Source organism: Aethalodelphis obliquidens, unplaced genomic scaffold (genome assembly GCF_003676395.1).
Source record: "Aethalodelphis obliquidens isolate GAN/ISIS:26980383/991018 unplaced genomic scaffold, ASM367639v1 scaffold32, whole genome shotgun sequence".
Lineage (NCBI taxonomy): Eukaryota > Metazoa > Chordata > Mammalia > Artiodactyla > Delphinidae > Aethalodelphis > Aethalodelphis obliquidens.
The window spans coordinates 16,994,577-17,066,665 of record NW_020837976.1 but is presented as its reverse complement, the minus strand read 5'-3'; positions in this window follow the sequence as shown (position 1 = coordinate 17,066,665).

Sequence of the window (72,089 nt, the reverse complement as noted above, 5' to 3'; positions counted from 1 at the left end):
GTGGCTGACTGAGATCAGTTAGGTAGTTCTTGCTTAGGGCATCTTATGCAGTTGTAATCAGTGGCTGGGGCTGGAGTCATCTCCACATCTTCTTCACTCACATGTTTGGTATCTGATATGGGAAGATTCAGATGCCTGGCAGAGGAACAGCCTGGGAGCCTCTGGCATCTCTTCTTATTGCTATGTGGTCTCTATAGCATGACAGATTCAGGGTATCTGGACCTCTTAAAGAGTGGCTCAGGGATCCAAAAGTGCAAATCCTGAGAAAGAGCTGGGTAGGACTTCTATCCTCTCTTAGGCCCTAAGAGAAGTCATATTAGGAAGTCATATGCCCTACCTTGTGTGGAATCCTATTGCTTGAGACAGCCACAAAAGTTGACTCAGGTTCAAGGGGAAGAGATGTAGTCTCCACCTTTTGGTGGGGGAGTGGTAAGGTTCTGGAAGACCATGTGCAATGTAAGATGTTATTGCATCCATTGTTGGAAAATACAATCTGTCATCCTGGGTTAATATATAACATAAGCAAAAATATTAAAAATATAATTTATCTTGCCACCTGCAGTGTTTGTCACCTACTAACACAACTTGCTAAAGACTAATGTCTCTACAACATGAGCACTTATCCTATAACCCTCTTCCAATCAATAGACAACCATTCGCACTTTTTTGATGTTACTTTGTGTCCTGTGATAAAAAGGTTTCTGTGGTCAAAAATTGTTAAAACATTTACATAAGTATCTACACTACAGGATTGTAAGCATGCGTCACAAATCTTTAAGAAGGTTGTAAGTCATATACAATATTCTCACAACAGTTTATAGAAGCCTTTTGTTCAGAGTCCCTATTAACATTTTTCAGTACTTGTATTCTGTTGGATGCACTATGGAAAGTATTGATCTACATAACACTGTCACAGCTCCTTATGTACAAGATAATCATATATTCTGCTATCAAAACCAGGTACTTTTGGGGACTTCCCTGGCAGTCCAGTGGTTAAGACCACACACTTCCACTTCAGGGGGAATGGGTTCGATCCCTGGTGAGGGAACTAAGATCCCACATGTCACAGGGCATGGACAGAAAAAAAAAAAAAGGTACTTTTGAGAGGCTGAAGGTTGCTATTAATAATCAGAGTTGTTAAGTATTCTGGACATCCCAGGATAAGGGTCATTCTATTAATGTAGCACTGTAGACTCTCCATTCTTGGTCCTAAACCAGTCTCACAACTTCATACTTGTGTATTTATCAGCATAGCCCCAATTTCCTGCACTCATAGGAGTTTTGGACATGATGCATTCTTTCCACTCTCTATACCTGTATATTTTTTCACCTAGAAAATGCTCCAATTCCCATCAGAAAACTTTTAAAGTCCTCCAGTGAAATGTACCACCCCCTTGAATGAAGTACTTGCCCAAGGCAAACTGCTAGCCTATACAGGTATTCCCCACTCTTCAAGAGTTTGCTTTATGCCACTTCACTTTTACAAAAGACCTACATTAATATCTGTTTTCACTGACTGACAGAAATCTGAAGAAGATTTTCTCTTATGAAAAAAAGGCAAAACACAAAAATTATTCAGCGTTTGTTTTTCCACATTATGGAGATAGTGGGCACCCAAAGAGTGAAAGCAGCACAGCCAAGCTCCTTCCCTGGGAACCACACTCAGCATCTCTCATCACACAGCCATAGCTTTGAACTATCTCTGGTAGCACATGTGCTTAATCTCGATTTATTTTTTGCCTCCGTTAGCAAGATCTATCCTGAGGTAATTGATTCTCCACTTTAGGACATTTTGGCTTATGAAAGATTTCATAAGAACACTTTAATTTTGGATAGCAGGGAAAACCTGTTATACAGCCACCTACATCCATGCCTCCCCTTTCCTTTACACTGTGAGATGTGTGAGTGTTGGGTTAATAATTTATTTTGTTTGAATTGATAGACATCAAACCATATCATATCTTGACTACAGACAGATAGGTATAACTTCCATATTAAAATGTTAGAGTGGAAGTCATTTTTACTCAAATATTATTAATTAAAAATGGTTTGGAGGACTAATGTATTAGCCTTTTCTAGTGCTGAGTATCAAAGGAGAAAGAAGACATTACCCCAAATTTTGAAGAGGGGGAGGGATTCACACATGTCATATGGTGAGTTCAAATACATACAAAGGTTCAAAGCAAAAAAGTACAATAAAAATCTATTGATTTTATGACCATTGACAAAAAAAATCTATAATAATATGTTGGCATTATTATAGTCTTGATTTATCAAAACGGTAAGGGGATGTGATTGACTAGAACTTTCAAAAGTGGTGTAAGGAGGAGAGGTTGGGCTTCCCTTAAATAGCACTTTTTAATTGTCTTAACTATACTGCCTTCCATACAAATCTTAGTTGTGAGCTGGTTTTCAAATTGGAAAGGGGAAAACAGGGATGAAAGATACTCTACACTTAAGGTAAATTATAAGAAAACTGGAGGGCAGGAACATTTTATGTTCACCTATTTTTATGTATTCCCACAATGCATTGAACTAACTAATCAGTTTAGTTTGCATATTGCTCACATGTTTACCTTCAGAGCCTTGGGTGTAACTCTCAACCCCTGGAGGAAGATCTCACCTTTAAAAAAGAGCAATGAAAATGGGGAGATATGAGTTGTAGGAATGCCCAATGGATAAGATGTGAGAAGATGCAAGGAAGTGACAGAAGCTAGAAAAAGAAAGAAAAGAATGACCTACATCAGCGGTCCCCAAACTCTGGGCCGCTAACCAGTACTGCTCCACGGCCTGTTGGGAACTGGGCAGCACAGTAGGACATGAGCGGTGGGGAGCAAGCAAAGCTTCATCTGCTACTCCCCATCCTTTACCATCCCTTGCATTACTGCTGAACCATCCCCTCCCCCAACCATCCGAAGAAAAATTGTCCTCCACGAAACTGGTCCCTGGTGCCAAAAAGGTTGGGGACTGCTGAATCACATAATTAAGTTGATTTGAAGGCAGCAAAGATAGTGTGGTAGTGAGGGGCCTAGATATCTGAGGGTAACAAATACACACATGAGCAAAGCAGGAAAGAGCTTTGAAGCCAAAGAAAAGATATTTACATTTTAAAAAGATACTAAGGGTTTAGCTTGAGGGGAAGAATGACCTGATTATTGGATAGCAGGGAGAGTTACCTTCTCAGAAACATTCTGAATTAGATGAAAACAAAAACTATGGAGAAAATTTGTCACTGAAGTCTTCATGTTAGGGACATTGAGCAACATTATGAATGATATCTTTACTAGCACTATTTACTGGCACAAAAGGTGTAAAATTAACACATATAATCGGTTACTATTTTGATCTTCAGATAAAAGTCAAGAAGTAATTATCAAAGTGTCAATCTATATATCTATAGGTATACAGATATATCTATAGTAAGAATAAATGACTATAGCTACTCAAAAATATATGTTCTCAAATTCTCATGCATCTTTTATCCAGTTTCCCAGTTCTTCATCTAGTTCAGTTTTAGGCTATCCTAGAAATTGAATCATCAATTTATTGGTGAGCACTGTCATTCATGGTACAAAAAATTTTTCAAACTTTGAAAACTGAGTCCTCTTCCCACTTCTCTTATCACTCAAGACTCCCTGTCTCAACAAGTTTATTCACTCCTACTTCTTGGGTTACCAATTATAAGAAGATAACTCACAAATACACACATTCAGGTGAGATATCTCTGAAATTCACATGTGTTTAGCCATCTGCTCACCTGACATCTCCTCCTAAATATTTCAAATACTTAAATCTCGATAAGTTTAAAATTAAATTTGATGTTATCCTCTTACATGTTTCTTATCTTTGCACAAGGTCCTATCATATATCTAATTTATGCAATCTGGAAACTAGGAATCACCCTGACACTAACTATGCGTGTTTAATTCCAAGTGTTACTCATATCACTGTCTAAATATCTTTTTATCCCATCTGTTTCTTTTCATATCCACATCTACAACTTTTATCCAGGTTGTCATCTTTTCTTTCTAGAATTTTGATGATAGCCACTGTACTGGTCCATCTTTATCTCTTCTCTTTTTATCTCTTTTCCATATTGTAGCCAGTGTTATTTTCAAAATGCAAGTTTGAATCATATTTTTTTTCAGCTTAAAATCATTCAAATCTCATTGTTCTTAAATTCTACTTCATATTTCTTAACTTGGCCTTCAAGGTCGGATATGATCTAACTCCTACCTACCTCTTCAGCTTTATCTTATTGTTTAATCTACCCCACTGTTTCTGTTTCAGTCATTCTAATCTCTTCTCTTTGTTCCTTTCAGAGTCTGTGATCAAACCTCCCTTGCATTTTGATAGTGTGGAGCTTTCTCTGCCTCCAACTTGAAATGTTTTTCACTATCATCAGTCATTACTCTGATAGTTCAATAGCCATTTCTTCAGGAAGAGGTCCCTAACTTCCCAGGCTGAATCAAATCCTACCAGTCATGGAACAATGTACTTCAACTTTAGAGCACTATAGCTGTTACAGTTTTACATTGGTTTGTGTAGTTGATAATGTTTGTCTGCCTTATTACAATGTGTTCTATGATATCAAGTGTTGCATTTTTTTTTATTATTGTATTCCCAGGATCTTGGACTGTACCTTGCACATATTAAGCATTAAATGAAGACGTTAGATGGGTACATTAACAATCAATGAATCAAAAGGTAAATGATAGCCCAGATTAATATAAGTATCATATCTTTTTGCTCTCACTAGATATATAATAGAGACTTGACTCCATATGAAAGATAAAAGAACAGAAAGTTAATTAATTATTGAGTTTATTTTACAGTAAACTCCAAAGTAGTGCATTATTCCAGTGAGAGATCTTCTTGATGGCCAAGGTTTGTATGTCAAAGTGCTTGGACTGTTTTTAGGTTGGTGTGAAAACTTAGAGTGAGGAGCAATAAAAGAAAGAAGTACAGCAGGCTAAAGTCAGTTGGCAGTAATGAGGGAAGGAGTGATTGCCAACAACTGCACTTTTCAGTGAGACAAGAATGTGATCAAAGCAATTAAAACCTCAGGGATCACGTATCAAGTCAGTGTACTTGCCAGCCAGCAATCAAATCTACATCCAATGTACCAGAAAATGCACTGGCAGGAAACCAGAGCCAATTTATATATTGTTATGAAGTGTCTTAGTTTTTATCTTTAGGAGTGTGATAATTCATCTACCTATTGTCCTAGAAAGGTTGTTCAACAGGAGTTCAAAGCAAAAGGTTCAATCATCAGTCCTGAGATTATTAAGCCAGTTATATGGATCAGGGACTACAGATCACAGACACTACAGAATTCTCTCATATGTCCCAGTTTTGTTTTAGGCACTGAACTATGTTCTGGGGTGCATGTGTCTGTGTGTGTATTTGAAGGGGACATTAAAGTCTTTGTCTTCAAAGAACTTATTTTAATTTAGCGTTCAACTGTCTCAGCTTCCCTCTATAACCTGAAGTTGACCAATAAATTTACAAAAGGCTTACTGTGCCCCATGCATTGTTGTAGCTATCTCATGTGCCTTACTTAATTTAACCTTCATGACAAATCCATGCTATGGATTTCTATTATGATCTCCTTTGAGAAGATTAGGAAACTGAGACATAGGTATGTTACAAAACATGTCTGAGATGGGGATTGAACATAGGCTGTGTTATTGTAAAACCTGTGTGTTAATCACTGCAGGGTTTAGCTTCCAACCTCTTTGCCAACTCCAAAATAAGCTGTACTATTTGTTTAGTTGAACACTCGGGGGATATAATCTTAAAGCAGCGGTATCTCAATGTATTAATTCAATGACATGGCCACAGAGAAGAAGGAGTCTAAACATTTGAGTCTTATGGGATTTGTCTATACCAATTTCCAGAAACACTGGTAAAACAAATGCAAACACCTTAGCTATCCATGATATTTTGCCAATAATGGGACCTTAGGTAAAATTATTCACATAATTTCCACTTGGCAAACATACATGCAGTTTGAGTCTGTCCCTGAAGAAGAAACTAAACTACAGTGTAGTTGATAAGCCATGACCAGGCATGCCAGGTTAATCCCTCTTGGGCTTTTGTGATTTGAAAGAAAAAGGCAGCATGTGCCCATATTCTGGTCACCTGAACACACAGTTATGATGGGATTGGACTAGATGCTAGCCATTATTATATAATCTATCATAATACAGCAATATGGAGAAAGAGGAATAATAATAATGAAATTAACCCAGATCAGGATTCTGGATATATGCTTTTCATCCAGAGAAATTTGGAAGATCTATTAGTTTGCTGTAATTTCTGGGGAATAAGGTTATGGTATCAAAAGTCTAGATCAGCTTATTGCCACTAGCCTCTGCATGTAGAGTCTCCTTTGAGGAACTAGAAGAGACCAGGAAAACCAAACACACCTAATCATCATCATCATCATCATCATCATCATTATCATCATCCTGCTTTATATAACTTATTATCCTTTGCTAAACATGTCCTTTGGCTCAGTTAAGTAAACTGTAACTTATATAATATCTGTAGGGCTTGATTGCATGCCTAGCAGAGTCTGTTTACTTCTTTTGGTTCCCTTCATTAACGGTGTTCATTTTCTCACAAGCCTTAAATGCCTAGCTAAATAATACAGACAGTGAGTAATAGTGTGTGATAGTGAACCAACAGAAGTGTAACTTAGTGGCTGTAGGTATGAAATTTAAAAGAATATTTTTGTCTCTCCCCACCTCACCCCGCTTTAGCTGTGCCATTCCCATAATGGTGCATAGCCCACACTGCATTTTTCTTTGAGAAACAGAAGTAACACCCATGATTTATACTGATATCTGTATAATGAGGATTTAAGTCAGCATGCATCCCTGCCTGCAATGTTTGCATCTTATCGTTATGTTTCAGTTTCAGTACAAATTTTCCAGACTGTTAAAGGAACATCAGACAACTGTGAGGGCATAGATAGATAGTGTGTGGGTGGAGGTGAGGGGTGTGGAGGGTAATGAACGGGCTTCCAGTGTCGCTGAAATCACACAGCAGAAAGACCTACTTGTCCGCCAATGAGAGACTAGCTGGCACTGTGGAGGGGGGGACAGGCAGACAGATAAAGTGGCTCTTACTCGATGCACTTGTACCTAAGCCTCCAAATGGCAGCCACAGCATCCTTTCCATATAGCAGTCTCCCTTGACATTAGAGAAAATATCACTGATACCAGCCTGCCATATGGGCTTCTCCAGGCAGGGCATCTGCTGTGTGCTGTTGAGGCACATGGTGGCAACGAGAAAGGTTTAACATTTTTCATTAGTGTATGCCATAGACAGTTGAACTCCATTATAATGTCTGCAGGAAGAATCTGATCCATTCCATTATCACAGTGACAAAGAGAAAAGATGACTTGTGATTTCAGAAAGGTCACAGTGAACCTGTGTTCAGCTGTAAGCACTCAAGGTATGATGATAATCATGGGAGAAAGGGTTTAAGATGAAGTTTACAGTCAGACAAAAATTAACATTTAAAAAGAAACACTTATCTATGAGATATTCCCATTCTTCTCTATTTCTGTCTCCTAGAAATTGCTGGTTGTTAGTGTATTTATATATAAATACGTTCTTTCTCCTTCAAGAATTCATATCTGCTGTCTGATTATTCCCATACTGAAGTGATAGAAAGAAATGCCAGTTACTATGGGAGTGACTGTGATGTCACAAACAGAAGACAATTGTTTCATTGTGCTATTAAACAAAAGAAGGAAATGAATTGGGAAGGGGAAAGCTGATGGTTTATCTGCATTTCAGGCTATAGACGGCTAATTATTATTAGTTCTGTTGGCAATCTTGGAAATAACGTTAATCATTAGGGAATTCCTAGTGCACAAACGTGTTTGAGGTGTGGCATGTAACTGCACTAGAATCCACATTTTATGGTGACATGTCTAAAATAGTGACAAAACTTAACTATTAAAACATCATCTGCAGAACTGCTAATAATATCAGGCAACTGGCTGCCCCCTCCCGAAAGCCTCTCTAATCTCTCTAATTAATAAAAACCTCTCTGATAGTTGTTTATCTCCTACCCATCCATTTCTTTACTTGATACAGTGTCTATTATGCCAAAAAAGGGAAAAAAATCATATAAATTCATTAATTATAAATAACTCTCCTTCATTACATGGATTGTAGTCAGTAAATGTTCAGAATTACTGAGACCAATTTTTTCCCCTCTCTTCACTCTGTCTCCCCAGTCCCTGGCTTTTGTTGTTGTTGTTTTTCATTCTTTTTAATATTCAGTAAATACTATCTGAATTGAATCTAGTGTTAGGTATTCCAGACTCTGCAGCTTTAAGATGACTCATTTACATATTTGTATATTTCAGCTTCTTCCCAATTAAAATCAACAAATACATGTTAGCATTGTTTGTTGCAATCAAATTAATTCTTTTTTTTTAACATCTTTATTGGAGTATAATTGCTTTACAATGGTGTGTTAGTTTCTGCTTTATAACAAAGTGAATGTTATACATATACATATGTTCCCATATCTCTTCCCTCTTGCGTCTCCCTCCCTCCCACGCTCCCTATCCCAGCCCTCTAGGTGGTCACAAACCACCAAGCTGATTTCCCTGTACTATGCGGCTGCTTCCCACTAGCTATCTATTTTACGTTTGGTAGTGTATATATGTCAAATTAATTCTTATATTGAATATTCAAGCCTAAATCTAACTCCAGTATCAGCCCTAATGCTACCAGCCTATCTGACCGGACCAAGTTTATTCTAGTTCACCATGACCAAGACTGGCTTGCTAGACATGAGGATCTGATAGGCATAAATCTACTCCATCTTTTTGACTTTTGCCTCATGCATCTAATAAATTCTGGATCTTACAGTTCTTGCCATCCACTCCTATAGCCAGATGACATCCCAAATTATCTAATGCTACTTTAGCTCAAATAATTGCCCAGTCCCCGGATATTTCTTAGTACTTACTTCTCTGAGACAGTATTTGTTATTGTGGACAATTTCTCCCTTTTCAGTTTTTTTTTTTTTCCCCAATCCCTTGGATTTTGCATGCCAGTCTCTACATTTCTAACAATCCCTTCATGTATTCTCTTAGCATTATTGTATTCTACTCAGTCTCAAAATGTATGCATGATTTTAATTCCTTCCTTGGGCTTTTTCTCTTCTCACTCTAGACATTTTTACCTAGGAAATGAAATTTATAGGTTGAGTATCCATGATTGATTCCCACTACTATGTATTTTTTTAAATCATGTAGATACTGAAATCAATGTCTCAAGTTCAAATTTCTTAACTAAACTGACTTTATATTAACCATCATTCCTTGAATGTCCCATAGGCAGTTCCTATGCAATTTAATACAAATTAATTAATTAACACATTTACCCTCCCCATGTACAAAACTTCCTTGCCTTAGGAATTTCCTGTTTCAGTCCATGGCCAAATTATGCAAAGATTTCCAACATCCAATTAATTTCAGAACCTGTGGATTGTGCTTCAGAAATATTTCTGAAATCCCTCCCCCCTTTCTTGATTCTCATAGCAATACTTTAATTCAGACTCTCACCATTGTCATGCTGTTTGGTTTTCTAACTGGAATTCTTGTTTCTAGCCTCTCCTCCTCTCAAACATCAACAGCTGTTCACACAACTGTGAGCTTCTTCTTTCTCAAACACAAATATAATCATTTTATTCATTCTTCACAAATCACCGGAAGCTTGACCAAGTTAAGCAATTTAGTAATATGTGTTAAAAGCCTTAAAATTTGTTCTGCAATTACACTTTTAGAAACATTCCATTAGGAAAAGTTGGACAAATTAGCAATTATTTACATGAGAAAATGTAAACCAAATTATTGTTAAAAATATCAAAAATTACTCATAAATCAAGACTGCTAAATAATGTATGCCAACTCCATATAATGGAATACAGTAGAAATCATTATTTTTTTTTTAACAAATCTATGGGTTTTTTTCTAAAATAACATTGAAAATATATCTTTAAAAAGTTACTTATAGAAAATTTAGCTCTGGCCAAGACAGAGGAACAGGGAACATACTTATTCTCTTACGTGAAACAACTAAAAATTCAGACAAAGGATATGAAATTATGATTCTTAAGATATTGAATATCAGTCAAAGGACATTTATCCATTGGAAACAGGAAGCAAAAGATGTGAACCCTACAACTGTCCCAGCTCAGCCTGTATAAGTTTTCCAGGCTTGGGCGTAAGGTAAGTGATCCAAGTTGGACCTTTGAAGTTTTCCTAAAGTAGATGATACAAAGCTGGGAGTGTGGTGAAGCCAAGAGAGGTATATTTTACAGGACAGGGTACTAGAAAGAAGAAATATGCACAAAGAAAACTTTGGAGTTCTGCAGAGGATCCTTATCATGTTTTCAGCTGAGTACTGAATACCTCATACATGTAAGGAAAGTAAAGTAGACTGAGGAAAGAGATGCACAAAAAGACTTTAGCAAACAGTACTCAGAACTTTCACAGGACTGGAAATAGCTCGTATCACCACCAGCAGTGTAGAGAAACCTCATAATTCATCAGACAATAGTGGTGTAAGGGAAGGGATTTGTCTCAATAGTGGGGAGAAAATAAGATCTAGAAACTTAAAAGTGAGGCTTAAAGGATCAATTAAATTGCTTAAAATCAGTGATAAAGAGAAAATCTTAAAAGCAGCCAGAAGAAATGACACCTTATATACAAAAGAATAAAGAATACAAAGATAACAAACTTCTCCTTGGAAGTGACTGGAGCCAAAAAACAGGAGAGCAACATTTCAAGAGTACTGAATGAAAACCTGTTAGCCTAGGATTCTATACCCAATAAAATGTTTTTCAAAATTGATAGTGAAAGAGAGACTATTTCAGACATGAGAATGTTAGAGAATTCATCAGCAGCAGACCTGCATTTCAAAAAAATATTAAAGAAATTCCCTCAGAGGGAAATAGTACTAGAAAGAAGTCTAGATATACCAAAAATAATAGAGTATTAAATAGTAACTATGTGATTAATTTTTTTAATTGCCTATCTAAAACAAAAGTAAAAATGCATTGTGTAATCTATAGCATAAGTAGAAATAAAATGTATAACAATAAGAATCCAAAGACTGGAAAAGGAGAAATTGGTGTATACTGTCTTGTTTCTTAAACTATATATGAAGAGGTATAATATTACTTGAAAAAGATAGACTGTGACAAGTTAAAGGTATACACTATAAACCCTAAAGCAACTACAAAAATTTATAGTGAATGAGCTAATAAAGGATATAACATGGAATTCTAAAATTTCTCAATCTGAAAGAAGGCAGAAAAAAAGAAAAAGGGAAGCAAAGAAAAAATAGACTACAACAAAAGCATATGGCAAGAGGACTGTTTTAAATGAAATGGTATCAGTAATAACATTAAATATAAATGGCTTAAACATCTAAATTAAATGGCTTGGATTGTAATATTGGATGTAAAATTGTAGATTCAATTCCAGACTACCTAGAAGAAAGAAACTTTATGTAAAATAACTAAAAAGTAAAAGAATAGTAGTAGATGCCTCATGATAAGAATAACTAAAGGGAATCTGGAGAGGCAATATTAATAATTTATATTATATTTTATCTATATTTTATAAATAATCTTTAATATTTATGTTTATTTTTAATAAAATAAAAGATTTGCCTCATTGACATTATGCTCTGCTGGTCTCGAGGTCTTAGTACCAAAGGAAAGAATGTTTTTATCAGTGCACACAACATAGATTCTGTTGAACTGAAAGCTGAGATGGCCGCCTGGTCACTTTGGGTTCCTCATGCCTCTGAATCAATAGGCTAAGAACTGGGTTACTGTACTGGCAGAGGTACTTGATCCTAAGTGGGAGAAACTGGGTTGCCACTTCAAAATACAGGTAAGGAAGAGTATGTTTGGAATATAGAAGATTCCTTGGAATGTCTTTTACTATTATGATATCCTATGATTAAAGACATAGGAAAACTATGATAACTAAATTAAGGCAGGACTTCTAATGGCCCAGATCCTTCAGGAATGAAGGTTTGGGTAACCCCAACCAGCCTATAACCACCTGACATTTTGCAAAAATAAGAACTATAATGGTTATGGGTATTTCTTCTTTATTTTTCTATAAATGTGAGTATATGTATTAAGCAAAAATTTTCCTCTGATTTCCTTATCATCTAACATATGGTATATTAATAATAGTTTACATCAGAGTATTTAAGTTATGGGATATTGTGGAGAATAAGGAATGTTGCTGAAGGATTTTGCATCCTTTTCTGGGAAAAGGGTTAGTGTGTTTTCAATACATGTAGGGTAGTTGCCTCATGTTAGACAGAAATATGACTTCATTATTGTCTTTATTTGGAGTTTAAGTACAGTTTAAAAAGATATGTGTCAGTACCAAGTTGACAAGAAGTGGACTTTGAATAGTTAGTTTTATGTATCAACTTGGCTAGACTATAGTCCTCAGTTATTCAATTAAACACTAAACTAGGTTTTGCTGCGAAGTTATCCTGTAGGTATGATTAACATTTACAATCAGTTGACTTTAAAGGAGATTAACCTAAATAACCTGGGTGGGCCTTATGCACAGAAATGAGGTTTCTCTGAAGAAGAAGAAATTCCATCTGTGAATTGCAGCTTCAGCTCATGCCCTAGAGTTCAAGCCTACCCTTTCTAATGATCTACCATATGGATTTTGGACTTGCCTATCCAGGCCTCATATTTGCATAATCCAAATTCTTGTGATGAATATCTTTATATATATATATATATATATATATATATATATATATATATATATATCCTACTGGTTCTATTTCTCTGGTAGAACCCTCACTGATACTGATACGTATGAAAATTTTACTGTTAGTTTTTTCTTGATGATTCAATTTTCAGTAGTGCTTTTTTATCATTTTGAATAAAAATTGCAAAATAAATATCTGTTTATTTTTAAAATGAAGAAATGAATATTATCTTCTTTAAGTATTTTTTTAAATTCCCTACTTCAATATTCTCTACACTTTCTTTTTTTTTCTTTTTTTTTCTCTACACTTTTTTAACTTTGTGCTTGTGCTATTGTTGCTTTTTTCACTGTGTGTTGCAATTATTTGTGCCTATTTTTTCTCTCCTACTATTTTGTTTGCTGTCATGTAAGGGTGTGTCTAAAATGAATATGGGTCAGTTACTTAATATTTTATTGAATTGAAATTTTAGTAATAATATTATTGTACATGGTCCCCATTCTGATACCTGAGCTCTTGTCTGGAGATGGCCATGCAATCTTGCAGTCAGAGCTATCACTTATTTCTTGAGTACTATTTTTGTTTATGGGGTCTTAATGTGCATGAGGTCTTATCTGGTCTATTTCATGCATGATAATTAAAGAGAAAACATGTGCCCCATAGCAGACTAAGGGCTGGGGGAAAATCTTGAGAAAGAAAGTGAGAGGTAGATAGAGTAAGTCAGGTTCAATTTTTTTCATAACCTGCTATACCTCATTTAGGCATGACCCAAACAAAGGGAGATGCTCCATCTCACTTCTGGAATTGCTGTACATCCGTACTTTGATATCAGGATATTCATTATTTACTACAACAGACAGAAGCATTGAGGATTGAGGACAACAATTAGATGGGGTGTTGGGAATAAGCAGTTTAATTATTATAGTGTGAGATGGGGGAGCTTGAAATCATAGCAGCACCTTGATGTATAAGGTTGTTGCCTGAATATCTCAAAGTGCAGCATTTGCCTACACATGACCAAACTTTCAAAAAAAAAAAAATGTTGCTTGTACAGTAGTTTGCAAGGCTGGTTTGAAACACTTAACACTCACATCCACACATATGTAGGTGTGTGAAGACACATAGATGTATGTCACCTGGCATTTTCCAATATAAACTATTGGATATGAAGGTCCATCCTTTCTTTGGATTTAGTTGATTGATCTTTTTAGTCACATGAAAGATCTTCCTTTCAGCATAAAGATATTCATAGAAAATTAAGAATGAGGATTAACCTGGGTACAGTTAATTAACATTAGAATCATCTGGAGATTTGGAAAAACTAGCATTATCTGGGCTCCACATCTGGATATGAGATGTAGGAATGAGCATAAGCTATTCAGACTATAAACTGTATCTCCTGGTGCTTTGGTCCTGGTGCTAAGTTATGGTAGTTCTCAATCACTCCCTTCTAAGTCAGGATCTTGAGTTATGTTGAATACAAGGAAGAATTTGTTTTCTCATAGGTAAACTGGATGTTCCAGAGCTCTAAGCAACAAGAACAAAACCATACAAATAAGAATGAAAAGAAAAAAACAACATGGGACTTTTCCAGTGATTTTTCAATGGGAAAAATATCTGGGAAGAAAGGCTTGATGGCATGAGTCTTAGATAGAGCATGCAACAAAATATGGGTACATTACTTTCAAGAAAAACATGATTATTAAAAGAAGAGAGTTAGTAATGTGGATCAAGTAGATGTAGATAAGCATGGATATTCATGAGCTGGGAGGTAAAGATATTTGAGGTACAGGTACACAAGTAAAGTTAAAAAAGGAACAGACATGCTATTGTGGGAGTGTGGCTTTGGCTGCCCATGCAGACAGAAGAAATTATTTTTTTTTCCTCTTCATAACAATCTCAAATTTGGGATATAAAGTATGATTACAGAACATTAGTTCCTGGTTTCCTCTTCCAGTTAATAACTGGTCAGATAACTGCTTATATTTTTTGTCATGATTTTATCTCCTAGAATGTAGAAGATGAGTTTTAGAGCATTCCTATTGGGCCACACTAGATCCTGCCCTCTTTTATACCTGCCTTCTTCCCAACACCAAGGCTGATACTGACATGAGGTAGGATGTATTCAAGCCCTTTTACAATCCCTGAAGCCCATCCTGATGGTAGGATCCTATTTTTTTGTTGACAAATCTCCTCTAATCCTGAGTCCCTTCTTGCTTGTATTTATTTGTTTCCCCATTTATGTGTTTCTCCCACTTTCTCCTCCAGCTTTTGCTGTGCCTGCCCCCCTTAGTCCAGTAGTTATTAAATCTTTGTGATAAAATGTGCCGTTATGATCTTCTCTGTTTATATCTTAAAATATCAGCAGTCTTTTTCCATCCATGCCTTTTATGTTACCCTGTGGTACACCATAGGTACTACCTGAGGAAGCCTTGGCTCCTTCCTCTTTACTGACAGGGCTAAACCAGAAACCAGATAAATTCTGGATTTAATCCTGAGAAGCAAGAGGAATCAGCTTTTGGAATGGATCTGCTTTTATCCTTTTGCATAGGTTAGGAGGTGAACAACCAGGATGTTGAAATAGTTCAGCATCAAATCAAATAGGAGTAATATAAAGAAGCATGTTTAGTGCTTAGTTTAAAAAAAGAAAATAAAGGAAATTCCATATCTCCCCCCAAAAGTTTTTGACTTTAAGAATGAAAATAAAAGAAGCATATTTGTCTCAATCCAAATACAGACACCAGAAAGACAAACTGGGACTATGCAATGAAGTAGTTTGCAAGATAATACACTGAAAATGTAATCATGCATAAATCATGAACAAAGTAGAAACCACAAATTCTGTATTTGGCAAGCCTTCAGTTCCTTTGCATAATTCTTTCATTTTCATCTTGCTGCTTCCATTCTCTTCTCATAGAAATAGCTACATAAAACAAAGACATAAACTGTGTGCAATTAAAATGGGAAAATAGCTGAAAGGAATGTATTGATAATTATGTTAAAATCTATACCGTAAGGATTCTTGCATTGTTAGGCATCTAATTTGTCATCTGTTGACATCAGCATCTCAGTTCCCCCCAACATCTGAAGCTTTGTTTTAGGCAACTTCTTTCAGAGTGAGCAAATTTATGTATCATTGAGTTGACAAAAATATAACTCTATCTTATAGAAAGAGACCGTTGAGTAACCTCTGGCAGTTATATGGACTTTCATGAAGACAGAACAATCTGTGAGAGGCAGAGCTAGGGGAGACAGTTTCCCTTGACTAAAACAAGTGCTAAAATTGTACCCTCAGTAGCAAGGCTGGCCGTGGTTGACTGGAAGGAGAAGGAAAAACATTGAGTCATTTTCTGTGTGCGGAGTCCTGTTCACCTTCATAACCCTGAGCGAAGTGAGTTTATTTGGGGAGATAGAGTGCACTGTCTTTACATATAGGGAGAGCACTAGTTATTTATAACAGGCTTAGGGACACTCATTATAGCCTCCCATATCTTTTCTGTTAATTATCATTGCCTGGTTCATGGAGCTCAGATATACATGATCTCTTCTTTCTGTCATGATTTATTAAAACATTAAAGCTCTAAATCTCATTTCCATTGGGGTTTAAATGTTGCATTGTAACTTAAGATAAAATCTGGCTCTGATGTTAAAAAATATTAAGGTGAGAAGCAGTATGATATAGTGCTAATGAGCAGAACTATGTAATTCTTCCTGAATGCAAATCAGTGATAGTCCAGGTTAAACAATCTTTTTTGTCTCTCAATTTCCCCATTTGTAAAATTGTAATAATAACAGTACTAACCTATATGATTGCTTTGGGGATTAAATTAGATAATACATAAAAATAATTTAGTAAAGCATCTGACACTAACTACCATTTATTGAAATTTTATTGACAAAGAAGAATAAAGAAAATAAAAAATAGAAAGAAAGAAGAAAATAAAGAAAGGATGGTAAGATCCAATAAGTCAAGGTACATGATAATGTAGGAAACAATTTTTTAGCTCGTACTATAGGCCAGAAGACACTGTGTTCAATGCTTTTAAAACTCATTACTGTTCTTTGACATGGATAATAATATCTATTTAAAAGGTGTGAAGGCTGGTGACTAACTTATCAAAAATCACACTTCTAGTAAATGACAGAATTTGAATGAGACAATGGAAGCTGAATTCTTAGTCTTTATATTGTTATATTTAAAAACAAATTAAGTTGTTCTTAAATATTAATAAATCAAATCAAAATCAACAGTCATTTCTTTGTTTTACTTATGCTGTGCTTTCCCTCCCCTTCCCCTAGTGGGATGTAGTGGGAAAACGTTTGGATGAGCAATTGGGATACTCGTGTTTTTGTCACTAATGCATCGCATCGAGAGATCTGTGTGTAACATGTGAAAGTGTTCTGAAACATATGAAACACCATATAGACGAAAGACATAGCAGAACAGATTTCACAGGGACTGCTGGGGAATTTGCTATACTGATGGTATCCAATCCCAGTTACACTGCATAAGGCTGCCGCCTGAATCTTACATTTCAAAAACTTGAGAAAATGCAACTAAGACTTATGACATATTTCAAGCTTTTCAAATATATTCGTTAAAAGAATATACTCTTTCCTCTCCTCATTAACTAGTTTCTGACCTCACAGTGTTCCCTAGTTGATGAGACTTTCATCTTCACACCCAGCTCTATTGTCACATTTTCTCCAGGATTTGCAACACCCAGAAGAGTATGAGCACCAATGGAGACAAAAAATCTAGTCCAAGGAGCCCGGCATATAACTGTTGGTAAATTCATTACAGTGGCAATGGAGAGAAATAGAGCATTCATAATTTAGTTAAGGAGAAACAAACATCAAAGTGGACTGCTGTGGTGTAAAGCAGTGTCAAAATGAGGCAGTTTATTCTGCTCTGGAATGACTCGTGCACCAATAACAAGCCCTTATTTAGAACTGCATGCAGCATGGCCAGGGCAGAAAGTGGTAATTTGATCAAAGTTTGGCCACATAGGGAGAAATTAGGGTGGTGAATTAGGAAGTAGACATGGTTTCCTAGAATCCATTTCCTGTCCTTTGTTTCCCTCCCAGTGCTATTTCCCACACTTCTCAAACCAGTGTCTCACATTGACTTCACAACCCAAAATTCTCCACCAGTCAGTTTTAAAACCTTGCAGTAGCATCTACATTTTGCCTTTATTGTTTACCCTGCATTGTGTCATATACTGTCATTAAAGTTAGCAGGGTCCCCTCAATCAATGCAGGGGAGGTGGACCTCTTCTCTTCTGTATTAGCTCTTATTCATTAAGCACTGGTATATATGTATCAGTATAGTGTTATGATTTATTGATCATATATTACAAACAAGAAAAGTGAGGTTGATAAAAGTGGAGTGACCTGCCTGAAATAACATAACTAATAAAAATCAGGATTCAAAACGACATCTAAATCCAAAATGCAAGCTTTTTTTCCTAACCCAAAGTTTCCTTGGTATAAATATGCTCTGTAGAAAAGAGACGATAGTGTTTTCTTTCTCCAAACATTTGATGAACTGTTTATAATTCTGTTCTGTTAATGGATGTAGCTCAGTTTCTGGAATTCAGCATCGACATAAGCAAAAACCAAACAAACAAAAACAAAAGGGAAAGAAGGAAGAAACAAATAATTACAGAAGAACCTAATTTACATCTTTCACATCTTTTAAATAATTAGAGCTTGTATATATACCAGGTTATGTTTTTTTTTGGTCATTTCCAAAGTAATGTCTCTCCACTGAATCACAATATTTATTTCCAATTACACAAGCTCAGTAAATATCTATTATATCCCACATAAAATCATGGGTTAATATGGTAAAAGACTCTTACAAGTACCCTGTTCTTTCTTACTGATGCTCCTTCCCTTTATGCTGGAATGTTTCACTAATTTATCCTCTGAATTTCTTGAAATATTATTTCAAATCCCTCCTGAAACTTTGAAAATTATGCATCTATTTGAAACTTACAATTGTTTAGCTAATTCTTCCTTAAAATCAGGAACAGTTTTGAGACAAAGATGGTTCTATCAAAAGAGGTTGCCTGCCTCTCCTGATCCCCTTTCTCCAGAAGACATGTGCAGTAAGGATGCATGCTTAAGCTTTGAGAAGACATCACCATTGGCAGAAGACCACACAGGGTTTAGATACAGAGTGTAGCAGAGTTAAGTGCCTCCCTTTACTGTACCAACGTTACAAAGAATGGAATTATCTTATGATGCATCAAAATTGAACTTCTAAGGGAAGTAACTTTTAGAAAAAGCACAGAACTTTTGAAGTTTTGCTGCATTTTTATTGGAAAAAAATCTAGTTTAATATTGAAATAATTTCTCCACAATCAACTGGAAGATTTTTTTAAAGAATGTTTATGCTAGGAGTTTTACTGTGCTAGCAAAACAGTATCTGTTTCATGGCTTATCGCAGTAGAACAAGGAAAATCCTACCTAGCAAAATGCTTCCACATGCCAAGTGACAAAGTCTAAGGAGCATTCAGGAAACCAAGAAATCTGATCACTGCTGGGGGCATTTTAATACATTAAATTCAAAAAATATTTAAATTTGCTTTCTTACTACTGATTCTCTACTAGAATGAGAGCTCAAAGAGTGTTTTTTTTTTTTTTTTTTTTTTTTTGCGGTACGCAGGCCTCTCACTGTTGTGGCCTCTCCCGCTGCGGAGCACAGGCTCCGGACGCGCAGGTCCAGCAGCCATGGCCCACGGACCCAGCCGCTCCGCGGCACCTGGGATCTTCCCGGACCGGGGCACGAACCCGTGTCCCCTGCATCGGCAGGCGGACTCTCAACCACTGCGCCACCAGGGAAGCCCCTCAAAGAGTGTTTTAATGCTCATTTTTTTCTCAACCCATATCAGCACTCAAAGAATCTTTGCTAATAAAGCAGTATCTCAATAAATATTTATAAACTCTTCTTCTGTACAAAGCTCTTAGCAGGATATTAGAGGGTATACATAAACATAAGCATATTTGTCTTCTAGAATTGTGTGGATCAACAAGGTATAAGTAATACTGTTTTAAAAACTAAAGCAATAAACAGAGTGTCCAGAAATTGGTCCAGGGAAGGCATGCTATAGGAGTGCAGCCCAGGATGGGTACATATTTCCTGTCTCCCAAACTGGACCCTACAACAAAGAAACCTGGTGAGCTTGGAACAAGAAATATTTTCAGTGGTCTTATTTGGATTACATACATAGGATAATGTTTGCAGGGATATGTTTTAAAAATCATTTTGCTTCAGTTCTCATAGCCTAAGGGATGGAATAGTTTGCTCAAGCTCACGACCAGGGTTAGAGACCAGGTCTTCTGACCCTGAGCTCTTTGCATTTGTAGCAATTCAGGGTTTACTTTTCTTCAATTAGCCAGCAGTACTCAAAGAAGGGGGACTTAGGCTGATGCCCAGCAAGGGGAATATTAACAGCCTAAGCTTCAGAATCAGTCAAACTTCCACTTTGGATTTTAGCTCCAAAGTAGGACTGCTATGAACACCTGAAGTTGAAGCGGGGAGAACACTCATCCTACCAGGCACAGGAAAGGACAATGGAAAATGTCTAGTGCAAACCTTGACATGAGCTTACTATTAACTTATCTTTTTTTTTTTTATTATATGAGCTAAAATAAATTTATCTGTTTTAATGGGATTGACTGTCTAGGTGAAGAGAAGTGGAAGAATAGCTTAGGTCTGAAAATATCTGTTCTCTCAGAACACAAGAAAATGATAAAAAGAGAGTATTTAGAGGATACTGATGTTGTGATGGAGTTGCTATTTATTTATACAACATGGATTAGGTGAATGCTTATTCTGGGGTAATCACTGGGGATATAGAAGTGTATGAGATAACAAGGTCTTTATACATACTCTGCTCAAAAGTGTGTTAAAGTTAATAATGTGAATATGAAAAGAGAAACACCTGTACTCCATAAACACACAAAATAGGTAGCTGTTCCAGAAATGAAGCCACTTGGGAGAATCAGGAAAGGCCCTTTTTTTCTGGGAAAATAGCCTTTAAATTTGAAACCTGAAGTAGGTAAAGCAGAGGAGTTGGAAAAGCAAACAGTGTTGCAGGCAGAGGGAACCATACACATAAATGCCTAGAGAACAAAAGAGCATGGTTTATTGAAGGAATAGGAAGTCCTTTAGAATGTCACCAGGTAGTGTGAAGTAAGTAGTGACAAATAACCGGGTTGGAGACACAAAAATGTGACCTTATACCAAGCTGGGTCATATAAGAGCCTCTGTGAAGTTTTGGGTTTATTATTATTATTTATTTTATTTTATTTATTTTTATTTTTTATTTATTTATTTTTTTGTTTGCAGTACACGTGTCTCTCACCATTGCGGCCTCTCCCGCTGCGGAGCAAGGCTCTGGACGCGCAGGCTCAGCGGCCATGGCTCATGGGCCCAGCAGCTCCGCGGCATGTGGGATCCTGCTGGCGGGGCACGAACCCGTGTCCCCTGCATCAGCTGGCCGACTCTCAACCACTGCGCCACCAGGGAAGCCCTATTATTATTATTATCCTTAGACTTTGGAAAACCACTGACAGGTTCTAGAAAGATTTTGGATTTTCCTGGTTACAGTGAGGAAAATAAGACTGGAGATGGGTAGTTGGAAGGTAAGGCAACCAATTAAAGGCATTGGAAGAATCCAGGCATTGGTGATGATACTGGAGATGAACTGGTACTGAACTGGATGGTGGTCATTGGGATGACACAAAGTGAAAAGACTTTTAGCAGTTAGGATTGACAGGACTTGGTAACAGATTAGATGTGAGTTGCTGAGAGTTAAGAAGTGATAGGCAGTATAGTGAGTTCTGGTTTAAATTATTGGATAAAAGTCCGTGATTAAGGAAACGAGTAATGTGGCCAAGTGAACAGAAGTAGGGAAAGGTCAGGGAGGATGACCGTTTCGATTTGATACCCAATCTGCAATTAGCATGCCAATTTACCTAAACTTTTATTCATTAGGCATTGCACAAGTCAAGAGCCAAACATGAGTGAACTGCTTCTGGCACTTTCCAGAAGAGCTGGTGTGTACTGAACCGTATGTCATAGAGAGTAGGGCGAAGAATAGCTTTTATTATACAAAAATTTAAAGGGCTAATTGAGTTTAAAATAGTGAGTAAAATAATAATTTAAAACTTATGAATAACAATGTATTCCCTGCTCCCTCTTTAATCAAAATAAAGAAAAAAAGCAAATAAAAATGGTAGAAAAATGCCATTTTTCTATTTGTATCAATTGTCCTTAGAAGGGAGAGTAAGCAGGTAGATTTGCTCTGCTTATCTGCACAGTTTTCTTCCTGTTTGCTTTCAAAATCATGAGACTTCTTTCAAGTTTTCACCTTTATGAATTGCTAGCCATGCCTCCCAACACTGAGCAAAATTTATAAAGATTCATTTTTCCATCATCCATCAAGTTATCTACTATAACATGGTTGTATCTGTCCTGGAAGGGACATCAAAGAATGCTGTTCCTGAGTGTTACCAAGGGGAAAAGAGGATGGGTGAGACCAAGGGCACTGGGGCCATCTCAGAAGTCCTCATGAGGAAATTGATGCCTCCAGAACTCTTTGCTATGTAGTCTCTCTTTCTCTCATATTTGAGGTTTTACTAGGAGTCTTGGGAAGTGGCTAGTAAGTGTACACAAGGTCTTTCTGTTGGAGAAATGTGGGTCATAGACATAAGAAATGAGGAGATGATCTGTGGGCTCCACACAGATCAGGGGCCATCATTCTGCCCTCTTCAGAATCTCTATTCCAGGTCCTTTCTTGCCAAAACCAAAGTGTGACTACAGTAGAGAAAGAGGTCAGAAGCCAAGGCTTGATTATCTCTGTGCCCCTTGCCTTTAAACATGCTCAGTTTTAATTCAGCAATGTGCAGTCCCACTTCCTGTCCCTCAGGCTGAATGGAGCCCAAGGTTTGTGTCTGGGAACCCATGGAGGAGAGGGTCTCTATTTATTAGTATCAGTTTCTGCTATTTACACCAGATAGTTAAATGTTAGCTTTTGTATTTGACCTTTTACCTCCCCTTCAAAACCACGTGGCTTGACTTTATTTTTTAGCATGTTGCCCAGAAGAATTGGCTATCTTTACCACCTGCCACTCAAACACAAGGGTGGAGGGTACATTTAAACATATAAATAAAGTGTGATTGCAGGAATATGGCATGCATCAGCCAGAGGTAATATCCCCTCACAGATGACTGGTGATGCTGGTCTCATACCTGGTCTTCAGAATGCTGCCATCAAAGGGAAACTGGAGAACGGTCTTGATGAGGAAAGAACCAACTCCAGTCAGTAGTTGGTTATCTTATCTTCTGAAAAACTAGGGACTGTGCCCTGAAGTATTTGTTCCTTCTCACTGGGAAGCCCGCCACAAGACAGCAAAAGGAGAAGAGTGGAGAAGTCAATTGCTGCTGGCCTCTGGGTTGTAGGGCAAATTGTAGTCTTGCCTTACTAGCATCACAGAGAGCTAGGAGTGGATAAGGTGGTTGAGATGATGTGTATCATCCCAAAACAGACCATCCAAGTAATTACAACATCACAGTTCTTTATTTTCTACTCAGAAGTTACCCTGGACCCATTCTGTTGTTTCTTTGGTGAGAATGAAGTCAGCTTTGATGGTGACTGAGCTTCCCCTGTTGGAACAAAGGACAGGAAGTTCAATCACTCTAGCATTCAAAAGGGCTAGCCATAACGTCTGTGTGTAAGTTTTTGTACAACTGTGGTATGTGAGATGTTTGATTCAAACCTTATGGATAATAGTAGAATGTTTAGAAAAGAGCCCGTTTCATGATCTGGATTGATCCACATCATGACTAAGAGACTGAATTGTACTCAAACTGTCTCAACATCTCAGATGTATTATGCTTGCCCCGAACCTAGGCATAGCTCGCAGGGGCATTTCCCACATGATATACATAGGTGGATAAGAAAGACAACAAATAGCATTAATCACACTAATACGGGTGGAAGAAAAAAAAATTAAAGCCAAATACACAAAAAACAAATCAAAATCTGCCTAACTCAACAACTCTGCTTTCTGTATGTGTGATTAATTTACTCCATGTACATTGTACAGTTAGCTTTACCACAGTTGCTGGATTCATGTTTAAAATAATGGCAGTATTTAAGGACAAAAAATACACACTGATTATCACATTCCCCTTCATAAAGGTTACTTACTGATTGGAGCGGCACATGGACCTGTAAGACCCATTTTATGTGGCAAACCTTAATTATTCTACTCCCTCAAAGATACTGCTAGTATTTAAAACGTATTATTTTAGAATAAAGGTTTCACTTTGCCTAAGCATTGAGACTTAAAAAAACATTTAACTTTGACATTTCATTTATAGGAATTTTAATTATCTGGATGGTTTCCTTTAAATGTTAGATGTAGGCAGAGAAAATTTGTACCTATATAGAAGAAAGTGCTCCCAGGACTCCCTAATTTTCATGTGTTATGAATTTTAATGCCTTATATGGGTCAGGTTTTCATAGCCATGAAGAGGGAATACATTGACCTTAAACTATTGTACAGCTGTAACAGTATTTTTAGTCTCTGTTATGGGCAAAGAGGAAATATATTTTGTTTCTGTTTTCTTTTTCAAAAGTTCTTACAGCAGAAGGAAGAGAGCCCCAGGCATCTAAGAAAGATCTCGCATTTTCTTTTCTTTCTTTCTTTTTTTTTTTAAAGGAACATTTATTTATTTATTTATTTATTTATTTATTTATTTATTGGCTGCATTGGGTCTTTGTTGCTACGCGTGGGCTTTCTCTAGTTGTGGCGAGCGGGGATTACTCTTCATTGCAGTGCTCAGGCTTCTCATTGCAGTGGCTTCTCATTGCAGAGCGTGGGGTCTAGGTGCACGGGCTTCAGTAGTATGGCATGTGGGCTCAGTAGTTGTGTCTTGCGGGCCTAGTTGCTCCACGGCATGTGAGATCTTCCTGCACCAGGGATCAAACCCACGTCCCCTGTGCCGGCAGGTGGATTCTTAACCACTGCACCATCAGGGTAGTCCCAGATCTCATGTTTTCACTATTTCCTTTTTACTTAAAAAATTTTTTTTAGACAATGAGGTAGCAATAAAACAGACTGTATCTGCACAGTTTAAAATCATGGGACATTACCTCACAGACAAAGGTGACGAAACTAGCAGCAGGCCCTCCCTGCAGATAGGATCAGTCATCCATTACAGTGCAAGGCTGATAATATTGGCTATCAGAGCACCCACCACCACCCCATTCCACTGTCTGTCCCCAACCCCTGACAAGACACTTTCACTCAGGTGTCCAGAGTCTCGATTGCTTCTCAGTGCTCTGGAATTTTACCTGGCTGCCCGCCATCTCTCATTGTACCAATCCTAGCTACACATTTCTTGTACTTTCTTCTATCATATCAAAATCTTCCCAACCTCTCTACTATCTCTATCCTGGGTCTTGACTTGCAATGTGATCAACAGATTTAGAGTAAGCTATTAGCAGTAGACACTATCTCAACTACTCTGTGGGTTATTGATGATAAAACAGCGAATGTGAGGACAGATGAAAAAGAAGATGCCAAAACATCATTTAATTTGTCATGGTTTCCAGACAATATATGTTCTTCAAGTTTTAGCTACCTGGAGGCATAATAGTTTGGCTATAATAAGTGGTGTATTCTGCAGCTCATAACAAGTAGATGTGGGATAACATCTGTGCAGGTAAACAAATGTTCTTAAAATAAAGGTGTGGTTACAGCATGTTGACAATAAGGCAATTTGGTTACTTAGACAATGGAAACCACATTTGTGATTTTGCATAATTTAAATAATGGGGAACTCTTCTTTTTTTTTCAGTATTGATAACCAATATGTTTTCTTTTCTGAACTTCCAGAGTACACATATCCTATACCAACAATTTAATTCCTGATGAACAACTGAGATTTACTGCTCTCCAGTAGTTTATACATGTAAATATTGTCTCTTCCACATGATCTTTTAAATAGCATCTTTTGAATTCCCCACAAGTGTCCAGTGCAAGCCTAAGAAAGTGACAAACCCTTAATATGGACTCATTATAAATACTCTTGGAATTCCCTTGTGTTTTAAATCCGCGCGTATTGGGTAGACCACTGCCAAAAAGCCTAACATGGTCCTGTAATTGCACACTTGCCTCATCCCAGGGAATCAATTTAAGTGAACTCTTCTGCATCTTAAAATAAAACTGTGCCTGTTTTTTTCATGATGTAGTTAAGCCATAGCCCACAAACTTCAATAAAATGGAATATTTTCAAGGTCAGAAAAATCTAGGAAAGCTCCATCCCCCACCTCCTGAACTCCCGCCCTGACTTGGAATAGCCATCTGTTGCTCTGGCAGGTTTACAGTTCATTCACACTGTGAGTGATAGGAGGAGGAAGTGAGCAGAGTTAATCAGAGCTAAGTAGTTAAGGAGCAGAGGGCTAAGGAGCTGGTGAGTTAACGAGCTAAGCAGAGAGCTAATGAGCTGCTGTTTCCCACTACATGGGAGCAAATATATCTTTCAGGTGATTGTTTACCTTTAGCATTCTTAGCAGATGTCCACAATGATAGAATTAAGTCTGTGACCACTCCCCAAACATCTCAATCTAAAGAGAATTCAGCCATTCCTTCAGTTTTAAGTATATGTGCTACCATTGTGACCTTGAAATGAAATCACCTTATTTTTTAACATAGGCTAGTGGCCACTCCAACATGTTATTTTTCATAAATATTATACTTATTTACATAAAATTAATAAAGATTACCTTCTGGGCACCTATTCCATACTAATTAATAGATATAGTACTAATGATGTGGGAGAATAACAAAATTTAAAAATTAGTGTCTATCCCTCAAGAGTTGGCCATTTAATTGGGAGGAGACCAGCCAGACAGTTAAAGGAATAGAGAAAATAAGTATTAGGTGTCAGTAACAATTGTCACTAGGAAATCAAAGAGCGGGGATACCATTGTGTAGTGGAGCACAGAATGGGTCTGTGTGGTCAGGGGAGGTTGTGCTTTATCCAGCCTTGAGACTGAGGTCATGAATTAAGTGATATATTGTATAGATAATATTTTAAAAGAAAGAAAGAGTAAAAACATGGCCTGAATCAAAATTGGCTAATTATGCCACACTTAGCCCAGATCCAAGCTGCATCAGTTTTATGTGAAGTATTCCTTGCTCCCTGCTGAGTCCAGTTAGCAGAGTTACTGGAAGATCTGGGGCTCAATGGAGACCATGGGATAGCAGACTAACTTAGATGGGGTCTCTCTAAGGTGAGGTAAGTGAGTCAGCCTACCATGAGTTTGAAAAGACATCACATTTCACTAGAAAATCAGTTGATCTAGGCCACTAGGCTACAGGTAGCTCTTCTCTGTAAGACTCTCCTCCACTCCTGAGATCAATGGGCTATCCCAAAGATAAAATAACAAGAGTCAGTTACCAATGCAAATTGGCAATGTAGAAAAAAAGTCACAAGATGCTATTCATCTATGTAATTAATGAATAATAAACTATTACTTTTAGATGTAACAGTTACAGATTATTGCAAGAGACTCCTAAATAGCCTTTCTGTTTTCTCATCATTTTTATTAGATGGAGTTTAATAAGTCTTTGTGTCCATGGAGCTTATTTTCTGGACAAATGGGTCTGAGCTCATAAAATGATCCCCATGGACAGACAACAAGTCTCCAAGGAGGTTTTCTTAGTTTGAAACTGAATCAAGGTCATTACTAGGGGTCATCATGCATAGAGTCAAGTCCTCTAGGAAAAGAAGACTGGCTGGAGTTCAGACTTCACCGTGGGGAACTGGAATACTCTCAAAGATCCCAAGCAGCATGAGCCTGAGACCTACTGGGCATGTATATCTATAGAGGTGGGGGAATGTAGCAGCAATGTGGGTATTTAGGCCCCAAGCTGGACCTAAGGAAGTCAGATTAATGTATACATCCTACCTCCTGCTAGGAGTGAATCTCCCATTCTGATAAGCATTTTTATAGGGAAGAAAATGTGTTGAAATGACCCTGGTTTTTTGTGTGATAAAGGATGGAAGGTAGCACAGGGTAGTGGTCTAACACAAGGATTCCAGCGATAGCTAGATTTCATTTTCATTGCTTACTAACTGTTAGATGTGAAGCTATTTAGTTAAACCTCTTAAACCTCAATTATCTCTTGTGTACAGTATTCCTGCTTCATAGGTAAATTGCATGTGTATGTCACACATATGTGTATTTGACTGTTTATGCATGTGACAGAGAATGACATGAGATGATGCATTTAAGACTTTTAGTATAATGTCTAACACATAGGAACAGTAGAAATTGGCAGTCATTCTTATTCCATTTTAGTAGCCACAATTAATAATAGAAGCACAACCAGAATATAACAGGGTTGTTTTGAAGCAGTCGGTGATAAGAAAGATGGGAAAGATGTGTGAGGGAGGAAAGATGAAGAAGGATGGGAGATTCCAGAAATATACAATCTCATTTTCCTGACTGAGCAAGTGAAGGTGTATAAACCCTGTGTTATGACATAGAATTTCATTCACAAAAATATGGAAAAAGACTGAGTCCCCCAGGAGAGGTGTAACCTGGATATTGATTTGCACATGATTGATTAAACCAACTGAATTTCAATTTTCTTATTGTACAATGAAGATAATATTAAAGTTTTTCCCATAAGAATATCTTGTGCATCAATAAAGTCATGAGTGTAAGGGTACCTGCCCCAATGCTTAATTCATGCTAAGTGCTCAAAAAATATTTATTCATCCAAGACTGTTTGGAGTTGGATTAAAAAAAAAATTAAGAAGCATCATTTCCTGACATGAAGTATCTGCAGTAGTTAGCTTTATGTGTCAAATTAGCTGTACCATGGTGCTCAGAATAATTAATCAAACATTATTCTGGATGTTTCAATGAAAGTCTTTTTTTTAGATAAGGATAACACTGAAATGAGTAGACTCTGAGCAAAACAGATTACTCTCCATAATGTTAGTGGACCTCATCCAATCAGGTGAAAGGACTTCATAGAACAAAAACTGACCTGTCCAGAGCAAGAAGGAATTCTGTAAGTAGACTGCCTTGGGCCTCTAACTGCAACTTTTCCTGAGTTTCCGGCCTGAAGGCCTCACCAAGCTATCAGGTGGGACTCGCCAAGCCTCCACAATGAGGTGAGCCAATGCCTTAAATTCTTAAAATTCCTTAAAATTATATCTACATCTATATTTATACCTATATCTATATCTATCTAGTTTCTCTGGAGAAACCTGACTAATAAAATAGCTGCACTTTTTTCTATCAGGATTGAACTTTGAGTATCGCAGCCAGAGAGACTGAGAACTCCCAGCAGCCTTTCCGGGTGGGATACGTTAGTAAAGTGTGTAGTTCTGGGATGTAGCAATGTGGCAGAAGACTGACAAAAGCACAAGCAAATACTAACCAGTACTGGGGTAACAAATGATTTCTGCTTAAAATAAAGATTCCCTGAAGAGGTGTTGGCAGATAGCACCCTGCAAGATCCCACTGTAATAAAAGCTGTATATTATTGGAAACATGCTGAACATTTTTTGTTACTAATAGTGAAACATTTTTCCACTTCATAGTCAAGCTTAGCTTTTCTTAATTAATTAAAGCTCAGAGTTAAGGAAACTGTTTCAAATATATATTTAAAATTGAAATATCTTAGTTGGGTGGATCTCAGTGGCACTTTAAAACAATTGCATTGCTATTTTAAAAAAAAAATTACAGCAATTGTTATGAATTTAATGTTTACGTCCCCCTAAGATATATGTGATGAAGCCCTAGCACATAATGTAATGGTATTTGGAAAGTCTTTTGGAAGTAACTAGGATTAGATATAGCCATGAGGACAGGGCCCTAATGAGGACATTAGTGATGCCAGAGAACCCTTTCTCTCCCTGCGATGCAAGAGCATAGCGAGAAGGCAGATTTCTGCAAGTCAGGGAGAGTGCTCTCATCAGAACCCAACCATGCTGGCCCTCTGTACTCAGACTTCCAGACCCTAGAATGTGTGTTTTTAAGCCTCTGAGTCTATTGCACTTTGTTATGGCACCCTGAGGTGACTAAGACAAGTATTTTACCATTAAAAATAACATTTTAAATTAGAGCAACAAAAAATTCTTATACAATCACTTTTTTATCCTTTTATATTATAGTACAGTATTTGTCTATATGTATGGATATTTTTCACATAGCCACTGATCTTAAAAATGCCTACATTTAAGTCATTATTCTTGTGCTAGCACTGGTAAATTAAGTAAGTGCATGGCTTACAACTGCACCAAGCTCTTTTTAAACAGAATTTTATGAACATGTGGGACCCAAAAGATATATGTTAGGGCTTCCCTGGTGATGCAGTGGTTGAGAGTCCGCCTGCTGATGCAGGGTACACGGGTTCGTGCCCTGGTCCGGGAAGATCCCACATGCCGTGGAGCGGCTAGGCCCGTGAGCCATGGTCACTGAGCCTGCGTGTCCGGAGCCTGTGCTTCGCAACGGGAGAGGCCACAACAGTAAGAGGCCCGCGTACAGAAAAAAAAAAAAAAAAAAAGATATATGTTAACCTATAAACTTAATTTATATCTTAACCCAGTAAAATTTTATGATCACAGACAATGATATGATGAATTAAAAAAAAAAGTATATATGCCCTGGATGGCATCATACTAATATTTGCATAAATAGTGTATGTTAGTTCCATTTACATAAATGGTTTAAATTGTGGCTATTACTATCATTAGGTGTATTAATAGTGAGTCTTATGGCAATTTTAATGGAGTCTGTTTGCAGTCGGTGGCCCTCAAATTAAGACTCTTACTACTCTTCTCTCAAAACAGGTTTATGTATCTCTCTACCCTTAAAACAGGACCCTGCTGACACAATAAATTTCAAAACACTTTTCAAAATATGTATTATTAGAAACTCTCCTTTGATGGCAGAGGCATGTAATCAGAAAATGTAGCATCTCACTTCCCTCAGGTTCTAGGTAAGTAAGGAATAGCATGGCTCTTGGGAAGTCTTTGTTAACCAACCCAGCTGAGAACTCCTCCCTAAGTTACTACTGCCATGCCCAACCAAGATTAGGTTGCCAGGGGTACGCTGCAATTAGGTATGGGCTGGTCTCTCATTAAGCTTGGCTAAGGGTCAGACTGCTTGTTCTACCTTTAACTTTCAACCAAGGTCATCAATTCCCTATTATTTCCATATTTGCATAATAAATGAAATACCCATCGATAATAAACCTGAGAATGTGAAACACAGAGTTGCACAGGGAACATTTACTCTTGTAAATATTACATCTTATTGTTAAAAGGGCTAGGGATTGGTGTTTGTGAAAGATTCCAGGAAGAAATGTGTTTGATATAGAACTTAGTCATCAAATTAAAGAGCTGGAACAGTATTTCTTTGTGTAGTAGCTTAACTGAATGTGTGTGTGTATGTGTGTGTATGTGAAAGACAGAGAGGACAATAAAGTATTTTTTTAATTTATTCTAATTCTCTGTTTCTGGATAGGAAGACAACAGCAGATCATGGATAGTGAATAGATATTTATCTATTATGTCTCCCAAGAAAATATCACAGTTTTTCTATTTGATGCATACCTTATATTTTCTCCAACTGACCTCATGCATTTTGACAACTTCAAACAATCAGTAAGACTCTTGACTATAAATTGTCATGTTTTCTGAATTCATTATGAAGCTACCCAGCATTGGAGGACATCCAGAAATCCAGACTAGAATTTTTTGGGGGAGTAGCTTCTACTTCACCCTACTTTATCCAGACAAGTGTGGAACGTTTTCTATTATACTTCTTTTACCTGTTACATATTCTTCTTAGTTTCTAGTTTTAAAAATATTAATGGCGAGTACCCTCTGAACACTCTGTATTGCCAAGTGCAAAAGGAGCCACATAAATGAGGAAGTTAAAAAAAAATATGGCTCTCGCAGAGGTAGGAAAGGATATATATATATATATATATATATACACACACACATACATGTACATACATATATATCATATATATTATATAAATATATGTATAAGTAAAATGTTTAGGGAACACAATAAAGGACAATTCACCCTTGCCTTATGAAGCAAGAAATTTTAGAGAATTATTCTGGAAGAGGTTGATAATTGTACAGTGCAGACTATACGAGTAAGAGGGAGTGAAGGAATAAATTCAGTATAGGGAAGCTTCAGGTTCAGTGTGATTTCATTTATTCCAAAATTGGCTGTAGCAATAATAATAGTTCCTTGCATCTCTATAGTGTTTTAGAGCTTTTTTAAAATTTTATTTTATTTTATTATTTTTTTAATGTCTTTGTTGGAGTATAATTGCTTTACAATGGTGTGTTAGTTTCTGCTTTATAACAAAGTGAACCAGCTATACATATACATATATTCCTATATCTCCTCCCTCTTGTGTCTCCCTCCCACCCTCCATATCCCATCACTCTATATGGACACAAAGCCCTGAGCTGATTTCCCTGTGCTATGCGGCTGCTTCCCACTAACTATCTATTTTACATTTGGTAGTATATATAAGTCCATGCCACTCTCTTACTGCGTCCCAGCTTACCTTTCCCTCTCCCCATGCCCTCAAGTCCATTCTTTAAGTAGAGAATGGACTTGTTTTAGAGCTTTTTAAAGCTTTCTTGCACATCATTTGACTTGGTTATTTTAACTAAACTGTAATGTAGGTAAAACAGGTTCTATATTTTATCTGTTTATTTATTTATATGACAGATGAAGACATTGATTCTCAGGACAGTTTGGTGATCTCTATCAGATGTATGAGTAACCAGGGGATAGAACTGGAATAAAAGTCATCTTGGTAAACCAAGTCCTTCTTATTCCTACTATTGCTCTATGTAATCCAACTGGAAGTGACCAAACCTGTCTGACTGGCTCACATTATTCCATCTGTGGGAAGAGGTTAGCTTTGGTGGTTTATATCTAAATATGGAATTTGCTTTATGAGATTAGTTAAATTATTTTCTGGATTAGATAATTCTACAATTTCAGAGGTATGTTTCTTTTGAGAATCACATGACATTTGATTATTCAATGCTACAGTACCATTAGTGAAAGACTAAATAAAGGGAATTAAAAAAAAAACATTAAGGAGTACAGTGATGGTAATAAATATTAATTACATAGAGAACATGAATGTGTGTGTATGTGTGTATATATATATATTATATATATATATATATATAATATATATATATATATATATATATATATACACACACACATTGTCTATTAATTTTAGAAAGCTGGTATTTTTTTTTCTCCCTCTGTATATGCTGTTTTTCTCCCAGTTCCCAATTGAATACCTTATTTTTAAAGATTTCCAAATAATTGCTGGAGCTTTCTCCTGACTTGAAGGATGAAGTCGGCAACACTTACTGAAACACCTGTTCAGAACACATCCAGATTTTGAGTCACTCTCCTGGGAAGTGATTTCAGGCTGTGCTTCTCAGTGGGAGGTTTCCTGCTGAGAACTCTGAAAAATTTCTGACATTCAATTGCAAGGCACTTGTTCTTTGATGAGGTTGTTGTTATTGTTTTCTGTTTTAATAACATCTTCCTCCATTAGTGTTTCATAAAGTCAAACAAGGATTCATATCTAGATGCCCATACCTTCAATTCAACCCAACTGAGGTGGCTTCAAGTCATTCCCAAGACTCTGAAACTGCTTAGGAAGAAAAGACAAAGGATGTATGGACATTTTCATTCTCCTTTACCTTCATAAGGGAAAAATATTCTTCTTTTCAAGAGATAAAAATTTAACTAAGTAATACTCAGAAGTTAGTTTACTCTTCATGTGTTTTTCTCAAAGCAGTCACCTCCTATCCCAGCCTCAGTTGAGCTGTGTTCATCTCTCATCTACAGGGTGCCCAGAGTCTGTCCTGCGCCATTCTTCTTGTCCTTTAATTCTGAGGCTATTATTACAGATCCTCCTTAGTCTTTAATGGATAAAAAAGCTTATCCCCTTTTTTCAAAATCCCTTATGAAAATATTGCAAAAAATAATTTCTTGTCTCCCTGGATGATGACGATGATGATGATGATATTTCTAATACATCAGTAGTATGTAACAGGCACTCAATTGAAAAATTTATAAATATTACCACACTTCATTTATGACAACCTCATGAAATTGATGTTATTGTGACCATATTATTGGTGAGGAAACTAAAGGTTAGAGAATCAATTACCCATGATCACCCAGCCAATAAGTGACAGAAACAGGCATTCAAAACCAAATCTGTCTTGAATAGTGTTCTTCATATTTACATTATTTCAGATAGGAAAGCCTGCTCCATCAAGGAAGATTTTTGAATGCTCACCAGATGAGTAGGGACAATCTAAGCTCTACTTATCATAGTCACTCAAGGACCCAGACTGACAGAGGCTCCTTACATGTGTGATTTTTTCATGGACAAGATAGGAAACAGGGAAGTGGTAAGATGTACACTGTCTCTGAGAGCTGCTGCCTAGACATGCCTCATTTTACTATACTTTTGGGCTGAGTCAAGTCCCATGACCACCCCGATCTTTAGGAGCATGGGAAATTGTAATTTGACATGGGCCTGGAGACACAGGTGAGCTGGAATATTTCTAAAAAAACCCTTATAATACCCACCATGTTTTAAGTTGTTTTATCAAAATAGAACTTGTTTCTGAAACTCTCACAAGGGTTGTCTAAAAGTTCTCATCTTATTCAGTAAGTTCCTAATGTTTATTCAATTTAGGAAATCTTTTCAGACTGATTAGAAAGTGGAGGTTGGATTTGGATTTCTCTATTAGTTGGTGTGTAGGTTCCTAACCTGTAATACACACAGCCCTAATAATTTCCTCATTTGAATAATGGTAACCCTAGGATGTAACTTAGCTAGAAGATGAGAATAAAATCATCTAAGAAATATAAAAGTGGCTAAAGTGGGGCCTGGAACATGGTAAATATAAAAATATATCTCTATTTCTGCTCTTCTTTTCTTTCTTTCAATTCTATATCATATCTTGAAAAATGTCTGTATGAGGACTTTTCTTGAATTCTGATTTGATGACTTCTACTACATGAACTTCACTTTCTAAAGTTCCTTCTTGCTTAACATTTTTATGAATTTAAGAAAATTTGCGTCACTAAGAAAAAATAGCTACATTGTGATTTTTATTAAAGTCTTTTCAACTGCAATGATTCTCTATAGAAATGCAAACATAACATTATAAAGCACAATCTAATCTAGGTCTTCTATTTACTGACTTGTCACCTCTTCTTGGACAAGCCATCAAGCCCCAGTAACATCAGTTTTCCCATCCTATGAGGCATGAAGAAGTAGATAAAAGTTTCATACTAGTGGTAAAAAATCAATTAGCTGTCTTCAATTTCTGGGAAATAAAGTGTGAAATTAGGACTTGGGCATGTGTTTGAGCAACCAAATACTCACACCCACTAAAGACACATTCTCTCACATACTCCTTCATCCAAGATTTTCCTATTTCACTTTTTTTTTTCTTTAAACATCTTTATTGGAGTATAATTGCTTTACAATGCTGTGTTAGTTTCTGCTTTATAACAAAGTGAATCAGTTATACATATACATATGTTCCCATATCTCTTCCCTCTTGCATCTCCCTCCCTCCCACCCTCCCTATCCCACCCCTCTAGGTGGTCACAAAGCACCAAGCTGATCTCCCTGTGCTATGGAGCTGCTTCCCACTAGCTATCTATTTTATGTTTGGTAGTGTATATATGCCCATGCCACTCTCTCACTTTGTCACAGCCTACCCTTCCCCCTCCCCATATCCTCAAGTCCATTCTCTAGTAGGTCTTACCCCTACGTTCTTCATGACCTTTTTTTTCCCTTAGATTCCATATATATGTGTTAGCATATGGTATTTGTTTTTCTCTTTCTGACTTACTTCACTCTGTATGACAGAATCTAGGTCCATCCACCTCACTACAAATATCTCAATTTCATTTCTTTTTATGGCTAATATTCCATTGTATATATGTGCCACATCTTCTTTATCTATTCATCCAATGATGGACACTTGGGCTGCTTCCATCTCCTGGCTATTGTAAATAGAGCTGCAATGAACAATTTGGTACATAACTCTTTTTGAATTATGGTTTTCTCAGGGTATATGCCCAGTAGTGGGATTGCTGGGTGGTATGGTAGTTCTATTTTTAGTTTTTTAAGGAACCTCCATACTCTTCTCCATAGTGGCTGTATCAATTTACATTCCCACCAACAGTGCAAGAGGGTTTCCTTTTCTCCACACCCTCTCCTATTTCACTTTTGTACAAAAGTTTCCATGTCATCCACATTTATGTCAGAAAATAGGATGAAATATAACATGAGCATGATAAAAATTTTACTGTGGGTAGAAAGATATCTCCACATAGCTGCTATTTGCACAGCCTATTTATTTAAAAGTCTGACTCATTCTAACTACATTTTGTAACTTTGCAAGTGGTTATTATTAGAAAGTCATTCTTTTACAATAGAAGATTCAGGACTCTTTGCGGTTGAGCACTTCAATTAATAGGTCTAAAACTCGAAAAATTGAATAGTCTGAATTTGTTAAACAATCAGTGAATTAACCAATGCCTTGATTATTGCTTTGAGAGCACCTACTAAGTACCAAATATTGAGTTAATAACTATAAGAGACTGTCTCGTTGAAATTATAAAGAGGATACATGGAGGGAAAAACTTAATAGTGTATTTTTCAAGTGACAAAAATTTTTAAATAATGGTATCTTTTCAAGTGACAGGAAAATGAATATTTCCAACAATATAAGCTGTACCATACAGAGAAACAGGGGAGCACTTGGTGGTTTGAACACCAAAAGGAGTTAACGACATATGAACCAGGTTTTTGAGGACGTGGATCGTGGAGGGAAATGTGAGAGACTGGCCTAAGAAAGATGTCAGTAACCATAATAGTGTCAATTAGTTCTCCCTAAGGCAACATTGGGATTTTGTTTTAGTTCAGCTAAGTCAAGTTAAAAATATTTTTAGAAGTTACTTTTACTAAGTTATATAAAGGGGTGAGTAAAATAAAAGTAATATAAAAGTCTAGAAAGCAGCTGTCAATGACAAAGATTGCTGGCTTTAGTTTCCCGCAATACCTAATAGAAGCCCCTGTGAGCTCTGCCACTCAGGAATCAGGCCTTCTTCAGTTCCGTTTGTACTAAGATACTGAGCTGGGTTCATGTGAATTGGTTCCATTGCCAGGATGCATGCCAGAATCCTTTGTTCTTCCTGGACGCTGTTTAGGCTCTGGCTCAGGATGTGAGTCATTCTTTCTGTATTTGGTCTCCAGTTTGGTCTGCATTTTTGTTCTTTCTGACATACATTGGTCCACACCTGGCCTCAGGACACAATTTGTTGACTCTCAGTCACTCTCAACCTGAATGTCTTGGATATGCTTTTCAGGAGTTTTGTTTGTTTTGTTTTATGTGTTCCTATCAGCGTGTCCTTAAGGGCCGTCACCCTCTTCACCAGAGCATCTAAGCCTCCATTTGCCTTTTTCTCTCCTTTTGGCAAAATATGTTGTTGTTTCTCTAACTCATGCAAATTTTGTTCTTTAAAGGCATTTATAGTACCTGATGCATAGTCTGTGCTTAATCAATTTTTGGTGAATAATTGATAAGAAAATACTAAACTGATATGTTTTGACTCCAGGAATGATCCAGTCTTCTGTCCTACAAGTAAGCAGTCCTGCTCCTTGTTTTGATGAGTTATTATTCAGATTCTTCCCATGAGAGCATTTTTATTCAGAATATTGTCACTGCCATTTCAAGTTTATCAAAAATACATGTAAAATATAGGAAATATAGCGAAAGCAATTTCTACAAGGGAGAGGAGATAAATAGCATAGTAAATAAAGGCTTGCCAATCTTCCAAACTAAATTGCATTGGTAGATGCAGATCTACCAGAGTACAGAATCACTTTCTGCAACTCTACTGGAGGAGATAACAGTTTTCCCAACTATAGTTTATAAGTCAACAAATTCAGACCCACTATTTGTAAACTTCTAAAGGCAGGGGTTATATCACCTTTTTCTTCTGACATACTTAGGAGTGCATTACAAAGGATAATAAATGTAATATAAAAGGCTAGAAATACAAGATAAACAAGATTATTACATAATAACTTATTACACATTATTTTTAAAATTTATCTTCAACAGGCAAGTTAGGGGAGAAGGAAGATACTTTCAATGTAACCCCTATACACCCCTCCACTCTCAACAGCCTCCTCTTTATCTTTCTCTCCTTTTGTTCAGTCACCAAGAAAACAAGTTCATCAATGCTGGGTAAGTCAGTGGCTATGCTATTGATTCTATATTTGTTTCTCATAAACCACTGGTGCCACACTATAGCACTGTGATGGAAATGTATATAAACATATAGTAGGAAAAAGAATCATCTCTAAAAACTAAAATGTATAAATAGTTATTTAATATATTCTGATCTATTTAATGGCACTTTCTTTAGTTTTCTTCTTCCCCCTTTTGGATTAACAACAAATATTTTAGGAAACCCAAACACTCAAATGTCAAAATTTTCCAAATGGCTGTTCACTCATATCTGGGTACAGGAAGATACTATAGTGTAAAAAAATACAACTCCCTTGTACTTATTAGAAAATGAAAAAGGGAATTATGTGATATCCAGGATATGAGAGATTCCCAGAGAGATGTCCCTGCCCTTAATGAGAAATCACAGAGAAAGCTGCCATCGCTTGCCTGGGTGCCTGGGCTTATCAGCAGGTCTCAGAGTTTAGGCCTCTGCGATATTGAGTGAAGATTATAAGCCAGATGGGCCACAAATTCTGTCAAGCCTTCCTGGCAGCTGCTCTCATTACAAAAGCCAGCCAGCCTTTTCCAAAAATAAGAATGTGAAGCAAATTGGGCTTATAGACCCTTATAATGCAATTGCACGCAGAGATAGGGGCCTGAGCGGGCAGGCAGAAATATTATTGATGGCTGGTGAAAACAGGGAATAAGATGTTATTAAGGCAACTCAGAGATAGATATCGATAGCTAATATAAAGCCTTTATTGGTTTACAGGCTCTAGGAAAAAGGTTCACAGCTTCGACCCTTTACTTTGCTTTTAATTTCACTGACGGTACAAAGTTTATGAATAAAACATATCTTCACTCATGATTCTGATATTAGTCACTACTTTCTCTGTCCCTTGTCCACCAGAAGCAAGAAACAGACACTAACAACATGAACATTAAAGGCTTTTACTGAGGAAGATAATTTTGTGTGTGTGTTGGAATGAGAGAGGACCATTTTCTACAAACACTAAAATTGAAGGAAAATAATAAATTGCATTTAAAATAAAATTTCCAGAACAAAATACTAAGGTATAACATAACATTCAAAATAGCCCATGTGATAAAAGAGAAAGTATCTTGCATGATACAGTAAATCAAATTGGAAAGGACAGTTAGGATCACCAAAGGTCCCAATGAGTCAGACTTGTAATGCTTAAGGAAACATGGTTTTGAAATGATATTTACTTGAGAGTAAGGGATCAGATGGAAGAATTAATTATTACTTTCTTCAGACTTTGCATATTACAACTGAGACTCATTCTCAGTTCCCATCTGCCAGGCATCACCACAAAGGTGACAGCTTTGCTCAGTTTCTTCCATTCTAGTAGAAATAATAGCTAAACTGCATGTAAAACTGACTGAACTAATCAACCACTCATTTGATGGACTATTATGCAATCACTGCACTTTGTTCAAAGTATTTATAAAATCAAGGGTGATGCAGCCCAGTTTGTATTACAATTAGTTTAGAAATAGAACTCAATTTGTACTACTCCTCTCTCCCCTTCCCTCTTCCACCCCTCAAAAAATGTAGAAAGCACAAGGAAGGCATGCATCTCTTATGTCTCTAACCAACTCACTGGATGGGAATCTATGTAATCTGAAAGGGCATTTTTATCTGGTGTATGCATCTCATTCGGTCACGAATAGATTTTTAAATAAAAAGACAATTGCTCCTTCCACAGACCACACAACAAATGGTGGGGTACACTACAATGGTGTCCCTGTGGACATTCTTTAAGTTTAAATCTTTACCTTGATAATAAGCACACACATCACATATCAACTGTAAGAATATCTATACTGTGTTAACTTATCTGAAGAAAATATGAGAACTTTAAGAAATTAAGTAAAAATAGGCACTGAATTGACTGTACCAACAGAATTGAAACCAATTACTGCAACAGGTCATTTTTTTAACGTTTCATCTAAGTCATTAGACTGAACTAAGCAGAATTTGTGATATCTGAATAATTCGTTGCTTTTCAAAGAATATCCCTATAATCTTGGGTTATTGTGGTTATAGGGTCCACATTCCTGGACCATTTAGAAACCTTGGGTTTTCTGATTATATAACAGTGGTCATTTAAAGCTGTCAGAAAATAGTCAAATGCAATGTGTATATTAATGTCAAGCTCACATCAATAGTAATTTCATTTATAACTGTATAATTGAGAATCAAATAATTCTATTTAATTACCCAATATTGTCTGTGATTATTTTTGTGAATTTTAATTTCCAGTATTTTGATGGGTTGCAAGCTCATTGAAGAGTTATGATGTTACAGTTTTAAAATTAAAAAAAAAAATCTGTCTTTTTATCATGAAACATTTGGTGCTATTCCATATACTTAACAAGTACAGTATACTTGTTAGAGGGTTTGTTCATTATCATATGCATTTCCTTAATGGAAACCTTTACTTGAATATTTTTGGATACAGGCCTTAAACCCATGTGGTTTCATCCAGCATAAGAGGGGACATGCATTTCTTCTTCTCCCATCTATCTACTGGTCCTTCTTACCCAGACTCAGCCTGGGTGAAACAAGTCTACGAAAATAATTGTAACTTAGAAAGTATCTTCTATAAGGGGGCAGGGTTGTAGTAGAAGGAAGGGAGGATGTTAAATAAAAAAAGTAGATCACGTATACTATGAGAACAGAGTTAAACAGAGTTTTTTTCCTTTGCAATTTTGAAATGGCATACAATTATAATCAAAATTGCCATGCCATCATATGTAAGCTGTTAGAGAAGAAACTTTGGTTGACAGTTGCTTTATTTCGACTCCTACGGGCTCCAAAGACACTAAAATACTGTCCCGTTTTATGGCCTCATTTCTACATCTTATAGTGTCTATGTCCACAGGGCCACTCAGCCACATAGGATTATTCTGGTGCCTTTCTGCTCTGTGCTGTCAGGTCTCCTTAGCATCAGCCTCACGGTGTCTCTGAATTGGCAATTGACATACAGAAGTGGGAGCTCAGAGGTTTGTAGCAGACAGATTACTGAAGTACTAAGTATAAGAGAAGAAACAGGAAATGTACTTTTGTGCTCCCTATTCTTGCTGGTGTTGCAGAATTCTTTAATCACATTGAAGTCTAATCAGGTATCCTAGGACAGTTATCACCTAATTTTCGCATTTTTCATTTTTCCCCCCAAGGGCATACTTGGGCCAAGCTTCACTGAATAGAGAAGGGGACTAACTTGTCTTCGTCAAATACTATAAATTAGACACTACTCTAGGTACTTTTAATATATAATAACTTAATAAGTATAAACTGAATTTCTTAAACTACACGTCTAGTCTAACCGTTTATTTTCAAACTGAGTATTGGAGTATTCTCACAAATACTTGAAGTCTCCATTTTTCTCATTCAGAGGAGATCACTGAATTTGAATACAATATAACAGATTTGAGGTTCTCTTAACTTACTACTAAAACTGAAAACTGAAAAAAAGAAAACTTTTTTACATTCGACTAAAATGGAAATTACCTTTTCCAATGTACAAAATCAAGTTGTTTTTTTCGGTTTCTTTAAAAATATCTTAATAATGAAAATAAGAATCTGTAAAAAAAAAATGAAAGAATATGAGAGAAATAGACATTCTAAGTAGTTTTAGATACAAAATAATTTAAAAAGAAAAAAAAAACCTCTAAAATACTCAAATATTTTCTCATTAGCTATTGCAAAATGCATGGGAAGCTCAAGTGAATGGCTTTATATTCCCGGATAAAAATGAATGAAGGAAAACATAGGTTTACTTATGAATGTTGATCCAGAGAAGACTTTTCTGGCTGTTTCCAAAAATATTGTACTTAGAGTTCTGACTTGATTTGGGCAGTGTAAGAATGCATCTGCTCCCTCCCTTTCTGCCTCCCCAAACCAAATGAAAACCACAGAAAAAAAACAAACATTTTTGTAATGCATCTAGGAGTGATTTGTAAATCCAAATCAGTGTAAGAGAAATGACCATCATTAGCTTAGTGATGGCTGGGTTGGGGTGGGGAAAGATGCTATGAGAAGATATCTCTGACTGTATCACAGAGAGAGCTGAAGAGCAGGGTATTCAATGCAAAAACTGCACAATGTATTGACTGGAACAAAAGTTCTATATTTGAAATAAGAGGTTTTGGGATACATAAGCTGACTGCTAAAGCTTCTTGGGGACTTGCTTGACACTATGGAATATCTGAGGAAAAAACACACAGTGCACCTGTGTGATAATGTTGAAAACTGTGGCTGTCCTTTCAGCAGGGTTTAAGAGAAGTTGGGTTTTGTGAACACCCTCCCAGCTGCCACACTATGTTATTGAGGAAAAGTGGAAAACCAGCTCTCTCTTTCTGCCTCTCTCTGTCTCTATCAGTCTCCACAGGTTTCCATCTCATTCCAAGCTTCTCAAATATGCAGTCAGACATTGTGCATGGAGAGACCTGGGTCTGAGGCTCACTGTTCCCTCTGTGGACACCTGGCCCAGGAAGAATGACCTTCACGCCAAGATTTGTAATATTCACATGATTTCTATGAATATAAAGAAGGAGAGGAATTCCACCCATTGAAAACAAATGAGAACAAGGATTAAAGACATTTTCCACAGGATAGATACATTTAAGAAATATTTTGGACAAATCAAAAGATTTTAATAAAACAAATACCCTCTATGAAACAAGCTCTCAAAGGAGATATAAATATTTTAAGAACAAAATACTAAGATAACAGAAATAGACTTAATAATGTGGAAAAGATATGGAAAACATAAATAAAATGAAGAACTTATGAGAAACTATTGAATACAAGACAGGAGAATGAACACTATTGAAAGCACAGCCAAGAACATAAGAATAAGCCTGAAAGGAGGATTAAAATTAAATTTAAAAAATAGTTGAAAAGGATTGGAGATATAAAGCTAGATATGAAAATAGGCAAAGTAAAGGGATATAAGCATAATCAGTATCCCGGTAGAAGGGCAACCAATAAATGAGAAAAAAAGATTTAATTCAAGAAAATTTCCAGAAGAGAAGTAAAGACTAAAATATACTAGTTGAATTCCCTGGTGGTCCAGTGGTTAGGGGTCTGCGCTTCCACTCCAGGGGGCACAGGTTCTATCCCTGGTCAGGAAACTAAGATCCCACAGGTGCAAAAAAAATACACACAAACACACACACACACACACATTCACAAGTTGATAGGGAAAATTATATCCTAGAGAAAACTGATATACGTCACTCTGGAGATACATCCTGGTAATATTACTGGACTCCAGAGGTAAAGAAAGAATTTTAGGGACTTCCCTGGTGGTGCAGTGGTCAAGAATTCACCTGCCAATGCAGGAGACATGGGTTAGATCCCTGGTCTAGGAAGATCCCACATGCCGCAGAGCAACTAAGCCTGTGCGTTACAACTACTGAGCCTGCACTCTAGAGCCCAAGAGCCACAACTACTGAGCTTGCACGCCACAACTGACCCCATGCACTGCAACTACTGAAGTCCATGGGGTCAAGGGTCTGCGTGCTGCAATCACTGACCCTGCATGCTGCGACTACTGAAGCCCACATGCCTAGAACCCATGCTCTGCAGCAAGAGAAGCCACCGCAATGAGAAGCCCACACACCAGAGCAAAGAGTAACGCCTGCTCACCACAACTATAGAAAGTCCTGTGCAGCAAAGAAGACCCAACACACCCAAAAGATAAATAAATAAAAATTATATAAATAAATAAATTAAAAACTACTGCTTCTTAAAAAAAAAAAAAGAAAGAAAGAATTTTAAGGGTATATAAGCCAAATTATTTTTAAAAGAAATCAAGTCACCTGTAAAGGCAGAAATAGTAGACTGACTTCAAACCTCTCCAAAGACACATTCAAAGTTAGAGACAGTGTTGTTTATAGCTTCTTCTCAGAAAATGCATTACTTATATTTTCTTTGCAGCCCAAACTGTCATATGGGTTCAAAGTCAGTTGATAGATATTTTCAAACTATAAAGAGTTTAGTCAGTGAACCCTTATTAAAGAACAACTAAAAATGTAATGTTTATCCAACAAAGAAGTAAATGGAGAAACATCTAAAAGGCTAGATGTTGAGCACAGAGTTCATTTAAAAGTAACAGGGACTTCTCTGGTGGTCCAGTGGTTAAGACTTCATGCTTCCACTGCAGGGGGCGCAGGTTCGATTCCTGGTTGGGGAATTTCCACATGCTGTGCTGTGCAGCAAAAAAAATATAATAATAAATAAACATGACTTTCTCATTTCAAAAATAAAATAAAAGTAACAGGAACACTGAACCAACTCTCTGAAGCTTATGAGCCTCAGACTCAGGCTCCCTCACATAAACACGCACTTTCCAAGGCTGGAGATGTGTATTTTGGGATCAGGGCTTCTCAGTATTATGTACACTTGTGGTCATAGATTTGAAAATTTGCAAACAAAAGATACTTTAACACTATGGGTTAGGGCTTCCATCCCTAGTTTCCCTTTCTGTTATCTATCTCCTTCTGTTGGAAAATACACAGGCAGTTTTGGGAATTAGCTAAGAGAAACTGTCTTAGGAATATTTTTAGATGGAGTTTAATATGATAAATTCATGTGATTCACTATCATTTTCTTGGACAATGGTAGGACTGTCTAATTCCCACCACCCAATGTAACCCCTGTCAAGTTACAATGTAAATTCAAAGGTTTTCTGTCATCCTAAGTGCATAAGCACCAGAAATGTGTGAGTAGAAAAAGAGAACAAGATTTGAAAAGGATGGAGCTAGACTTGGTTCCTGGAAAATCTTTTTGATTATCAATATTTTGTCACCATCACCTAGTCAAAAGTACATGTTTCCTCATATTAATATAGTGTATAAATTTAGAGACTCACAGTTTTCCTTTTTAACATTTTTGTTGAGAATGATATGAAATAGAAATGCTGTGCTTGCAGAGCATTAATCTATATCAGTACTAAAATCAGTAAATCTATTTGTGTGGGATGTCATACCTTGAATTGTACCTTAGTGTACACTGTGACCTACCTTGCCCTGATTGTCTGAGGGGTGCAGATGAAACTGAATGAAAAATGGTCACTGGAACAGCAAGTAAAACACAGAAAACAAATTAATACATGATTTTATTATTTAAAAGTGTTTAATCATGGTGCAAGAAAATTGAACTGTTCTGAAATCATATAGCTTGCTGTGAAAAATATCATGTTAAAGATTATCCTAAATTTGATAAGTAAGATATAAATTTGTATACTATTACCAACAAAAAATTATGGAGCTGCAAGAAACTTTTCCATCTATAAAAAGGTCAATTGACCATTCTAGAAAACAGATGAATAATTTTGTAAAAATAATTTTGTAAAATCATTGATCATATGAGAGTGTATAGCCAAATAGAGAAACAAACATACTATATATGTGTGTCTGACTGCTAATAAAAATATGCAGTTTCATGAGATTTGGGGAAACACATTTATTTACTTTTTGACATTTCTAATTTGTTGTGATTTCTGTCAAAAGAAATAATAGGCTTTTTTAACTTCTTTTTCAATTATAGTTTTGTGTTATTTTAATTAAAGAGGGCCAAATCGCTCATGCTCTGGGACCTGTCAAACCCAGATCCAACCTTGAGTTAGAAAAAAACCAAAATCTTACATAATATAAATCTTGGCAAAGTAGAAATAAAAATATAATTAATGAAAGAGGAGAAAGATGCAAGAAGGTCAGGCTGTGTGTAAGTAGGTTGATTCCTTTGTTATTTTGGATGAGTTAGGGTAATAGATATTTTTTTAAAACTAGAATAACACTCAAGTAACAGGAGTATATTATATAAATATAACAACTAAAGTATCTAAGAAAAATATATAAGTACAATATTAGATGAAAATAAGGAGCTCTAAAGATTAAAAGGACAGTTCATTTTCTTCTCTTTCATGATATGAGGTTTCAATATTTACTGATAAAGCTGAAAAAAAGACAGAGACATAAGAATATTTTCTAAAGGTACATTTTTAAATTTTAAAAATTATTTTCATATAAATTCATTAAATTTCATGTAATTTATGACAATATTAATTTTGTACGGTAAAAGGGAGAATGTGGTAATTCATTGTCATTCACGTGGCAGTGCTAATAAATACTCCTTGGGGAAAGAGATATTAAAATTATAAATGGAAAGGAATACAACTGATTGAAAATATACAAATATCAAAGAAATAAGAGAAAACATATATGTTATAGTGACATTTATGTATTAAGAAACACTGAATACTGAAACTATAATACAATTTTAAATAAAAATTCCATGGAATTCCTCTAGAAAGTAAGTTAAGAATCCAATTTATTTGGGACCTTTCTTAATCTATTTGTAAAAATCTAAGTTTTCACAAGTAATAGATGAGCTCTTTCCAAATTTATATGATGGATCTGGCAAAATAATCCCTGAGAAGGATCACATTTTACGAATCCCTTTATAAATTTAAATTTTAGAAAATCCCCTAAAATTAGGACAGTGTGTGCATATTTTGTGTGTATCACAAAAATAAATCCTTTTCTGAAGAAAGATGCTTTTTTTGCCAGCTTTCTAAGGGCAAAATAAATACATAATTACAACTACGTGGACATCTGTCTATTGAGTAAGGCAGAATGAGCCCTCACCATAGTTGGGGTTTCAGTTCTAGGCCTGATTGCATAACCATTTTGGAACCTCCGCCAACAGCTGGGCAGAAGTGTGATTAGATTTGGGTGTGGAGGGAAGTAGAAGGATGAATATATGACCCCTCTCCCATCTAAGCCTCAAAAAACACTCATTTTTGCACCCATGACATACCCACATGGTGACTGTCCTATCACACCCGCTTTGAAAAATCCACATCAAAGTCAATGCAAACAGACAGAAACATTCACCTTCAAAATTCTTGAACTAAATCACAATCTGCAGGGTGATGTGTGGGGGCAGTCATCTATTTACTTCCAATTACCTGAATAGCAAGAAAAATTTGCTTCCAATATTCTTGCACCCCAGCTGGTCTTCAGCTTTCTGGGACATGATATGGAGGGTCATTAATGCCAAAGCACTTGTTTTCCAGGAGGACTGATGAAATGTTTCACTGTGCTGACTGTTGTTAGCTCAGCTGCTACTTGCTCTGGTTGCACTTCAATTTCTCTTTTCATTTTGATTTTGGTCTCCCTTTTTTCTATTTTACTGAGTAATATATGACTCTGAATGATGTGTATTATGGGAAACTGATGTTAGGTATGTACTTTATTGACACAGCTGCCAAGAAAACGGCTTAGCCTACAACTCTAAGTAGCACAATTTATTGTTCTCTATCCCCCACTCACCCATATATAATGGGAAAGGAGAGAAGAGATTGAAGAATTGTAATTTCAACTTTCTCTCCATATACTTAAAAGGAACCCAATTACCAATCATTAAACTTGAAGCAGGCTGTTCCTTCTCGTGGGACTTTGTGTCCTGAGATACATGTTCCACTGCAACACAACTGTCTACTGGCTTTAGGGGCCCCTACTCACCTAACAGGAGGGTAACTGGAGGCTCAGTTATCATCATTGCATTACCCAAAGCTAGAGGCTCGGAGAACAGCTCCACCCCCTTTACTAAGCAAGTAGAGTGATCCCTTGCTCCTTCTACTTAATGTAGAAACTTCTACGCATTCCAAATTGGCCTATGGTGATGGTGAGACTCTGGGGGAAGAAATCCTTCAGTCTAATGTTAAAGGAAATTGTAATTTTGTGCTTTCAGTTTGCCATTATTTGATGGTTGATATATATTAACTGGCTAATACCCATCAGTATCCCTGTGGTACAGGGCATACGAACTTCTATTTTCCAATTAATTCTATTTTATATAAATAATGCTTTGTTATATGCTTAAATATTTGAGTAAGAATAGTCAGTTAACTTATTTAATAAAAATACGTGTATTGCAACAATTCAAAATGTTTGATAAACAAAAATGTAAGTGCAGGCAATTTTTAAACATTTTGCCGGAGATCAAAAAAATTGTATTTGTGTGTATATCAGAGAAATGGAAGAGGAGGTTCTAAGAGTTTTAATGAGGGCAAGAACCATCAATAAGAGAAAAAAATATTCATGCAGACTAGACTACCAACATACCACTATTGTTGGCTACTGATAGATTATATATACTTTATCTAAGACTGTGTATGTGTTTATGAGTGTGTGTGTATGTACATGTGTATTGTTTTACATGCAAACATATCTATACAAGAATGTGTATTTTGAAGTGTTGGAATGAGAACACATTATTCTTTGCAAAAAGTTTAATCAGAAAAATATTCTTGGAAATGAGATAATAGGATTGAAAAAACTATGCAAACTGTAACACATTCCACATATGCTAATAATTGCTTTTGAATTGTATTTGTTATTGTAATTATTAATGCAAAGTAAAATATTCACTTTCTAGTGGAACAGCAAGGCACTTTAAGAAGTTTGCTCAAGTTATGAATTGTTCTACATTGGATTGTGACGTTTTAGACTATGAGTATATGGCTCCAATGTAGTACCTCAAATCTTTAACTGCAGAAATTAAATTTTTCTGGTACAATGTGTTCTTCCCCAAACTATCTTGGCTATTTCCTAGTAGCTTTTGTTTTAGGTAAATATGGATAAATATTTTTATCTGTATTTTTTTTGGCCTTCTCAGTTATACCACATAATTGGAGGCATCAATGCATAATCAAGATAGAAATTGATCCCCTTATATAAGTCACAATTATCTGAATGGAGAATCCATTTATTCCAGTATATAACCAAAATGCAGATTCCTCTATGTTAATGCATTTATTCAATGAATATTTACCTTGAGTTAATACTCTGTGCCAGGCACTCTGTCTTCTAATATTGCTAACATAGCCATGACAAATACCGATAGTCTGTCTGCCTGGTACATTTGGTCCAATTGAACGTCCTTATACACTGGGTCCAGGGGAGAAAATTAAGTAACCCCAAAATATTTAAACTCTTATCATTACAAGTTCTCCTACGGAAGATTAAAAAGTTGGAAGATGGGCTTCCCTGGTGGCTCAGTGGTTGAGAGTCCGCCTGCCGATGCAGGGGATGCGGGTTCGTGCCCCAGTCCAGGAAGATACCACATGCCACGGAGCAGCTGGGCCCGTGAGCCATGGCCACTGAGCCTGCATGTCCAGAGACTGTGCTCCACAATGGGAGAGGCCACAACACTGAGAGGTCTGCGTACCACAAAAAAAAAAAAAAAAAAAAGTTGGAAGATTAAAAACTCATTCTATGAGTCCAGCATCACCCTGATAAAAAAACAGACAAAGATGTCACAAAGAAAGAAAACTACAGGCCAATATCACTGATGAACATAGATGCAAAAATCCTCAACAAAATACTAGCAAACAGAATCCAACAGCACATTAAAATGATCATACACCATGATCAAGTGGGGCTTATTCCAGGAATGCAAGGATTCTTCAATATATGCAAATCAATCAACGTGATACACCATATTAACAAATTGAAGGAGAAAAACCATATGATCATGTCAATAGATGCAGAGAAAGCTGTCGACAAAATTCAACACCCGTTTATGATAAAAACCCTGGTGAAAGTAGGCATAGAGGGAACTTTCTTCAACATAATAAAGACCATATATGACAAACCCACAGCCAACATCGTTCTCAATGGTGAATAACTGAAACCATTTCCACTAAGATCAGGAACAAGACAAGGTTGCCCACTCTCACAACACTTATTCAACATAGATTTGGAAGTTTTAACCACAGAAATCAGAGAATAAAAGGAAATAAAAGGAATCCAAATCAGAAAAGAAGAAGTAAAGCTGTCACTGTTTGCAGATGACATGATACTATACATAGAGAATCCTAAAGATGCTACCAGAAAACTACTAGAGCTAATCAATGAATTTGGTAAAGTAGCAGGATACAAAATTAGTGCACAGAAATCTCTGGCATTCCTATACACTAATGATGAAAAATCTGAAAGTGAAATCAAGAAAACACTCCCATTTACCATTGCAACAAAAATAATAAAATATCTAGGAATACACCAACCTAAGGAGACAAAAGACCTGTATGCAGAAAATTATAAGACACTGATGAAAGAAATTAAAGATGATACAAATAGATGGAGAGATATACCATGTTCTTGGATTGGAAGAATCAACATTGTGAAAATGACTCTACTACCCAAAGCAATCTACAGTTTCAATGCAATCCCTATCAAACTACCATACCACTGGCATTTTTCACAGAAATAAAACAAAAAATTTCACAATTTGTATGGAAACACAAAAGACCCCGAATAGCCAAAGCAATCTTAAGAATAAAAAACAGAGCTGGAGGAATCAGGCTCCCTGACTTCAGACTATACTACAAAGCTACAGTAATCAAGACAGTATGGTACTGGCACAAAAACAGATATATAGATCAAGGAATAGGATAGAAAGCCCAGAGATAAACCCACACACATAAGGTCACCTTATCTTTGATAAAGGAGGCAAGAATATACAGTGGAGAAAAGACAGCCTCTTCAATAAGTGGTGCTGGGAAAACTGGACAGATACATATAAAAGTATGAAATTAGAACACTCCCTAACACCATACACAAAAATAAGCTCAAAATGGATTAAAGACCTAAATGTAAGGCCAGAAACTATCAAACACTTAGAGGAAAACATAGGCAGAACACTCTATGACATAAATCACAGCAGGATCCTTTTTGACCCACCTCCTAGAGAAATGGAAATAAAACCAAAAATAACCAAATGGGACCTAATGAAACTTCAAAGCTTTTGCACAGCAAAGGAAACCATAAACAAGACCAGAAGACAACCCTCAGAATGGGAGAAAATATTTGCAAATGAAGCAACTGACAAAGGGTTAATCTCCGTAGTTTACAAGCAGCTTATGCAGCTCAATAACAAAAAAATAAACAACCCAATCCAAAAATGGGCAGAAGACCTAAATAGACATTTCTCAAATGAAGATATACAAATTGCCAACAAACACATGAAAGAATGCTCAACATCATTAATCATTAGAGAAATGCAAATCAAAACTACAATGTGATATCATCTCACACCAGTCTGAATGGCCTTCATCAAAAAAAATCTAGAAACAATAAATGCTGGAGAGGGTGTGGAGAAAAGGGAACACTCTTGCACTACTGGTGGGAATGTAAATTGATACAGCCACTATGGAGAACAGTATGGAGGTTCCTTAAAAACTACAAATAGAACTACCATATGACCCAGCAACCCCACTACTGGGAATATACCCTGAGAAAACCATAATTCAAAAAGAGTCATGTACCAAAATGTTCATGGCAGCTCTATTTACAATAGCCAGGACATGGAAGCAACCTAAGTGTCCATCATCAGATGAATGGATAAAAAAGAAGTGGCACTTATATACAATGGAATATTACTCAGCCATAAAAAGAAACGAAATTGAGTTATTTGTAGTGAAGTGGATGGACCTAGAGTCTGTCATACAGAGTGAAGTAAGTCAGAAAGAGAAAAACAAATACTGTATGCTAACACATATATATGGAATCTAAAAAAAAAAAAAAAAAAAAAAGGTCATGAAGAACCTAAGGTTAAGAGGGGAATAAAGACACAGACCTACTAGAGAATGGATTTGAGGATATGGAGAGGGGGTAGGGTAAGCTGTGACATAATGGGAGAGTGGCATGGACATATTTACACTACCAAACGTAAAATAGATAGGTAGTGGGAAGCAGCCGCATAGCACAGGGCAATCAGCTTTGTTCTTTGTGACCACCTAGAGCGTTGGGAAAGGGAGGGTGGGAGGGAGCGAGACACAAGAGGGAAGAGATATGGGGATATATGTATATGTATAACTGATTCACTTTGTTAAAAAGCAGAAACTAACACACCATTGTAAAGCAATTATACTCCAATAAAGATGTTAAAAAAATAAATAAATAAAATAAAGCCACACACACAAAAAGTTGGGTGAGACAAGACCACCTGGATGTCTGGTAAAATTAGAGCAGGAGAAAGAGACTTGGTCATAAAAGACTTATCTGACAAAGAGAAATTTCAGAATCAAAATTTCAGTTTAGAAAGGATGCTCTGTGTCACAGGGAGTGTTGGAGGTGGGGAATCAGACTCAAAGTCAAGAGCTGAAGTCTAGGCAAGAGATGTGAATGCTTGGACAATACTGGTGGTGGTGATTGGCTCAGAACCAAGATTGAAACTCACCTCTGTCTGTCATCGAAGCCAAGGAGCTTACCCCACACTCTGATAGGCAGCAAGGTCAGAGTGTGTGCTCTCCTTGTAGCCTGGTATAGCAACTCAGAGCTTGCATTTCTGAGCTGGCCTGTCTGTGTTCAAGTCCAGCCTCCATGCTTTCCTCATTGTGTACACCCTAGAAACTATCTACCACTCATTGCCTCAGTTTCCTATGTTGTAAAATGAAGATGATAATAATAACACCTAACTCATGTGGATGATATAAAGATTGAATAAGTTAACATTTATAAATCTTTACCTCCAAGTAAACATAACACATAGGCAGAAAGATATAGATATCCATTAAATAAAATACAATTTTTAATGTGTACTGGATATTGAAAACACCTGTGCAAATGTTATTTTGATGTACTTCATTCAGATATCCTATTTTCAAATGAACGTGAGAAAATAATTGTTCACTTGACTGTGTCCTTTCATTGTTTTTTTGGTGTAAACTTTAACTTCAGTTGTTTAATTACTTAATTGCCTCCCAAAATGCAAAATACTCAGCACTAGTCTACAAAATAGCTATTATCTTGAAAGTTAGACAAACACATTTGTTTTTACTTTAACTGCATACAGGTGAGGGGAAACAACTCTTACACCCTGGATAATTCTGACATGTAACTAACATACATGTAACTAACATTTTATTTTATTCCCTCTGTTGGTAGATACTATGTCACTTTTCTCAAAAATGGTCTTGTAAAAACAAGATCCAGGGCTTCCCTGGTGGCGCAGTGGTTGAGAGTCTGCCTGCCGATGCAGGGGATGTGGGTTCGTGCCCCGGTCCGGGAAGATCCCACGTGCCGCGGAGCGGCTGGGCCCGTGAGCCATGGCCGCTAAGCCTGCGTGTCCGGAGCCTGTGCTCCACAACGGGAGAGGCCACAACAGTGAGAGACCCATGTACCGTAAAAAAAAAAAAAAAAACCAAGATCTAGAGAAAAAATAAGTGTAAGAGAAACAAACTTGCTTCATTGCTTGGTTTTACTTTCAACAAACAGCAAAAGAAGTCATCCCTTCTTTGGCTGAAGTAGTTTTAGTTGAGCCCTGAAAATTGCATTTTAACGCTGGCTATTGCCACTATTGAAAAGTTCATCTTAGTTTTTCTCATATGCCAGGAACAATGTATTTGCTAAACCAATCATGAATCCAATAAAAGCACCTGGTACAGGTACACAAGACTACCACAAGACTACCTGAGGCAGTCCACAAGCAGAGGTTGGATCAAAGCCAGGCAATCTGAATAGGACAGAATTTCAAAGCACTCAGCTTCATTGTGATGACTCATGATCTTATCAGTTACTTGGATCTGTTACTGGGTAGGATGTTGGACAGTTATCATCACCAAAATTACAAGCGCCCAATAAAATAGAAAGTTTCTCTAAAGGCCCAGCAGGATTCTTACTCCCAATCAGGCTGCCTATTTGCAGAGCCATGCCTCCCTGTGGCTGGGGGATGGTGGGAGTTATGGCTGAGAATCCTTTTAGAGATATCTTCATGCTGTCATGGTCTTGAATCATTCTCTATTCCTTGCCTGCCTCTACTGGTATCATTTTTGTCTTGGATTATTGTTACCATGGTGACAGCCATGCAAATAAAAACACTGAAAAGAAATTTAAACTTTGCTAACTTCACAGGGAAAGAAGATGGAGAAATAAAATAGATGTGATAACTTGGACATTTCCTGGTGTTTTACGATTGAGAACTAGAGCCCAAAGCTCAGAAAAAAAGTATTTTCAAGCAGACCAGGCAGGGGCATTCTAGCTTGAAAAGACTTGAGTGCAAGATGGAAATGTTTTAAACATGCTTATATAGCAAGATTTTGTCTTCCCCTGCATGCCATGACTAGATGAGATTGACATTGAAAGGAAAGGGGATATAGTAGAGAGAGGGCAGGTTTGAAGGTGAGAAAGTCATGAAGATATATGGTCTTAAGTAAAGTGGCATGTTCAAAGTGGAAGATTCACATGGTTTAGTTCTTTTCTCTGCTAGAATCCAAGGAGACTCCAAGGCACTTCTCCTACAAAATGGTGATCATGCTGTTTACTTTATGAAAGTATCCCTTGGTGACAGACTTGAGAGCTGCCCCTGTGCCTAACTGAACAGGGGGAAGAATTGGAAAGAAATGGCAGGACAAGGTGGGGAGTGGGCTTCAAGAATGAGAAATTTTCACCGAGGCAAGTGTATACTTGAAAAGGTATTCAGAATTCAACCATATCCTATATAAAGAGACTGCCCCTTTGTTGAAGGGACCTCAGCAGCAGAATAGGCTGAGGACTATCAGAGCCATACCATACATTTGTCTCCTCTATTCTTTGCAGTCAGTTCCCCAGCTCAAAACTGTACTAGAGAGAGGGAAGGAAATGGGATGTAAAGTGAGTTTAAAGTTTTTAAATGGCTTGAGTTTTTATAGCTAGATCAACCGGAAAGTTATGGTTTCTGCCCAATATGTCATTAAAGTACAGGAAAGGTAGATTTAGCAGAGCAGCACTGAACCCAGTGGTTGGGGAAAAGATTCATATTTATACCCTACTGCATAATTTAGAATCATCAATAAAATGGTGCTATATAACATGTATAATATATATGTAGCAAAAATGAATGATAAATCATCTTGTTTATTTGAGTGTTTACTTGTTTATTTTCTCTCTTCTTACATTAGATTATAAGCTCCATTAAAATCCCAACAAAAATAAGTGAATTTTATAGTTATGCTGCATTAAATCATAAACCTAAAAATTGTAAAATATAAAAAGCAAATTTTCTCAATCCATCAATGTTTATTATAGGACATTTAAATTTTCAAGGATCTCTGAGTCCTTTGCTGTCCTGAGACTCAATATTTCAATTGCTTATTTCCCCATTTATTCACTCAATAAATATGTATTCAACTGCATGCATGTTGCAGTATGGTAGGGAGTGTGAGGACTGTAAACATACTTAAGAAACAGCTTCTTCCAAAGAACATAAAATCTGAGCTGGATAGACAGGGTGAAATTCAATTAATTAGTTGAGAAGCGGTATAAATTAGAGAATGAAGATGTATTTACAGATACCAGTAGCTTTTCAGAACACTGCCATGGGTTGGTGAGGTGTGTGATTCTCAGGGAAGGAGTCACAGAGGTATAGAATGTGTGGAGGCTATTGACAGTTGTTGAATGTATTCGTTGGAATAAGTGAGGATGTGGAAGAAGTAAATTGGGACCGTTAATGAGATGTGGGGCCCTCTGCAAGGATATCATTAGGCATTTGTAGGGTCTAATGGGGGAGAGCCTAGAATACAGTGCTGAAGACTTTGACGTAACCTGATAGGAAACCATACCATACCACCTTTCTAAAGAAAGCCATAAAAGACAGGATTGGGGTAGGGAGAATAGGCAGAAACAACCAGCAGCCAGACTAGGTATGTTTAAGACCAGGGTTGGGTCTAGAGATTGGGATGAGTCTCAGGATTCCAGTGGAGTCAAACTGTAGAGAGTGAAAATATATAGAGGCAGAGTAACAGGAATTGTGTTCTTCTTCCTACCAATCACTATTATAAATCTAAATTTATAATCCTAGATGTAATATTTTCATGTGGTTAACCTGATTTTAGAAATGTACTGGAGCTAATAAATGGAGAACAGTGATTCTAACCCAAACTTCCTTAGCTAACTGGATTGAACTGAGAAATTTAGAGAACTATGGAGAGCATTTTTTCTCCCCATGGTGTAATCCAGGAAATGTATTAACATAAGATTATTACATCTGATGTAAACAGTAGGGGCCAGTATTCCTGAAGCTAGATACTTGTATGGTCTTGTGACTCAGCCACTGGAACATCCACAATGTGAACAAACTGAATTTATGTTCTCTTCATGTTGCTTTCATCCTTAAGAAAAGCCCTATAACTGCTGATCAATATGCTGTGCAGAGCCTCTTCCTGAAACTGCTGGATAATTTTTACTGTAGTTATAATTATAACATTTACTCATATTTTGGCGTAATTACTGATGCTCACAGTAGCTTCACTTGAATATTTCAAAATCATTTGAATATTAATTTAAAATATATTTCTTCTGTTTATTCTTCTTTTATTTTTAGCTGCTACAGTTGCTGACTTTCTAAGAGAAGCCAAAAGGGATGTCACTTCCCTGAAGCCTGCCCTCAACTTTGCCACCAAGTAATGAAGTCAGAGCACATGTATCCTGCACTGTTCATTTGTCATTAATTATGACATGTGAAAATCTCTTATATTTTTTAACTCTTTCGTTAGTTTTAACTCTTTATATGCGTGGAAATTAAGCTAACTTTTAAGTTCTTTGAGAGAAAGTGTGGTGGATCGAAAATAACTGTAGTCATGAAGCAAGGTTGTTATTTCTTCTTAATAACTATTATATCTGAATGCAATAAAATATGATCAAATTTGCTTGAATCATTTCCAATTGTCTTTTAGAGCCAGAAATGGCTGAGTAATATTCCAATGCATTTATGTGCCACATCTTTCAATTCATCTGTCAATGGGCATTTAGGTTATTTCCATGACCTGGCTATTGTAAATAGCACTGCAATGAACATTGGTGTGCATGTGTCTTTCTGAATTATGGTTTTCTCTGGGTATATGCCCAGTAGTGGGATTGCTGGGTTATATGGCAATTCTATTTTTAGTTTTTAAAGTAACCTCCATACTGTTCTTCATAGTGGCTCTATCAATTTACATTCCCACCAACAGTGCAAGAGCATTCCCTTTTCTCCACACCCTCTCCAGCATTTGTTGCTTGTAGATTTTGTGATGATGCCCATTCTAACTGGTGTGAGGTGATACCTCATTGTGGTTTTGATTTGCATTTCTCTAATAATTAGTGATGTTGAGCAGTTTTTTATGTGCCTCTTGGCCATCTGTATATCTTCTTTGGGGAAATATCTATTTAGGTCTTCTGCCCAATTTTTGATTGGGTTGTTCATTTTTTTAATATTGAACTACATGAGTTGTTTATATATTTTAGAGATTAATCCTTTGTCCACTGATTCATTTGCAAATATTTTCTCCCATTCTGAGGGTTGTCATTTTGTCTTGTTTATAGTTTCCTTTGCTGTGCAAAAGTTTTTAAGTTTCATTAGGTTCTATTTGTTTATTTTTGTTTTTATTTCCATTACTTTAGGAGGTGGATCAAAAACGTTCTTGCTGTGATTTATGTCAAAGAGTGTTCTTCCTATGTTTTCCTCTAAGAGATTTATAGTGTCTTGTCTTACATTTAGGTCTTTAATCCATTTTGAGTTTATTTTTGTGTATGGTGTTAGGGAGTGTTCTAATTTCTTTCTTTTACATGTAGCTGTCCAGTTTTTCCACCATGACTTATTGAAGAGACTGTCTTTTCTCCATTGTATATCCTTTCCTCCTATGTCACAGATTAATTGACCATTGGTGCATGGGTTTATCTCTGGGCTTTCTATCCTGTTCCTTTGATCTATATATCTGTTTTTGTGTCAGTACCATATTGTGTTGATTACTGTAGCTTTGTAGTGTAGTCTGAAGTCAGGGAGCTCAATTCCTCCAGCTCCATTTTTCTTTCAAACGTTGCTTTGGCTAGTCAGATTCTTCTGTGTTTCCATACAATTTTAAGATTATTTTTTTTTCTATTTCTGTAAAAAATGCCATTGATAGTTTGATAGGGATTGCATTGTAGAGACATGAATGGACCTAGAGATTGTCATGCAGAGTGAAGTGAGAAAGAGAAAAACAAATATCATATACTAACACATATATGTGGAATCTAGAAAAATGGTACAGATGAACCAGTTTGCAAGGCAGAGATAGAGACACAGATGTAGAGAACAAACATATGGACCCCACAGGGAGAAAGTGAGAGTGGGGGTGTGGTGGTGGAATGAATTGGGAGGTTGGGATTGACATACATACACTAATATGTATAAATAGATAACTAAGAAAAAAAAAGAAATGGGTTGGCAATTTTCTTTTTGTACCTCAAATGCCTCATACAATCTGAATTGTCGATTACCTTGCTCTCTATTTCCCACAAAATTTCCATCACCTATCAGTATCTTCATGAATCCTTTCTCAGACCCTTTCATTCTCTTTCACCTTACACTCTGTCTGAAAACAGAGAGACTGGTTTGTGCAAATATATTAAGTAAGTGGTCATCTTTTCTAGGTAATATAGTGACTTAGCCACTCAAAGAAGTAATGGTAGGAATTTTTAAAAACTTCTCTTTTATTGGGACACCTTTTGTTATGACAGAAGTCCAGCTGGATAGAGAACTGTCTATCCTGCAAACTGGGCAGATGAAACTTTCGGTGATCCTAGAAAACTTTTGTTTTTAGAGTGTTCATACAAAACTCTTTGGACTGATTTTTTAGTTCTTTTTGAGATAATTGTACTTTTTTTGCACAGATTCTTCTTCTGATGAACAGAGAAGAATGTACCATTGTAAAGAGATGCCCCAAAAGGAATTGTTGAACTCCAAACTGCATTATGGTAGTCACATTAAGAAGACTTCTAGGGCTTTCCTGGTGGTACAGTGGTTGAGAGTCCACCTGCCAATGCAGGGGACATGGGTTTGTGCCCTGGTCTGGGAAGATCCCACATATCGTGGAGTGGCTAGGCCCATGAGCCGTGGCCGCTGAGCCTGCGTGTCTGGAGCCTGTGCTCTGCAACAGGAGAGGCCACAACAGTGAAGGTCCTGTATACCGCAAAAAGAAAAAAAAAAAAAAAAAGAATTCTAGAAAGTTTTTCAAACTTTTCTGTGACATCCAAGGGCCTTTCTCAACCATAGATTAATCCAAGTAGACCTCATATAACTTGGTATTTTGACAGTCAATCAATACTTTGTGATGTAGCCAAACAGCTGTTCACATTTCTCGATGGTTTTAAGAGCTTCCAAGTTTTGGCAGTTAAGAATAAAGCTGCTACAAACATCTGTATGCAGATATCTGTGTGTACATAATTTTTGTTCCTTTGGGAAAATACCAAGGATTGTGACTACTGGAGTGTGTGGTAAGAGTACGTTTAGCTTTGTAAGAAACTGAAAAACTGTCTTCTAAAGTGACTGTACTACTTTACATTCCTACCAGTAATGAATGAGAGTAATGTTGATTTACATCCTTGTTAGCATTGGTGTTGTCAGTGTCCCAGATTTAGGCTGTTCTAATAGGTGTACTGTGTTATCACATTGTTGTTTAAATTTGCACTTTCCTAATGACATATAATATGGAGAATCTTTTCATATGCTTAATTGCAAATACTATATCTTCTTTGATGAGGTGTCCATTCAAATATTAAGCCAATTTGTAACTGGATTGTTTGTTCTTGTTACATTTTAAGAGTTGCTTTATATATTTTGGATAATAGTTCTTTATCAGATCGGTCTTTGTAAATATTTTCTCTCAGTCTTCTTACTCTTTTGACATTATCTTTATCAGAGCAGACATTTTTAAATTTAACTGTCTAGACCTAAGTAGACATTTCTCCAGAAAAGATATACAGATTGCCAACAAACACATGAAAGGATGCTCAACCTCATTAATCATTAGAGAAATGCAAACCAAAACTATAATGAGATATTGTCTCACACCAGTCAGAATGGCCATCATCAAAAAATCTACAAACAATAAATGCTGGAGAGGGTGTGGAGAAAAGGGAACCCTCTTGCACTGCTGGTGGGAAGGTAACTTGATACAGCCACTATGGAGAACAGTATGGAGGTTCCTTAAAATCTAAAAATAGACCTACCATACGACCCAGCAATCCCACTACTGGGCAGATATCCTGAGAAAACCATAATTTGAAAAGAGTCATGTACCACAAAGTTCATTGCAGCTTTCTTTACAATAGCCAGGACATGGAAGCAAACTAAGTGTCCATCAACAGACGAACAGATAAAGAAGATGTGGCACATATATACAATGGAATATTACTCAGCCATAAAAAGAAACAAAATTGAGTTATTTGTAGTGAGGTGGATGGACCTAGAGTCTGTCATACAGGGTGAAGTAAGTCAGAAAGGGAAAAACAAATACTGTATGGTAACACATAGATGTGGAATCTAAAAAAAAAGAAGGTCATGAAGAACCTAGGGGCAGGATGGGAATAAAGACACAGACCTACTAGAGAATGGACTTGAGGACAAGAGGAGGGGGAAGGGTAAGCTGGGACAAAGTGAGAGAGTGGCATAGACATATATACACTACCAAATGTAAAACTGATAGCTAGTGGGAAGCACCCACATAGCACAGCGAGATCAGCTTGGTGCTTTGTGACCACCTAGAGGGGTGGGAGGGAGGGAAGAGATATGGGGATATATGTATATGTATAGCTGATTCACTTTGTTATAAAGCAGAAACTAACCATTTTAAAGCAATTTAAAGCAGTTATACTCCAATAAAGATGTTAAAATAAACAAACAAACAAACAAACAAACAAATAAATAAATAAAATGTATGAGGAAGAACTGTGGACCATAAAAGAAAAATAATTAACTGCCTAGATTATCAATTTTTTTTTTTTTATGGATTGTGGCATTGGTGTTATCTTTAAAATGTCAGCACCATGCCCAAGGTCATCTGGATTTTATCCTATGCTATCTCCTAGGAGTCTTATAGTATTTCATTTTAAATTTAGTTCTGTGATCATTTTGAGTCAATTTTGGTAGAAACTGTTCAGTCTGTGTCTAGATCTATTTTGCTGGCTATGCATATTCAGCTGTTTCAAGACCATTTGCTTCAGGCTGTCTTTGCTTATTACATTGCCTTTGTTTGTTTGTTTATTTTATCAAAGATTAGTGGACTATATCTATGTTGGTCTATTTCTGGGATCTTTATTTCCATTTACTTACTTGTCTTTTCTTTCATCAATATCACATTGTTTTTATTACTGTAGCTTTTTAGTAAGTCTTAAAGTCAGGTATTGTCTGTCTTCCAACTTTGTTCTCCTTCAATATTATCTTACCTATTCTGGATCTTTTGCCTTGTCTTATAAAATTTAGAAACAATTTGTTGATATTCACAAAAAGAACTTGTTGGGATTTTGTTTAGGATTGCACTGAATGTATAGATCCACTTTAAAAGAACTGACATCTTGACAATATTTAGTCTTCTTATACATGAACATGGGGTATCTCTAGATGCATCTGTCTAGTTTATTTTATATTTCATTAATCAGAGTTTTGTAGTTTTCCTCATATGGACCTTATTTGTATTTGTTAGATTTATATCTAAATATTTTATTTCTTTAAATGCTAATGGAATTTTGTTTTTAATTTCACATTCCACTTGTTCTGGTATATAGGAAATGGGTTGACTTTTGTATATTAACTTTGTATCTTACAATTTTGCTATAATCATATATTAGTTCTAAGAGAGTTTTAGTCAATAATTTTGGATTTTCTACATTGATGGTTATGTTATCTACAAACAAAGACATATTTGCATCTTCCTTCCAAATATGTATGTATGTGTGTGTATATAAATACATATATATATATATATATATATATATATATATATATATATATATAAAATTATTTCCTTTTACTTATTGCATTAGCACTCCAAGTATGATATTCAAAAGGAGTGGTGAGAGGGAACATCCTTGCCTTGTACCTAATCTTAGCAGGAAAGCTTTGAGTTGCTCACCATTAAGTAGGGTGTTCGCTGTAGGTTTTTTGTAGATATTCTTTATCAAGTTGAGGAAGTTCACCTCTATTCCTAGTTTACAGAGAGGTTTTATCACACATGGGTGTTATATTTTGTCAAATGTTCTTTCTATCGACATGATCATGTGATTTTTTTTTTTCTCTTTTAGCTTATGGATGTGATGAATTACATTAATTGATTTTTGAATGTTGAACTCGCCTTACTTACTTGAAATAAATCCCACTTGGCTGTGGTGTATAATTATTTTTATACATTGTTGAGTTCAATTGGCTAATATTTGGGGGTCAGGGATTTTTTATCTGTGTTCCTGAGAGCTACTGGCATGTAGTTTTATTTTCTTATAACATTTTTTTCTGTTTTTGGCATTAGGGTAATGCTGGCCTCATAGAATGAGTTAAGAACTATTTCCTATGCTTCTATGCTCTGCAAGAGATTGCAGAAAATTGGAATAATTTATTCCTTAAATGTATAGTAGAATTCACCAATGAACCCATTTGGGACTGATGCTTTCTCTTTCAAAACTCATTTATTATTGATTCAATCTCTTTAATAAGATAGGCCTATTCAGAATGTCTAGTTCTCTTAGTGTAAATGTTGGCAAATGTTATCTTTCAAGGAATGGGTCCATTTCATCTAGGTTATCAAATTTGTGGGCATAGTTGTTCCTAGCACTCCATTATTATCCTTGAATGTCCATAGGATCTATATGTTTTAGCTTTCATTTCTGATACTATTAATGTGTATCCTTTTTCCTTTTTTCTTAGCCCAGCTTATTGATTTTACTGATCTTTTCAAAGAATCATATTTTAGTTTCATGGATTTTTCTCTACTGATTTCCTTTTTTCATTTTCATTGATTTATGATTATTCATTTTATTCTGCTTGCTTTAGATTTAATTTGCTCTTTATTCTTTTCTAGTTTCCTGAGGAGGAAACTGAGATTATTAACTTTAGATCTTTCTTCTCTTATAACATATGCATTCAATGCTATAAATTTATCTCTAAGCATTGTTTTCACTGCATCCTATAAATTTTGATAAGTTATATGTCATTTCCATTTGGTTCAATTATTAATTCTCTTGATTTTTTTTCTTTTATTGATACATTATTTAATAGTATGTTTTTTTTTTTTTTTTTGATTTTGGGATTTTCCTTCTCTTTCTGTTATTGATTTCTAATTTAATTCTATTGTGGTCTGAGAACAGATATTGTATGATTTCTATTCTTTAAAATTTGTTAAGGTGTGTTTTAGTTTTTGATCCATTCTTACAACCTCCTTCTTTTTCTTGGTGTATTTAGGCCACTGACATTCAAAGGGATTATTGACATATTTAGATTAATATGTGCCATATTTGTTACTGTTTTCTACTTGTTTCCCTGACTCTTTGTTTCTATTTTTTCTTCTACATTCTTTCTGCCTTTTATGGTTTTAATTATTTTATTTGAATGCATTTTCCCTCCTTCCTTAACATATCACTTATACATCTTTCTTAACTTTTTTTTTAGTGATTGCCTTAGAGTTTGCAATCTACTCTTCCAGTTAATCCAAGTCCACTTTCAAATAACATATTACTTCATGGGCAGTGTGGATACTTCATGAAGACAAAATTATCCAATACTACATATATATATGAAGGAAGGCATTTTATAGCCTTACAATTAGGTCTCAGTCTTTTTTTTTTTTTTTTTTTTTGTGGTACGTGGGCCTCTCACTGTTGTGGCCTCTCCCATTGTGGAGCACGAGCTCCAGACATGCAGGCTCAGCAGCCATGGCTCACAGGCCTAGCCACTCTGCGGCATGTGGGATCTTCCCGGACCGGGGCACGAACCCATGTCCCCTGCATCGGCAGGCGGACTCTCAACCACTGTGCCACCAGGGAAGCCGCAGGTCTCAGTCTTTTAGTGAGCCAGTGCCTCTGGACTATAAGCTTCACAATTGTTTCTCAGCTTCTTCCCATCTGAGATAGAATAGGATGGCTAGAGTGGGTTCAAGTTTGCTATTTCCCTTCTCCCATATAGGAGGCTAGGGCTGACTGGAGTTGGGTATTTCACTTCCCTTATGTCAGTTAGGCTCTGATAATGTCCCAGCATATTAGGCTCTGGATAGCTAGTTTCCTCTGAGAGCAGGCTTTTTAAGAAGAACAGTGCTCTAAAGTATTTCAAAATGGTTCCTTTTCCCTTCCCCCTGCCAGAAGCACTGGAGAGTTTTTCTCTTATTTACTATGGAAACCAGGTTGAGATCCTGAAAGTAAATCTCAGAATACTGTAAGTAATCCCCTATGACTGAATTCCTCTGGATTTGTTAACTCTTAACTGTGCCTGCAGGGAACCTCCAGCAGTTCATTAATTATAGTTCAGGTTTTCCTACTCTGGCACTGATTCCTATGGCAGTTTCCATGGTGAATTTTCTGTTCTGGTAAGTCATGATGACCTGTATTTGCCTGTCTGTCTCTCCAATCTTTGGAGTAGCAGGTTGCCCCTTTCCTATCCTCTCTTCTTATGTATCCTGGAAGAGTTGTTAATTGCCCATCTGTTTAGCTTTTTACTTGCTCTTAGGACAGAGTGGCAATTTTCAAACTCCTCACATGCAGAACTGGAAACTTGGAAACCTCTCAAAAATGTTATTTTTATTTCTAGCAACCTTAGAAATATAAAGGATGAAAAAAAAATGTTAGGCAGGTATATCAGAGAGTTCAGTATATCTTATTATTATATAGAAGTTAATCACTAAAGACTGTATCAGCATTAAATGGTTCATGTAATTCACTTGTGTAAAATGGCCAAGTCTTATTATATCAGACATTAAAATAAGCAAAGTAGATTGAGCATTTAAGCACTCGGTGACTAATTCAATCCGTAAATGTTCAATGTGGTGCAGTTGTCTTTAATGGTAGAACTAGTGAAGAACATGAGTGGGAAGAAAGGTGGAAATGAAAGTTATTGATGATCCTTGATGTGTATACAATAATCTCAGCAACATATGAATTTGCTATTATTAGCCCGATGATACATATGAGGAATCTGACACTTAGAGCATTTTGTAATTAGCTGAATATTACTCAAATAAGGATGGATTGTTAAATCCCCTATATGCTGATGAGTCTGATACTTGTTGACAAATATTAAATGCCTCAAACTTTGCTGGACATTTATACACACATTGCCTCATCTACTTCCCCAAGCAGATTTTAAGTTTGATGTACTATTTCCATTTTATTTCTGAGATAACAGAGTCTTAGAAAAATTCTGAAAATTGATCAGATATTTTATCAAAATAATAAGTGATCAGTTAGTTTTGAAACAAAATCTATTAGAATTCACCGTGACACTATGTCACACTATATGCCACCCACAATCCAACAAGAAGGAAATATTATTTCTTGAATTTTTTAGAGTTATGGTAGGACAGACGTTTTAGATTTATAATCATAAGTGCAACTTCCTTACCAAATGAAGAAAAGACATGATCTTTGGATTTCCAAAAGAGACTATGTGTGAGCATAGAAATACTTGTAGTATTTTAGAGTTTACAAATATTTTTCAGATGAGTTATCTTGTATTGTTGGTCCTATGTTATCATATATGATGAATAAATATTTACTAACTTTTATTTTATTCCTTATAGAATTTAAGTCCCCAGTGGTTAATTAGGAATGTGTTTCTGGTCAGCTTTATGGTTTTTCTGGTTTAGGGACATTTTCTACCAAGAAGGCACCAAAGCAATTAATGACTTGACAAGAAAAGTGACCCCGTTCCATTCATATTTGTGTCAAAGGGAGAAGCTTGTGTCACTAGCAACTCAAATATGTATACAGACAAATTTGCATACACCCTTTGTTTTAACCTTTCTTTACAATTTTTATTTTCTCTCTGCCACCTCTTAAATGTGCTCCGTAGCTGGAAACTAACTTGGTAAAAGGGCACCCCATTTATTTATACTGAGAATCTCTTAGTCAAACTTCAAGTCCTTGTAGGATAGAAATAAGCATTCTTTCTCTTCACTTATATGTACTTCCTGCAATTCTGTTACCTATTTTGAAATATAGTATTATTTTTGTGTACTGAGTTCTTTTACCTTCTATTTCTCCCTGCCTTCTTCACAAATAGGGTGCCAGAGTGCTTTCTCTGAAACTTCCTTACATTTGTCATTCCATTGATGTAAACGTACCATTAGTCAATTCAACATTCAAGGTGAGTTCATAACACTGACTTAGAGAAGAGCATTACAGTATTTTCCATATCATTCTCAATCACATCCTCATTGTTTTCCTCAACATTGTACATTGAAATACTCACAATGATACATAGAGCCTTTTCCTGTGAGGTTACAAGGCAGAGTGAAATAAGAATACTTTCCAGTAATATATTACTTGTCACACAGTGATTTCAAAGCACTTTGTTAGCAAAGAAAGATTATTACCATCAATTTAATGGGAACTGAAACACATAGTTAAATTACTTTTTCAAAGTTGAACAGAAAGTAAGTTACTACATTATGAACATAATTCATGTTCCTGTCATTATAGTGTTTAATTCCATCTAGTGGAACACACTTCCTTTCAGGCTGTCTTCTACATAACAATTTACTTCCCACTTGGCAGAACAGAGGCTCAAATTCATGGATATGAGTATCCGCTGCATCAAGGCAGAATCTGGGTTTATCTAATCACATGGTGACATTACTTTGGCTGGATGGAGCCAAAGGGAGCTGCTTCACTACATCTAAAACTGCTCACATCTTCAAATGTCCATAGACTTATGAAAGCAGATTGAACACATCATTATAGAAATTTAGAGAGAAGAGAATAGTTAAAAAATAGAGAATAAAGAGTATAGTGAAGAAAAATAGAAAAAACATTACTTGCAACTCAACCCTGAAGTAATTTAGGTATTGCTTTCTTCCATTATGTGTACAGACATATGTGTGTGTATTTTAAACATTGGGATTATAACCTAGATACAATTTGTATCTTTAATTAGCTATTTTATTAATTTTCATTACCATTTATTAAAAAAAATTAAATCCTTATATATATTAGTCAAATGATCAATCTCTTCTTTTTGGATTATTCTGCTTTTTACATTGTTTAAAATATAGACTATCCTGAGATAACTGAGACATTTTCCCAAATCTTTTTTCTAAAAGAAATAAAAATTATATTTTTAAAACATAAGAATTTATTCTATCTGGAGTTTATTTTATTTTATGTTAATGTAACATTACATCAATGAAAACCTCTGTAGCACTGAAAACCAGGCATTAATGTTTTTTAAAACCCTCCCAGTTGATTCTAATATGCAGACATCATTGAGTACAAGTACTTCATGTAAAACATAAAATAAAAAGTTACATATATACAAAAAGTAGTTGTTTAATTTATTTCTTTTAAAAAAAATATAGATATTAGTATGGAAAATTTCCTCTGTTGTGTTTTTATCCTTTTTTCACACCTCCTACTCTCTCCTCCACTTAATTTATAGAATAAAATAATTTTTCTTACTCTTTACCTTTGCATTTTTAAATATTCTTAAAAGTCTACTACTTAATTTATCAACTTCTGATGGGATCTTTGACTCTCAACTATTATAAATAAGGAAACAGCCAACTTAAGTGTCCATTATCAGATGAATGGATAAAGAAGATGTGGCACATATATACAATGGAATATTACTCAGCCATAAAAAGAAACAAAATTGAGCTATTTGAAATGAGGTGGATAGACCTAGAGTCTGTCATACAGAGTGAAGTAAGTCAGAAAGAGAAAGACAAATACTGTATGCTAACACATATGTATGGAATTTAAGGGGAAAAAAATGTCATGAAGAACCTAGGGGTAAGACAGGAATAAAGACACAGACCTACTAGAGAATGGACTTGAGGATATGGGGAGGGGGAAGGGTAAGCTGTGACAAAGCGAGAGAGAGGCATGGACATATATACACTACCAAACGTAAGGTAGATAGCTAGTGGGAAGCAGCCGCATAGCACAGGGAGATCAGCTCTGTGCTTTGTGACCACCTGGAGGGGTGGGATAGGGAGGGTGAGAGGGAGGGAGATGCAAGAAGGAAGAGATATGGGAACATATGTATATGTATAACTGATTCATTTTGTTATAAAGCAGAAACTAACACAGCATTGTAAAGCAATTGTACTCCAATAAAGATGTAAAAAAATAAAATAAAATAAAATAAAAAAATAAAAATAAATAAATAAGGCAACAGAAAGTTTATTCCACTTTTCATCTTTCCAAATCTTACCCATTTTTGTCAGCTGTGTCGTTTCTACACTTGTAGATCACTGACATTTATATTCTATTCTGTCACCACATTTCCTATGTAAGTTTTTGTTTTGATCTGCTAGTTATTTTGCTTTCACCTTCCAGGAGTTTCCAAAATCTCATCTGAGGCATATTCCTTCAGGTTTTTCATGGTCAAAACTATTGTAAATCTTTATCCTTAAGAAAGAGTTTATTGGGCTGTAACAATTTTGGCCTTCACTTTTCCCCTCTAGAATAACTTATAGACACTGTTTACAGCTTTCTGCACTGACTGTCACTGGAGATAAGTCAGGCACATTTCTGATTATTTTCCTGGGGAGGCTCTTGATCTTTTTTTTTTTTTTTTTCTCTCTGTGGCTGCTCAAAGAATGTGTTCTTTATCTTTAAAGTCCAATAATTTCAAATATATATATATATATATATATATATATATATATATATATATATATATGCATGCTGGTAAGGACCTTTCTGAGCCAACTTTCCCTGAAATATTATATAAACTTTATATTTATAGATGTAAGGCTTCTTTCATTTCTGGAATGATTTCTTGAATAAAATATTTAAGTGTTGTATTATGTTTTATTGTTTTGGTTTCATTTAGTTATTCCTCTGATGCACATATTGTTTTATGGGTGTATTATGGGTACTGTTTACTGTCTTAAACATGTCTCATTTATCCTTACTTTCTTTAACGTCTCTTTTTTTCTCTTTTAGTGTGTTTTTCTTTCTCACATCTATCCTTTGTAGTTTATAATAAGATAGTAAACACATAATAGCTATATTTTCTATTAATTTTCCTCCATTTTTCTTGTCTTACTGTATATCTTCTCATTGTTGCTACTTTTACTTATTTTTTTATAATATTTATATCTAAATGAGATGGAATTTTCCCCAGAACAACTAAATGTAGATGGTCCCTATGTAAAGAATGAGAGTTCAGAGAAATAGTCAAGATTTATCCATTCAAGCCTGTAGTCTCTGTAAATACAGAGAAGGCTGGTTTCTTAGAAACATAGCTTCTATACCTAATATTGACTCTTTTGCCCCAGGATCTAATCTGACTGAGAATACATTCTGCCACCAACACTCAGGTCCTTCCTTTCTTTCACTGGTTACTTGTGCAAAAGTGTAAAGCCCTTTCTTCCTTCTCTCTGCTCCTGGACTTCCTGCACTTCTGTTAATTCCAATTACTCCCTGAATTCATGTTCTCTTCAATCCCTTCTCATAAAGTAGCCAGTCAATGTAAGACCCTTACATTTGGAGTAGTTATTGGCTCTCAATTTCTGAGATCTACCACCCTAACCCACCACTTTTCTTTCCTTTCTTCCTTCCTTGTCCCCATATAGATGTAGCCTTCTGCCTAGATTCGGCTGTCTTCAGTTTTTCTTTTTCTTTTTTTTTCTTTTTTAACTCACAAACACAAAATTAGTAAAGCATGTTTGGGTTTTTTGCTTGTTTACTTTTGTTTTTTGTCATCTGTATTAATCCCTATGTTAAAAGGTGAAATTTTGTTGGCACATTGTCTTGTATTAGCACAAATTATTTTTCAACTAGACTCAGACACACTGGCAGCACACAGAATGAAAGCAATATTCTGAAAATTCTCACATAAAGACACTTGAAGTGTCTTTGTTGTTGTTTTCTTAAGTGGGATGAAAAGTATTTGTCAAAGTCTCCAATATATGGAATGTTAGTGGAATTTTACACAATGCTCCTATATCTTGAAACAAAATAAATTCATAATTTAGCTTCTTTCAAAGCTTTTGAAGGACCTTAGATTTACCATTAAAATTAAGCAAATAAAATTAAAATGACAATGATATGTACTTACAACATCTATACAACTCATCGTTACATCAAACAGGAAAGGGAGACTCACACTATTGGAGGAACTTTATGCTATTACCATTTAGGTGCTTGCTACACAGGCAGATTTCTTTGATAATATTATTCGTAGAATGTTCACACAATGTAGTTCAGGACATACACAAGTGTGTAATTGCAACTTTATTAGTGAGCCAGTAGGAAGGCAGGGATTGTGGGAGATCTCTCCATTCTTATTGGAGAGAGTAAAACTAATGTTTACATCTTTCTTTACTTTTGTTTGATAGGCACATGCTGGAAAATCAAGAACTCACAGTTGAGAAAAAATCTGACAGAAATCAAGAAATCAAATAAGAGAATACTGAGCTCCCCTCCCCTCAAAAACACATCAAAACTACAATGGCATACAGAGCTACTCTTTTTGAAATGGGCTTGGAGACTAGCAAGATGGCTCTTCTTCAACAAAGGCTATTAAAGAAAGATCCAGTAGGAAGGAAGGAGAAAGGATATGGTCAGGACCTGTACCCTCATTAGGTACACAAAAGAGGAGAGGTATATCACAGGCCTGGGAAACCTCCTGGGAACCTAGGTGTATTTTTATTGTTGTTGTTTATTTTTATTATTATTTTTAAAGATGAGTACCCTTAATCCCCTTAAAAACAGCATTATCTGGTGTGTGCTAGAGATGGGGGTTGGAGAAGGTTGCTAAATACATAGCTGTGAGGTTTACACCCTATAACTGAAGGGACATAGTTTCAGCCAATGTAGTTGATATTCTAAGGGAAAAAAAAAAATAAGGCATGTAAAAGGTTTAATTGTTAAATAACAAAACCAACAAACTGAGTATACTATGGCATGTGAAAGAGAATTAATGGGATGAATAAACAAAAGTTTGAATAGTCATTATCCATAGGAAGACAGAGAAGGATATTAGAAATATGAATTAAGCCAAGAAGCTAGGTGTAAAGAAGAATCAACTGGAGATACTGGGTACCTATAAAATAAAATTTTAAAAAAGAACTAAACTAAACTAATAGAAGCTTTGAATACTGAATAGATACTCTGAAGAAATGAATTTAATTTATTTAGTGGAATAAAGTTGAAGAGAGAAAGAAGTACAGTGAATATATATAATAAGATAAGAAGGCATAAATAAGTACTAATATGAGAGTATTATTAATAAAAAAAATAGGTTCTATTCATCACACAAAAGCTAGAGACTTAATTTTGTGTAAAAAGGAAACATCTGAAAGATGGTGAATTAATGAGGAAAACTTCAAGTAAAAATGACACAGAAATCCAGAAAATGATATATTATAAAACACATAAGAAAATAATGGAAAATGTAGGAATTTCATATTTAACAATATTAAATTTTGGATAAAAATTACTAACATGAAAGGATATTATGAACTAGTACAATTAAGAATATAATCAAGAATATATAATCATCATGAAAATGTAAATATCTGACAAAATAATTTAAAATCATAAACAAAAAATCTGACAGAATTATAGAGGAAATTGACAAATCAGCAATTCTAATTTGATATTTTGTCATATATCTTTCAGAACCTGATAGATTAAATAGAGAAAAACTAGCACATATATTGATTGTTGGAATTACATGATTAAGAAGCGCAAACATTCTACATATATATTGGGCATAAAGTAATATAATTTTATCTACATTGTATTTATATAGATGTATATATATATATAATTTTTGCCCAATTAAAATCTTGGTCAATATTTCCAATAATAATACATGGAACATTTACAAACTGATCATGTCCTCAATCCTAAATAATACATTAAAAATTGCAAAAGAAAAAAATCA